General features: G+C 41.0%; 1 protein-coding gene and 1 pseudogene across 2 annotated transcripts; both read left to right on the top strand.

Annotated features, from left to right (window-relative positions):
- The first annotated feature begins 8,090 nt into the window (after nucleotides 1-8,090).
- On the top strand, nucleotides 8,091-8,208 carry LOC127202445 (uncharacterized; annotated as a pseudogene).
- A 17,692-nt stretch (nucleotides 8,209-25,900) lies between these two features.
- Nucleotides 25,901-67,959, top strand: Xpo7 (exportin 7). Of its 2 annotated transcripts, none has more exons than XM_051160813.1 (28): nucleotides 25,901-26,161; nucleotides 26,649-26,795; nucleotides 29,095-29,188; nucleotides 30,076-30,242; nucleotides 31,411-31,503; nucleotides 34,230-34,334; nucleotides 35,862-36,027; nucleotides 37,260-37,333; nucleotides 39,119-39,238; nucleotides 40,268-40,414; nucleotides 42,833-43,005; nucleotides 44,739-44,932; nucleotides 45,513-45,618; nucleotides 46,252-46,387; nucleotides 46,889-46,962; nucleotides 48,049-48,129; nucleotides 48,993-49,056; nucleotides 49,422-49,530; nucleotides 50,469-50,575; nucleotides 54,422-54,510; nucleotides 55,456-55,563; nucleotides 60,420-60,502; nucleotides 60,864-61,078; nucleotides 61,437-61,575; nucleotides 62,721-62,881; nucleotides 63,598-63,696; nucleotides 65,458-65,585; nucleotides 66,417-67,959. In XM_051160813.1, exons 1-28 carry the CDS (start codon nucleotides 26,141-26,143, stop codon nucleotides 66,508-66,510), a joined length of 3,294 nt encoding a protein of 1,097 aa, XP_051016770.1. In that variant the 5' UTR covers nucleotides 25,901-26,140; the 3' UTR covers nucleotides 66,511-67,959. The 2 variants fall into 2 exon arrangements, with proteins under 2 accessions (XP_051016770.1, XP_051016771.1); XM_051160814.1 differs by having other exon boundaries at nucleotides 25,906-26,161; nucleotides 31,411-31,476.
- Nucleotides 67,960-71,797: the final 3,838 nt, after the last annotated feature.

Here is a 71,797-nt window from a genome sequence, read left to right as displayed (position 1 = left end):
AAGAATTGAATGTGCTCTTGGTGGATTTTTCTTTTGAGTATGTAGTGTCCTTCCCTATCTCTTCTGATTAGTTTTGATTTGAATATTTTGCCAGACATTAAAATGGCTGTACTAGCTTGTTTCTTGGGTCCATTTGTTTAGACTGTCTTTATATCATCCATTTACTTTGGGATAATGTTAAGATGTGTTTTTTAGATGGAGTAAAAGGATGGCTCCTGTTTTCATATCTACGCTGTTAGTGTATCTTCTTATTAGGGGAATTGTGATTGTTGATGCTGAGAAACATCAGTGAGCAGTATTGATTCCTCTTATTTCCTTTGATGATGGTAGTGGTGGTGATGTGTTCATGCGTCCCTCTTGCTTTTTGTTAGTCTGATTATCTATTTCCTCTGTTTTTTTAGACTTAACCGCTTTAGGGTGTTTTTTTGTTTGTTTGTTTGTTTGTTTGTTTTTCCCTAGCACAGTGGTTCTCAATCCTCCTAATGCTGCAACCCTTTAATACAGTTCCTCATGTTGTGGTGACCCCACCATAACATTATTTTTGTTGCTACATCATAACTATTATCAATCGTAATGTTAATATCTGATATGCAAGATATCTGATATGCAACCTGTGTGAATGGTCGTTTGCCCACCTTCCCAAAGGAGTCACTCCCCACAGGTTGAAGACCATTGGCACCTTCTGTAGAGCTATATTTCTAAATAGATATGGTATAATTTGTGTTCTTATGAATGTTTTATTTTCTTCATCTATTGTGTCTGAAAGTTCTGCCAGTCTAGGCTGGCAACTGTGGTCTCTTAGAGTCTAGCACATCTGTCCAGGCCCTTATGGTTTTTAGTCTCTATTGAAAAGTCAGGTGTAATTTTAATAGGTCTGCCTTTATATGCTACTAGCTCTTTTTCCCTTGCAGCTTTAATATACTTTCTTTGTTCTGTATGTTTAGTATTTTGATTATTATGTGCTGATAATTATTATTATCTTTTCTGACTTAGTGTATTTGATGATCTGAATGCTTCTTGTACCTTGATAGATATCTCCTTTAGAGTAGGGGAATTTTCTTCTATGATTTTGTATGAAAATATTTTCTGTGCCTTTAACCTGGGTTTCTTGTCTTTTGACAGTGCCCCAAATTTCCTGGATGTTTTGTACTAGAATTTTTTGTTGATATAAACTTTTCTTTGACCAAGGTATCTATTTCTTCTTTTGAGTCTTCGATGCGTCAGTTTGAGTCTCTTCCATCTCATGTATTCTTTGGTGAAGCTTGTCTCTGTGGTTCCTGTTCAAGTTCCTAAATTTTTCCTTTTCAGATTTCCCTTAGATTTTTTCCTTACTGAGTCTAATTCCACCTTCAGGTCTTGAACTATTTTATTCATTTCCTCCTGGTTTTTGTTTGTTTGTTTGTTTGTTTTTTTATTTTTTTTTTTAGATTTCTTTAAGAGACTTATTCATTTCCTCTTTAAAGACCTCTATAATATTTATAAAAGCTATTTCAGGGTTTTTTCCTTCTGCTTCAGCTATGTTGGAATACTCAGGGCTGCTATGGTAGAGTTGCTGGGAGACATACTGTCCTGGCTGATTGTGATTGTGTTCTTTTGCTGGTGTCTAGGCATCTGGAATTGAGAAGATTGTAATTCTAGATGCTGATGTGTGCATGTATTTGTTGAGTGGATATTTTGTTTCTTGTTTTTTGCTTCACACAAATATTATAGTGGAAAGGGAAGAGTATTCTAATAGCATTTGGGGATTGTTTTGGGTATTCTACAAGTTGTTACTTGCATTGTGCAATCTAAAACTTTTTCTGACCATTCCTTTCTCTGGCAAGTGAAAACCTATTGGTCTGCAGAAGTATTTTATAATCTTCATATCTATATGTGCAATTTTCTTGGTTTTATTACACAACTAATTGTGTGCATGTCAGAAAGCAGCATATGTGTCCCAGGTATCAAACTCAGGTCATCAGGCTTGGCAGCAAGTATCCATACCTCCTGAGTCATCTCTCTGGTCCTTAGGTTGAGATTTAATAAATGTAATTTTTCTCCATCAATTAGCACAATGTGGCTAGCTTTTATTTTGCTTTACAGGAGTGGGTGACAGCCAAGAATTCAAAGACTGCCCATATGCTTTGAAGTCACTGTTACGGTTTGTGCTAAAGCACCATTGGATTTGTCTACCATTGCTTTAGTGCCTTTGCTATGCTATTTGTGCAAGTGTCAGTACAGCGAAAAGATACAAAATATTTTAGTGCCATTAAGAGCAACAGCTTGGGTCTTAGAGACCTCTTGGAAGTCTAAGGAAACTTTAGAGGTCCATGAACCATATTTTTGAGAACTGTAAACCAGAGACTTGTATGTATTCTCTCTGGCTGATATATTTAGCACTCTTCTTAGTTGTATTTTGAGGGGAAATATGAAAATAGCTTGTTTTTAATTAACCGGTACACAAATATGGCTTTCCTTGGCTCATCAGGAATTAAGAACTTGATATTTTATGGCTGTTCCTTTAGAATGTCATAAACTAAATAAAATACTTAGGATTATAGTGTTAGAATGATTGACAGTGTGTTACAAAATACTCTGTTTCACATTGTCTGAAAAACATATAAGCTCCTTCTTTACTCTTTGGATTGCTGTAACTGAGCACATTTCTTTCACAAGTATATGCTTACTGTAGTACATAAGTTTGAAAAAAGAAGGGTAGAAGAACAACTTTAATAGCACTAAGGGATGAGTTATATTAGTAAACAGGCACAAAACTCCTGTGTGTGTCCCTCCTGTTTTGAGGGTAAGGCTGAAATGAGAGTTCTCATTTTTCCCCAAGTATCACAGACATTTAAAATCCATGCCTTTATAATAATAAAAAATCTGTATTTGTACTTGGTGGCCTTGCCAGTACTCCAAGCATTAGGGAGGCTTTGACAAATTTGCTGTGAGTTCAAAGCCTGGACTACATAGTGAGTTCCATGCAGCCTACTGATCCCTGCATGGATCTGAGCTCGGTCCTCTGAATATACATTATGGTAGTTTAGCTTGGTCTTCTGTAGGACTCCCAACAGTGGGGTGGGGGTGTCTCTGGCCCTTTTGCCTGTACTTTTCCTCCTACTGGGTTGCCTCATCCAGCCTTGACACGGGGGGTTGTGCTTAGGCTTACTGTAACTAGTTGTGCCATGTTTGGTTGTTTAAAGGGAAACCAAGGAGTGGATCTGGGGAGAGGGGAGGTGGAGGATAGAACTGGAAAGAGGAGAGGGAGGGAAACTAGTGGGGATATGATGTATGAGAGAAGAAGAAATTACAAAGAAGTTACAAACTCTTTAAACAAAGCTAAGTTAACATGGTTACAGTGTAAAACTGTGTATTGCTGAGTACTTGATGTCGGTATGATCTGAATATTCAGAAGGACTTCAGGGGGTGGGTGGTATTTTTTGTTTTTGTTCATTATGTAGCCCAAGCTGCCCTCTCAGATTTGCTGTCATTCTGCCTCAGCTTTTGGAATGCTTGGGTTTTAAGAGTCTACAACCACATTCATGAGAGATTTAAAACAAACCAGTAGTGTTGGTAGACAAAGGGCATGGAAACATACTCTATCTGGGGGCTGAACAGCATTACTTGTCTAACAATATAAAATTTGTACACATAGAGGCAAGGTCCTCCATGTAGGTGTGGGGGAACTGTGTGTGTGTGTGTGTGTGTAAAATCCAGTTTAACATGCCTAGAGGGAAAAAGAAAGAACTATGGAATTTCTGGGCAGTTTGGCATGATATGATACCTAAACCTATTGTATAACCCCAGCAGTGGTTATTATCAACTCTTTTTTAAGAATGTGGCGGTGAGCAGAGCATGGTGGCCAGTCTGGTCTACAAAGCGAGTCCAGGACAGCCAGTGCTACACAGAGAAACTCTGTCTCCAAAAAGCAAAAACAAAATGTGCTGGTGCTGGTGGTGATTTTTAAGTATGTACAACCCCTTGAAACCAAGAAATAACTAGAGGAGGCTGGAGAGATGGGTCAGAGGTGTTAAGAGTACTCATTGCTCTAGCAGAGGATCCAAATTTGGTTCCCACCTGTTACTCTAGCTCCAGGGGGTCCAACGCCCTCTTCTGGACCCCATAGGCACCTGCATTTACATGTGCACATAGACATATAGACATATAATTTAAAATAAAATCTTTTTAAAAATCACTCTAAGAAAAATTTTAATTGTCATTTTTATAAATACTAGATTGAGCCATATAAAATAACCATTTTTGCAGATCAGGAGGAGTGGGCGTTTTGACACTTAACATATGTTTCAACCAAAAGAAGATGAAGAATTGAACTTTGTTGTTTTCTTATTCATCCTCAGGAAAATAAGCATTGGGCCATATTCAGCATCCTTTCAAAAGCATTCCTGAGTGCATTGGAAGGCGTCTCGGGTGCTACTAAAATGTCACATTCTCAAACTAGTGGATGTGGGACTATTTCAGTTATACTGTGCTCCTTTAAAAGCCAGTGAGAACTTTAGTGAATGTGAACCCTAAATGTATATGGTCTCATCCATGGCTGACAGTCCTCACCAGGAAATAACCGTGGGATTCTGTCAGTAGTACCAAATTAGTAAGCCAGGGTCCTGAAATGGGACCTGACAAATGTCTCTACAAGTCAGAGTAATGCTCTAAGCTTCCTTGGTTGCTAGGGAAAGCTTTGGATACATTACTGCTAGTTTTTGTTTCACTGTTAAATCACATCTTCCCCAAAAATCTCATAAACTGACACTGTTGCAGAGGTTAACACCACATGCCAGATTAGTTTATCATCAGTTTCCACGTTTATGTTGTGGCTTCTGGTGTCCTACAAGTCTCCTAGTAGAACCATCTGTTGCTCTTTGGGATTCAGTTACTGCTCTGGCAACCATCAGAGACTGTCCCAGGCAGCCTCGGCTTCTTTCTTGCAGAGACCACTGCCTGCAGGACTACTTTCCACTGATAGCAAGGCTCTGACAGTAACCAAGAAGTAGGATGCCTTCCCATGGCTGCCACTCAGTGGAAGTTGATTATTATACAGTAATTGTTCCTGAGTAGTTATAGAAAGTGCTGGCATTTAAAATCCTTTAGTTGGCCAGCCATGGTGGTGCATGCCTTTAATCCCAGCACTCAGGGAGGCAGAGGCAGGCAGATCTCTGTGAGTTCAAGGCCAGCCTGCTCTACAAAGCAAGGCTACACAGAGAAACCCTGTCTGGAAACCTCCCCACCCCCAAAATCCATTAGTTAAAAGCAGTGGAGGAAAGGAGGGAGGGAGAGAGAGAGAGAGAGAGAGAGAGAGAGAGAGAGAGAGAGAGAGAGAGAGAGCGCATACCTGTGTGTGATAAAGGCCAAGAGCTTAACGCTCTTTCCCCAGTCTACTTCTGAGGTGTGGCAGCCATTCTCTAACTGAAGAATCAGGTGAGGTCATGCCTACAACAGTACAACAGTAAACATTGTTGACTAATGTTGTTAGGGTCTTTAGTTTATTGTAGTTTAGGAAGTCTTGGGTTTCTGAAGAAACTGTAAGCTATCTATGAGCACTTTAATTATAAAATGGAAAGATAGAGTTCAATATACAAAATCTGTCTTTGGATCAGTTTTGTTTTGTTTTGTTTTGTTGAAATAGGGTTTCTCTGTATAGCTCTGGCTGTCCTGGAACTCACTTTGTAGACCAGGCTGGCCTTGAACTCAAAAGATTCACAAGTTCTGGGGTTAAAGGTGTTGGCCCCACAGCCATCACCATTCTTATTTGGAATCTCAGTTTTGTTTGTTTGGGGTTTTAAAAGGTGTGTGTGTGTGTGTGTGTGTGTGTGTGTGTGTGTGTGTGTGTGTGTGTGTGTACACTAGATAGCTTGGTTTTTTATTTGTTTTGTTTTGCTACTTCACAGCCACACCCTAAAATGTTTTCCTATCCAGTTGAGCCCAGTGGGCCTAAAATTACCTCATTTCCTCAGATGAAAGCTGTTAATCTTACTTATCTCTAGACTTTTAAGGACATTTCCAAAGAAGCTCTTGCCTGAAAATTTAATTAGCATAGTACCGTATGTGGAAGGGATGCTTCATGCTCATAAGCTACAGAAGCTAAGTGCTGCTCGTCTGAGGAAGAACAGATTGTCTCCCTGTCAGATGTGTGAGATTGTTGGTGAAGTTCTGCTGAGATGTTTAGGAAGCTCACGTCTGTGTTCTGGGAACGTGGCTGTTGTCATTTCAGCTGCTACAACATCAAGTTAGTTTCAAGTGGTAGTGTACACAAAATGTTGCTGTCCGCCTCAGGAGACTGTCCTTAAGCTGACTGATGTGAAAGTCATGTGTGCCTTTTATTTTATTTTATTTTAAAAAAGAATTACTACAAATCTTAAATTTGTACTGAAACCAAAACATGTATAAAGTGCCTAGCACATAATTGGCCTCTAGCAAACTAATCTTCCTTCTAGGAAGACTTGGTATCCACTGAAGAACCTTATTTGGAGACACAAGTAGATGTCCTGCCTATTTAGCTAATCCCACTTGCCCATTAAAAGTTTGGACTCTCTTTTTTTCTTCTTCTTTTTTCTTTTCTCTCTCTTCTTCCTCCTCCTCCTCCTCCCTCCCATGTACCTACACATAGTTTTAGTCTTCCTTATGATGCTTTCTGGTTTTCATAGTTTTTATCACCCCTCACAGTTCCATATGTACTTCATATGGTTAGTACATTTGTCTTCCCTCACTGATGCCAATACCAGGAGGCCAACAGCCTTTGCTTTGCTCAGTAATATTACCAAGTATTTAGAATGGTGGTGTTTGTTTGATACATAGTAGGCACTCATATCTGCCTTTAAATGGATCCTACTTTCCATGTGATAGAAAAGGAGCTTTGAAGAGTAAGACTATTTCTCATGTCATGTAAGTAGTCCAGCAGAACTGCACATAAACTACTGAAAAACCCTCTTCTGACTCGGAAGTCAATGTTCTTTTTATTAGCCAACTATTCTGCCCATTTGGCTTAAATATCAATTCAGCCCTCAGCACTTGCCCTCACTTGAAGAAAATAGCAGCCTTAGATATGTGATCAGTGGGATGTTACTGCATTACTGCTGTGTTCCAGAGCATTCTGTTCTTAACCAGTAGTTCAAGAAATCCTTTTTAAAAAATATTTATGGGCCAGGCGTGGTGGCGCACACCTTTAATCCCAGCACTCAGGAGGCAGAAGCAGGTGGATCTCTGTGACTTTGAGTCCAGGACAGCCAACGCTACACAGAGAAACCCTGTCTTGAAGGAAAAACAAAAACAAAAAGAAATTTTGTACTGAAACCAAAACACGTATAAAGTGCCTAGCACATAATTGGCCTCTAGCAAACTAATCTTCCTTCTTGGAAGACTTGGTATCCACTGTACAAAAACAAAATGTATTCAAACTTAGCTTCTGCTAACAATAATTATATACATAAGTGGCTCGTATCTGACTATGAGTCATTTGTTTATGTTGGTGACAATGCTGTCAAGACGGTGAGAATCCCTAGAAGTGATGGAGGATTGGTGACACCTCAACCCAGTCACAGCAGACTTAAGTAAAAATCATCCAGTCCCACCCTCATATTGTAACCACCTAGCATGCCAGATGCATTCACCCTATCTGTTTCCTTTATGAGAATTTGTGTGTTTTGTTTTGTTTTTTTTTTTTTTTAATACCGGTTTAGGAAGTAAAGAAATGGTAAATTGCCTTTTGTCATTTCCTGTAACAAGTGTATTAATAAAAATACTAGTAGGGGTGGAGAGATAGTTGAGCAGTTAAAAGCATGTACTGCTTTTAGGGGACCCAAGTTTGGTTCCACACCCACATCAAGCAACCCACAACTACCCGTAACTCCAGTTCCAAGTGATCCACTGCCCATACCTGCACACACATAGTACATAGACAGACAAGGAGACACTCCCATACATATAAAGCATAAATTAGGGGCTGGAGAGATGGCTCAGAGGTTAAGAGTACCGCTGCTCTTCCAGAGGTCCTAAGTTCAAATTCCAGAAACCACATGGTGGCTCACAACCTTCTATGATGAGATCTGGTGCCCTCTTCTGGTGGGCAAGCACACATAAATTAAAGAAAATATTATTAGCTGCAGCCAATTAAGCCAGCAGGCTTCTTTCCTCTCAGGGGCCTTGTATGCAATGCCTCTTTATAAGTCTGTGTATCCTGCGGCCAACATGGTTGTCCTACGGGACCTGGAGACAGTCTTCTGGAGGCTGTTCATGTCTGGCTAGTTTGCATGGTGCCTTTGGAAAGCCCCAGGGCAGTGGCCAGGGTTCACACTATCAGGTAATCGTGATCATCCACACCAAGCTGCAGAATAAGAAACATGTCATTGAGGCCCCGTGTAGAGCCAGGTTCAAGTTCCCCATACCTCACAGAAGATCCATGCTTCACTAAGTTAAATGTAGATGAATTTGAAGGCACGGTAGCTGAGAAGTGGCTTATCTTGGATGGCTATGGGATTAAATACACCCCAGTAGTGATCCCCTGAGCAAATGACAGGCTCTGCACTCCAGACCTCCATGGAGGTTCCACCAAATCATGTTCAGCAAAAAGTCTCACAAGTAGTCAAAAGTGTGTGTGTGTGTGTCTTCAGTAAGTAATAGTATATATAACATACTTTATTGAACTTACACATTTTGTTGGTTGTGCATGTAGTAACACAAATGTTGAAATTTACTGTTGACTCCTTCAGTAAAGTGACTAATGCTTTTTAAAAATGTATTACTAAGCTGTATGAACTTAAAGAGGGAAGAACAAAGTATCAGAAATATAAAAAATAACAGACCAGAAGGCAAACATATTTTGCTGCCCTGTCCCAGGAAGGCTTTTTTCATAGCACATTGCTGCAGAGCACTGAGCTAGGCCTGCGGAGCCACTCTCTGTCCCGCTGTGGGTGACAGTGATGTGCCTGTTGCATTCAAGTGCATGAGGTTATATATGTATGCATGTACAAAAATGAATGTGTGTGTGTGTGTGTGTGTGTGTGTGTGTGTGTGTGTGTATCAGACAACATTACAGTCAAGTCTGAGGAGGAAAAATAGAACTTTTAAAACTGGCACTTGGATTTATTTTTCTTGAATTAAAAAAAAATTATATATGAAAAGAAAAGAGGAGCTGGAGAGATGGTGGCTCAACAGTTAAGGTACGGGTTATTCATTTTTCCTAAGACCCAAATTTGAGCATCCACATAGTGGCTTACAACCATCCATAGCTCTAGTTTCCAGGGGATCCAACATATGGTACACAGACCTTTATGCAAGTAAAATATCCAAATACATAAACTTTAAAATGATCACTTTTTCAGAGACAAATACATGCCATAGACCATTTTTAAAAGAAGTATTTGTTTTTTTATGTATGTGAGTACTCTGTCTGCATGTACACCTGCACACCAGAAGAGGGCATCAGATCCTAGTATAGGTGTCGTGAGCCACCATGTGGTTGCCGAGAATTGAGCTCATGACCTCTGAACTAGCTAACAATGCTTTTAACCACCGAGCCATCTCTCCAGCCACATAGGTTAATTTTTAAAAACTCAATTCATAACTGACCCACTCCCCAAAAGGGTTGACTTTTCATAACATTTCATAATATCACTGCTCAGTTTAATCCAGAGGATCATCTAACTAGGGATTCTTTTTGGTTTGGTTTTTCAAGATAGAGTTTCTCTGTGTAGCCTTGGATATCTTGGAGCTCACTTTGTAGACCAGGCTGGCCTCGAACTCAGAGAGCCACCTGCCTCTGCCTCCCAAGTACTGGGATTAAAGGTGTGCACTATCTTGTGATGCTAGATGTGCTTTTCTCAGTATTTATTTAGTTATATACTTTAGTTTATCTTGAGCCAAATTATTATTTCCTATATTTAAATGTAGAAGAATTTCTTTAGTTTCAAATATCCAGCTAAAAATGAAGAATTTGTAATGTTTTGTCACATCTTCTGCAAGCAGACCCTCCCAATAAATTTTTTTTTAATTGAATTTTTACCTGTCATAGAGTATTTGGGATTTTTGTTTGTTTTAGGAGGGGTTGGTTTTGGGTATTTTCAGACAGGTTCTCACTGTAGCCCTGGCCGTCTAGGACTCACAGAGATCTGCCTACCTCTGTGAGTAATCTCTCCTGAGTGCTGGGGTTAAAGGTGTGCGCCACCACCACCCAGATGGACTTTTCTTTTTTATTATTACATTTATTTATTGGGGAATTGCACACGTAGAGATCAGAGGACAACTTTCAGGAGTTGGTTTTCTCCTTCCACCATGTGAATCCCACAAATTGAATTCAGGTTACCAGGCTTGCCAGGACCTTTGTCTACTGAGCCATCTTACCAGCCCTGTTTTTAATTTTATTTATTGTTAAATTTGTTTTTACTGCTTTTACTTTGTTTTTTAGCTTACTGAAATTTTGAGTAAAAAGTAGTTTCTACATAACCGTCTCCTGTCCCATCCCCATAGTTTCCCATTTCCACTGTCTGTGTTGTACAAGGCTACATGATGTATTTGCCGGTACAGCATTGTACAGTCATCTCACTGCTCCAAACACCCCTTGTGCTCTCCTTGTTCAGCCATCCAATCCTGAACTGGCAAGTACTGATTTTTTACGTTTTCTACTCGATCTGTGGTGTTCACCTTTCCTGGGATGTAAAATACAGTTGGAGTCATTAAGTATACCACTTTTTCAGTTTGGTTTTGCATGTATTTAAGTTCTTAGTGTTTTCTTGTAGCCAAGTTTTGCAATTAAGTTTGCATACAAGTTTTGATGCAGAGATGAGTTTTCAGTTTTGATAGATAAGTACCAAGAAGCTTGGTTGGTATATGTTGCGTATTTAGTTTTGTAAGAAACCACCCAACTGCCTTCTGAAGTGGCTGCGCCTGTGTGCGCCCTCACTTAGCAGCCCTTATTGTTCGTGACTTTTACCAGCATCTGTCTTGGTGTTTGTGCCAGGGTAGCTCACTGCTGTTTAAATATAGGACCTGATGATGTTGAAATTAAGCTGCTTGGGGCTGGAGAGATGGCTCAGAGGTTAAGAGCATTATCTGCTCTTCCAGAGGTCCTGAGTTCAATTCCTAGCAACTACATGGTGGCTCACAACCATCTATACCCTCTAATGCCCTCTTCTGGCATTCAGGTGTATATGCATCATATACATAAAATAAATAAATTTAATTTAATTTTTTTTTAAAAAAGAAAGAAATTAAGCTGTTTATCACATTTGTACCTGCCATCTGTGTATTTAATGAGGTATCTGTTCTGCTTTGGAGAGAGAAGGTTTTTTATTTGATTTAGGAAGTTTTTGTTCATTTTGTTTTATTGTCTTTCCTGATTTTGTTTTGTTAAGACAGGGTTGAACTCTGTAGCCCACACTGTCGTTAGACTCAAGCCAGTCCACCTGTCACAGGCTCTCAAGTGGTGGAGTTACATACTGTGCGTGTGTGTGTGTGTGTGTGTGTGTGTGTGTGTGTGTGTCCATCCATGCATATTTACATAATTGTTTGGTTTTTTTTTTTTTAAGGTGGAGATTTTAAAGAAATGTTGAGTTTTAAGCAGTCTTTATAGTTTTTTGTTGTTGTTGTTGTTTTGTTTTGTTTTGTTTTTTAATGCTAGCCTGGTTTCAGGTTTTTGCAAAGATTTTTCTTTAATTCTATTGCTAATCTTTCAATTCTTTTAAGCAAGTTAGATTCCCTTTGTAAGTGCATTTAACATTAATCATAGAAATTGTAAGAACTAGAAGTGTAGAGAGAGATTGGGAATCCCGGCATATAGACAATCTAAACACTTGGGGTCATCCTTGGCTAATAGCTAGTCTAAAGCCAGCCCAGAATAGATGAAGCCCTGGGAAGGGGGCAGAACCTCTAAGGCCCTGGAGTTTCCTGTCACAACTCCTCCAGTGGAGTCTATGTGACAAATACGACACAGGCCTGAGACTACGACCCCCAAAAAGGGAAGGGTCTTCTAGACTGGGGCTGATATTTCTGCCAGGAGAAAAACTACAGTTCTTTTCTCTTATTGTGCTAAAATCTATTTTTAACTCTACTTCACTCCCAAATCAAGACTTCTCAGACATAACCACGGTCGCTAGGAGATGACCCTGACTCAGGATGACAGCCAGGGACTGTCCAGGTCCAAGTAGTTCTACTTCACTTCCATTTATTTTTTTTTTAAATGACTAAAAATTAATCATTAGTTAATACGTTATATTATGGCTTACAAAAAAATAGAGTATCTCAAAAAATTCCAGATAATGACACTCAAATATCAAAAAGAGAAACTTAAAAAAAAAAAAAAGTGTCTTGACACACAGGTGCTGGGCACAGTTTTGTTAAGAGAGAAAACATTAGCCCTGGACAAAGGAAACACATACATATTGATACCAAGCCAGTAACTTAAAAATGATGACATGGTTTCTGTGTGTTCTGTACCCTGTATTGTTACATTCAAAATTGTAATTCAAAATATGACAACACAATAAATTTGCAGTCTGTACCTGTACTATGTATGCCTGATTGCTCACTGACTTCCTTGAATCTGCTCTGTAAAAAAATGTAACCGCAAGCCCCCCTACTTTTAAAATGATCGTTTAGAAACTTAGACTGCTTGACTACAAAATACACTCAGATACAGACTTGATCTTAAGTTTTGTCTATGTTTGTCAACTGCCTTATCTCTTCCCAAAAACCTATCCCCAACTGAGCCGGTCCGTGGCAGTTTCTGAAATCTTTTTCTAGTCATTAGAATACAGTGAGAAGACTAGATGATTAATGACCTCAGAAAATTGATGAACATATGATCACTTCCTTTCCTTTGCTCTATTGGATATGATTCAGCTTTTACTACTTTAATAGGATTTTGCATAAAATACTCTTTAGGTTTGAATGTGATGCAAAAACATTATTAGAAGCATAGATTTAAAATCATCAATGTGCACTACCCAACAGCATCCCATTACAGTGTAAGTTACCCAATAACTAAAATATCTCTTGAAAACTGTCTATCTAATGTAGACATTTATGAAACATTCACACTTTGACTCCTTTAATGCCTAACCAATAGGTTATCATTTTCTCAATTTTGAAAGTCAGCTATTTAACCACTCTTGCTACATACTAAAGATTGCTATTACATTTCTTTAAAATCTGATAATATCAAGATAGTATCACACCAGTTTAACTTGTTAAAGATGTGGGGTGACACTGTTGTCAGGAATATTGAACTGTTGGGAGGACTGCTCTTTCTGTATAGTCCTGCTTATAGAAACACAGTTTTTAGGGGAATAGTTTGTTAGTTATGTTCTTGTTGCTGTTATAGAATACTTAAAAGAAGCAACTTAAAGGACAAAGTACTTAGCTTGTCTCACAGTTCCAGGAATACAGCCTGTTGTGGTGGAGAGGGTGTGGCAGAGGGAGACTCTCTGGGCTGTGGTGGGTGGGAGAGCATGTGGTGACTGGTTCACAGCTCTCGGAAGCTGAACAAGAAATAAGACTTCAGCCTCTAATCAGTGTCTGGCCTCTAGGGCCTTATAACATTAAGGCCATGTCTACAGGGTTCCATAACTTCCCAAACCAGTGTTTCCAGTTGAGAACCAAGTGTTCAAACACATAACATATGGGCTCTCAAATAACTAGGTGTCCATTTACTTTCTTGTGTGGCCTGCTTGTTAAATACTCCTTTTCTTTTTAACTTTGCTATTTTCATAGCAGTGTACATTGTTTAGGTCTTTGTCTTGTTTTTCTTTTCTTCTTCTTCTTTTTTTTTTTTCTTTTTCTTTTTTTCTTTTTTTTTTTTTTTCTTTTCTTCTTGAGACATAGCTTCTGTGTAGCCTTGGCTGTCCTGGACTCACTTTGTAGACTAGGCTAGCCTCTAACTCACAAAGATCCGCCTGCCTCTGCCTCCTGAGGGCTGGGATTAAAGATGTGCCTCTTTTAATGCAGATCATTGTAAATTCAAAGCCAACTTGGTTACAAAGTGAGTCCATGACAGCCAAGGATACACTGTCTCAAAAAAAAATTTTAAGGTGGTTTTAAAAACAATCACAAGCTGCTGCAGATGATGGTGGCTCACTCCTTTAATCCCAGCACTAGTAAGGCAGAGACAGGTGGCTCTCTGAGTTTGAGGCCAGCCTGGTCTACAGAGAGAAAGTTCCAAGACTGCCAATGCTACACAGAGAAACCCTCCTTTGACTGTTTATGGGTGGATATTTGTACCTCAGTGCAGCGTCCCTAGAAGCCAGAAGTGGACATTGGAGCTGAAGTTCAGACTGTTGAGTTGCCTGGTGCAGGTGCTGGAAACCAAATTTGAGTTCTCTGGAAGAGCATAAGTGCTCATAACCACGGAGTCATCTCTCCAGCCCCTAGAGTTTCTTGTTGGCTTTTAAATGTAATTATACTTCACAATGCCAATTTTAAAGGTAACATTTTATATTCCTGTGCTAGGGAGTAAAGCCAGGGCATAGGACAACTTGTTGAAGATCTTGGGCTTAATTTGGTGCTTGTCATGTTAGTTTAAAGTATTGTGTAGCTCAGTATAATTTTTATTTTGTAAAAGTTGTTACCTTACCAACCTTACAGCTTTCTCTCCCATGAACTAAACTTTCACATGGATTAAGTAGTCATGCTCAATCTGTGTATATTGCAATGTCAGAAAGTTGGAAATCCCTACGTTTAGGTGAAAGTGAGAATTCACCCCTTCTCATACATTCTGTCTCCACTTAAAGAGGGCAGGGATGGGAAGTAGTCTTGTGACTGACCGTGACTTACCCCTTAAACTGTTGCTTCTGTACGGTCTGACTGTTCTCTGCAGCCAGCTCACAGTCATCTTCTTGGGACACGAACCCATCCATTTGGTATTCTTGGCCTGTCTTGGCTTTCTCACACCTGATTCCATTGCTGACCTTATGGATTCCTCCTGTTTGAGTGATGCACTTTCTTAAGCAGTTCATAGAAAGAGAGGGGGAGTGTTGATGAGAAGTGAGTGTGACTTTGCATGTCCCTTTGTTCAGCTCACTCTTTGCCTGAGTAGAGCCTTCTAAGCTAAAGATCATTGCTCTTCAGTGTTCATAAGACATTGTTTGGGGGTTTCTTTTGTTGCCACTAGTATTTTTGTGATAGCCAGAGCCATCAGATTCTTAATCTTTTCTTGTTTTGTTTTGCCCTATCCCGTTCTTCAGTCAATAATTTTCCACTCCCTTTTCTACTGCTTTCTTGCTGCCCATGGAATTTTCTTTTCTAGGAAAAAAAAAAATACTATACTTGACTTACTTTATTTTATATGGGTATGTACCCATGCACTACAACACACATGTGGAGGTCAGAGGACAATTTGAGTTAATCAGTTGTAGACTTCAGTCCATGTCATCAGGCTTGGTAACAGGTGGCTTTACCTGCTGAGCCGTACCATTGTATCGATTTGTTCTCAGGGCTCTTGGGTGTAGGAAGCTTTTCATTCAGTGCATGGGCACATCCATTACAGTGGACTGTTTCAATCTGCTGTTCTTGAGTTCTGGGAAAGCTTTTTTAATTACTGAGAATTTTTTGTTCCCCATTCTCTGTTCCATCTGTAACTCCCATTAACTGGATGTTACTAGAACCTAGACTCAGTACTTGACTTAACTTTGCTCTTATTTTCCATCTTGGCTTTTGTTCCATTGGTTGTACAACTTTAACTTTATTACCAACCTTCTGTCTCTTCTGTCCTATTTTTATTTTCTAAGATCTTTTCATCTCTTCAATGTCTCTTTCTCTTTAGCATCCTAGTATTCCACAGTCACAGTTTATTTTTCTTTTAAATCTCTGGTGGGTTCATCTGTTGCAGTTAAACTACCAGTATGGCCTAATAATGTTTATCATTAGGCCTATAATAATAAAAATAATAATTATTATTGTTGTTGTTGTAGTTGTTGGCCTAATAATGTTTATCATTAGGCCTATAATAATAATAATTGTTGTTGTTGTTATTGGCAGTATTTTCTAACCCACTAGCAGTCACAGACACAGACACCTGTTTTATTTTAAAATAGCCTTAGTTAACCTGGGCCAGGGCAGATATTAATCCCCTAAACTACCTCCCATAGTGGGGCAGGTATGGAATCCCTGCCCCAATCCCATGTCGGGCCAAGTCTCCATCCACACTGGCCACGTGCTTCTCCACCTAACCCATGATGATGTAACCTTCTTCTCCTCTCCTTTCTTCCTGTCTCTTCTTTCCAAGATTCCCTCTGTCTCCCCAAGCCCAGGAACCTTAGCCTATCCCATTTGGCCTGCCCAGGTGTGATGGCCTTTTATTGGTCAAATAGGTTAGGCTCTAGGCAAAGTGGGTCACAGAGACAGCAAGCAGTAATTAGCATCAAAATACATCATACCAACTTCCACAATGCCCCCTTTCTGTCTAAATAAAGAGCCCATTCTTTTTGTATACAGTAAGAACAACTATGAAAAATTATAAAAACCAATAGGTAAGACTTACATATATAATGTCTAATCAAAAAGTATTTGGCAACCTTGAAGAAATGTTATCTACCTTGGTAAGTCTAAAGTTTTTAACCTAAATCAATATCTGTTAAAGTTCATATCTATCAACCTGAAACTATCTAGACCTAAAAGTATTTTTTTAACTCCTAAACAACTAAGCTTAATTTTAAAACTATCTGGTCTTCAACCCCATCAGAGACTTGAGAAGGAATAAATTTAATTACCTGAGTAAACAGGAAGTGCAGGCTAGCATAATCCAAAATGGAAAACAAAAAATGATGCAGTTTGCTGCCTGGACATTCACCCCAAACTCTCTCTAACGTTGGAGCATCATCTTCAGCCTTCCAGCCCAGTATATCTGACAGACGTATTTGTGAAGCAGGAACTTTTGAGGACTTGCTTACCCTGTCTTGGCAGAGTTTGGCCATCAACTCTGCCTGCATCTAAGCTTGCCCATTTTAGGCAGGATTCTGTCTCTGACAGATAGAAGGACATTTTTGCCCAGTGGCTGTTTTGTCACACTCAAAGCCATCTCCACAAGGAGTTTCTTCAATGCTCATCATCTTCTTTGAGGTAGGCTGGGTGTTGCCAGGAGTTAACTTGTCTTGTTGTCAGAGAATCTGTAAAATAATAAAAACATCTTTAAATGCTATGTTCTGTAGTTCTCTGAAGATTTTGAAGACCATATCTATCTATAGAATTATATCTATCTGTTAAACCTAGGATGTATATTCCTGTACTTGATGTGACCATGAGTTGATCAACTAACAATTGACTTGTATTACTTAATTATCCTAAACAGCCTGGAATAGCATTATCAGAATATTGGAAATAAACAAAGTATTAATTGAGTTGTATGTGTACAATACCTCATATTGGAGTAGAAATACAATGTGTGAAGCATAATATTAAATTTGAATTTTATTTCAATGTATCAAAATTAAACTTATTTTACATCAGTATACAAAATTCTGTATCAGTGAATTAAAATTAACCTTATTTTTGAGTAACAATTAAGACCTTAAGTTCAGGAGTAGATTCAGTAATCTACTTTTTATCCTATCATCCCTACATATTTTTATAATTCCCCTTCTTTCTTTTAACCCCTATCTCCATACCTAAGAAAGAAAGATAAAGGAAAAGAGAAATCTCTAAGTCCAACCTTGTTTTCTCTCTGAATAAGACTAATAATACCTTATAACCAACTTCCAATGACAATAAACATCTATAGCCAAAGAAAGCAACCAAAACCTACCCAACCCCTCTTAAGGGAAACAGGGTGTCTTTTCCTTAAAGTTTCTTCTGGCTGATTTGGGACAAATAATACCTATGTAGGGGCCCAAATAAAATTGGGGGCGGGGGGAATGATTAAACAAGCTAGGAACAGTATTTGTGGTCCAGTCTCTAAATGTTGAAAAATTCCAGGCTTAATACCTCCAAGTTCAGTTCATGGATGTTACAGCTTGTTCTGTTGGGTAGATCTGCTAGACTCCGGAGAAATTACACCAGGGGAATTGCCCCAGAGAACTGATACCCAGAAGGTTTCTTTCTTGTTCCTCTTAATCTCCTTTCCCTCCTATTTAGGGTAGTTGGGTTGTAAGGGAGGCACATGCCTTTAATGAATCCCTAATAAAATAGAATTGTTAAGAAATTGGTGCCAACACTCATTTTTTCCCCTTTCTTCTTGTCCTTTCCTGCTTAGTTTCTGTTTGTTCCCAATTGATTCTTTTGCTTGTTTAACTCTGCCTTTGAAACTAAGATTTTCCTGTTATAACCTGATTGCCAGGTTCATTAATAATCAACATGAAGAGCCCACTCTAGAGCTGAGAGAAAGCACATAGGATGAGGTGGGTGAACTTGGGCGGCACAGTAAAGCTATCTGTGTATTTGTTGGGTACCTCCATGTCAGTATATCTCCAACTGTAGGAAAATTCTTCCAAACTCCTGTCTGAAGAGCAAGGTCTATCCACCAGCATGGTGAGGGAGACTCTGTTTGTTGTGTTGTGTGGAGTGCATGTCCTCAAGTGTACTTCCTGCTGTCTGTCTCCCATGAGAAGAAAGAGGCATTTAGAGACATGGAGTAAGGGAGAATACCTGTGTATGTGACATTTTAAATGCTTGCCTTGTACTCTGTGGGCCAGCCACTCCACTCTCCTCTGATCATGCATTATAAATAAGTTTGTTGTCTCCTTTATCCCTGCTGGAAAGGAACTTAACTGTCTTAGGCCATTCAGATCAGTCACTACTGACATTTCTGGACTTTAAAGTCTTTCCTATACTTGTTGGATTGAGTTGACATCTTTTTTTTTTTCTTCTTTTTTTCCCCTCCCTAATCTTTTTAGTGTTACTTTAGTTGAGTCTGGGAAAGAGTAAAATTCGTGTATGCTAAATTGCAGTTTTAACCCAAAGTCATTTTAGAACTCTTCTTAAAAATTTAGTTACCTGTCTGTACAAGATATTTTTATGTCCTCCTACTGTGCATCAGACATATTCATCTTTTTTATCCATTGTTTGTATTAGTGTTCAGTAGTGTGTGTGTGTGTATGTACACACACTTATGTACACACACACACACACATATAAGACAAGTGGCAGTTGAAACAAATATTTAAAATGATTGTCAAAGAATTTGAGACACATTATAGATATTAATATAAAAGTTACACAAATAGAAGAGTAAATACCTGTTTGATCAAATATAAGAACAGAAACTCAACTGTATTGTAACCTCATTATTCTCTATAACTATGCTGTATAAGGTGACTGGGAACACTGAATTGGCAGCTTCTGAACCAATTTTCCTAGGGGAAACACAGGGTTACCTTCCTGCCAGTCTGGACACATGTTTTTCATCCAGTCAAGCTGGCTTCTGTTCAAAGTACATTTTTTAGTACTTATTACTGGCACTTTAACATTGAACCCTTGACCAAGAGCACCAAACAAAGCTTTATCAGACACATACAATTTCTGCACAAAGCACATCATAAACATAGGAACACCAACTAGAAACCACCACTTGAATACTATGTTTAGAGGCCATTTTCAGCAGTTAAATCGCCAATAAAAAGCACAAAACTAAAACACTGAAAGCCTAAAACATAGTACTAAATAAAATATAACAAAAGACTATATACTTGTTTATAGTGTGAGAGTCCCCCTTTAGGGAGAAATGTGTGTCCAGCAACTTTGGCCTTTCCCTGTGCATGTCTAGGGCCTGAGAGCACTGTGAGTGAATGTAGATTTGGGGGCTGTAAATATGTTTTAATAAGTAGGTGAGTTCAGAAGGACAGAATTCATGAAGAATAAGGAGAATAAGGACCTCTGCCCTCACTTCCTCTAGCTCCACAGGGAAAGACATTTATAATCCCTTTAGTAGAACCATTACAGATTTTGTGTGCATTTATGTGCAAGCAAACGTAAAGACTGCTCTAGTCTAGTAGATAATAACCAGTAGCAATTTGCATAGATTACCTCATTGATTTTTACAACCTTATAAAGTAGGTGTGACTTCCGTTTAAAAGAAGGACAAATTAAGATAATTTCCCTACCCTCAGCTAATAGAATGGGGATTAAGTATAATTCACTCTTTAATTTGTATGTGTGCATGTGTATTTATATATATGAATGGAGGTCAGGGATCAAACCAGGTGTCATTCTTCAAGAGATATTCATACTGGCATTTCTGAGAAGGGTCTTAGTGGGACCAAGGGCTTCACTGACTAAGTTGGGCTGGCTGACCAGCAAGTTTTGGGAATCTACTTGTTTTAGCCTCCCCAGCATGTGCCACGATGGCCAGCTTTTTAACCCCTTAACAGAAGTTCCAGGGGTTGAACTCAGGTACAAGTACTTTATTGACTTGAGTCCAACTCCCATGCCTGTAATTCACTTTTAAAGTAAAAAATCAGGTGCCCTAATTGTTGTCTCCATGAGCATTTTAATATTTGTTTGTCTTTAATACCAGCACCAGGGAGGCAGAGGCAGTCAGAGCTCTTAAGTTCAAGGCCAGTCTGGTCTACAGAGTTAGTTCCAGGCTAGGCAGGACTACACAGAGAGACCCTGTCTTAAAAACAAAGGAGAAAAAATAAACAGTAGTGTTATTCATAGAGTTGTAGAACTAGAATTTCTTTTAATGATCATGTGAAAGCCCAGTGTAGTGGCCATCCCTTCGGTGTCCCAGCAAGAAGGCAGAGGCAGCTTCATCTCTGAGTTCCATAACAGCCTAGTCTACATAGTAAGTCTAGGATAACCAGGACTACACGCTGAGACCCTGTCTCCAAAACACAGACTCCAGATAATGAAGTCTACCCACTTCTTGAGGAAACAAACTCCAGGATGAACTTGCCCAGAGGCGCACATTTACAAGATCAGTATCTAAGCTGCTTTGCATTTAGAGTCACTCTTCCCTGAGTTTCATGTAGCCGTCTATGTTCAAAGAATTGTGTTGACAAAATTTGTACAATCACGATCATTACATCTGTCTTTCTGGAGTGAACCACTGAAGAGAGGATGTGCAGTAGGGCACAGAGAAAGAAAGAGCCAGGTCTTCTCCAGGGATGTGTAGGAGCCTATCCTCTGGGAAGAACTTCCTTCTTGGCAAATTCTGGCTAATGACACTTCTCTTCAAAATAAAGAACCAGTGTTTTCCAACCTTTTACCTTTTTGTGGAAAGCTGGAAAACCAGATATTGTTTTTGACAATTTTGTCAAACTTCAAAGCTACACTACAAGGCCAAAACTAGCAATGTCTCAGTGGCATTTCAGACTGCTTGTGTGAAACCTCTATTTGCAAGAATATCGAAATGCTGTAACTTGTAGGCTTCTCTACTGTTCGTGACTATGACAAGGAACCTAAGCCAGCTTCTAGTGACAGATTAAATGAATGCTAGTGGGTTAAACATATAATTTTAAAAAACATGAAATGTCTGGGTAATCAGTCTGTTTATTTCATAAAATGATTTGTTAACATGTTTTGGCTATATATTACCCACAATGCAAAGAACATGTGTGTTTATTATGTTAGAATTGATTCATATTTTGAGTCAGTATGGTGTTTTGCAGTCTCACGTGGTAGTACTCTTGCTATCCTTATCTAAGGCACGCAGTCCTCTGCAGGGCAATATCAGTTGCTGAAGTGTGCAGTTTATCTTGCTTTAAGTCAGGAGACATTACACAGCACCTGCAGCCAAAAAATATTACTTTAACTCTTAAAAGTAGGATGTCCCCGAATATATCCAGAAACCTTGCCTAGTTACTTGCTGAGCAAGTAACAGGAAGCCTATTTCCAGTGGCATGAGTTGATGTCAGTAGTCTCCAGCGTAGTTGCAGGGTATTGATGAGCACCTCTCCCATTGCCTTCAGAAAGCAGCGGACAAGAAATACCTAGAGAATTGGGGAGAGCTGTGTTATTTATCTGTACCTTCAAAAGGCTGCACAGATTATAAATAGACAGCTCAGTGGATATAAACTAGACACTCCTGGGTAACCTACACCCAGACTAGGAAGCAAAATATTTATTCATACAACTATTAATGGGCATTTGGCTTTCCATTTGGGAACCATTCCATTTACTACCAGGCTCTGATGTTTGAATCATGTGGCTTACAACTGCCTGTAACTCCATTTTTAGGGGATCCCATTTTGAGCTCCATGAGCATACACATCCACACAAACTCATTTAGGATCACATACAAATACTTTTTTTTTTTTTTCAAGTTATAAGCAAGGTATAATGGCTCAGTCCTTTAATTCCAGCACTCCAGTGACAGAGGCAAGTTTGAGGCCAGTAGGGTCTGCATATTGAGTTTCAAGCCAGTCAGGCTGCATAAAAACTCCTATTTTCTCTATATTTAAAAAAAACAACAACAACAACAAAGAAGCTGGGCCAGCAAGATGGCTCAGCAGGTAACGGTCCTTATTGCCAAGCCTGACAACCTCAGTTCAGTAACTGGATCCCACACTGTGGAAGGAGAGAAGTCCTGCAGATTGTCCGTCTCTTCACACTCTGGCCATAGCAAGTTCTCACACACACACACACACACACACACACACACACACACACACACATAAATTAACTAATGTAAGCTAACCTTTAATTTTCTCAAGTTACAGAAATTTCAAATCTCCTGTAATCTCACTTCTCAGTGATAACTAACTTTATAGTCAACCAGATTTTCTTTTATAAATTAACATACAAATGATAATATGCTTGCATTTTGCTGTTTGGTGTGTGTGTGTGTGTGTGCACAAATGCCACAGTGGGTGTGTAGAGGTCAGAGGACATCTTTGTAGAGTCCATTCTCTCCTACTTTTCTGTGGATTCTGAGGTCTGTGAGCTGAATAGTAACAGATGCCATCCTAGTTGAGCAGCAGCAGATGGCATGGCAAGCACCTTCACCTGCCATCTTGCTGGCCCACCGTTAGCTCTTTTAACCTGCCAATAATAATTGCCACTCAGTTTTTAAGAGTCCTTTAGTTACTATCTGTAATGATTGGATACTCACTATTGGCAATAAGATGCCATCTTGACTAGACTTTTTCTAAGTACACCTTTGTACATCAATCCCATTTACCTTCCAGGTCCTCGGGGTAGCCTGTTTTCTGCCAAAAGTTCAGTATCTTCTCTTTTAATATCCCTAACACTAGTGTTTTTCAATATGCAGAATTCTAGTGAGGATTCTAAATGGTTTGGGTGTGGCCTAATTTTTTTTTCCAGTAATTCTTTTTTATAGTTGAAACATGCTAACTATGAAAGTTCAGCTACTAAATTAGTAAATCTCTGGTTTCGGTTGGTTGGTTTGCTAGCTCACTGCCTTCCCATTGGGACTTGTGTCCTATACCTTCTTTTTTAATACCATGGTGGCTTCTGTTACTTCACATGATCAGAGATAGCAGTCAGGTCAAGGACACGCTTTCAGAAAAACATCTACAGATTTGATCCATGGGTTTTACTCATTGCCCAGTTTTACTACTTGTATTTAATTAATAGGAAATTATTGAGCCTTTCCAAAAAGCAAGTCTCCTAACCTGTGAGTGGAAATCTCCCAAGTAGATATTTTTAAGCAGTAGGCTAATTTGACTGGTAGGTAATTTGAAAGCCAATAATATATAAACTAAATATAAGATAAATTTCAAGCTATTCCTGCTTTGTGAGGTGATATTGTATCCAACGTACAAACAAAATTATTTTCCTTATGTAAAATCAACTCTATAATATTGCTGGTAAATATTACAGGTGAGCCAGGCATTGTGGCACATGCCTGTCATACTAGTTTCCATAGGCTTAATAGCAGGAAGATCATGAATTCCAGGCCAGCATGGACTGTGTAGCAAGTATGAGGTTACCCAACCTACATAGCAAACCCATGTCTTAATAAAATAAATATTAAAGGTGATTTTTTTATATGTATATACACAAGCATTTTTTAACATCATTGTAGCGGTTGGCAAAAGCAGTCTGGTTCTAGGTATGTTGGTTAATGGTCTGAGTTTCTTGTAATAAAGTAGTGCTTTGCCAGTTTGAAGATCACCTTCCAGTTTGTAAATGTGCTTTTATTTTGGTGACACTAGATAGAAGTTGCTCTGTGGACTATATGCATGACAGTTTTAGGACAGAAAATCGATCTTCCTATCTGGAGGCTGTGTGTGTGTGTGTGTGTGTGTGTGTGTGTGTGTGTGTGTGTGTGTGTGTGTGTGTGTGTGAGAGAGAGAGAGAGAGAGAGAGAGAGAGAGTTAGAGAGAGAGAGAGAGAGAGACAGACAGACAGACAGACAGACAGACAGACAGACACACAAGGTTAGCATCATACAATGTGCCATAGGGAGGAGTTGACTGTTGGTTCTCATGCTGTGGTGGATTGTTGCCACTTAGAATGTGAATTAGTAGCTTTGATAGCTAATTAAATAATAATAATAATAAAATTTAAACTTGCCTTTGCCCTTATATTTGCTGTAGAAACACTAGGAACAGAAGACCGTACATACATGCCTTATTTTTCTTGCCTTCCATGGTACTTGGGTCTTTAAGACACTGCCAGTGATTGTGTGGGAACAAAACTGTTACCCATTTGTTCTGGAAACAGAGATGGAGCTGTGTATATGGTCAAGTCAGTTTTGTTGTTTTTAAACAGCCTTGTTTCCTGTTACCAGTCTTACTCCTCAGTATGTTCTGTCTGCTAAACTAGCAAATCAAAACAGCAACTAAAGTCCCCCCATGGTCTGTATATAGAATTTGGTACTAAGAGATACTTAGCCATCCTCGAGTGAACAGGTTTGTTGAAATAAACATGAAGACTTGTGGGGAAGCTACTAAAACTGACTGATCCGACCTTATAGAACATCATTCATTATACCTAAAGCAGCAGCAGGTCTGTTTACAGGGTGTGGGAGACCTTGGTGTGCACTCTGAATTTAGGCAGTTGATATGATTACTTGATGTTGCCTGTTTTAAATAGTTTGTTCCTTTCGTTGCAAGGGAATCATTCTACATGAGGAAATTGAAGTCAGATGTTGAAACAAAAACCTTGTGAAGGAGACTTAATTAGCCAAGTATGGTGACACACCTCTTTAATCCCAATACTTGGGAGGCAGAGGCAGGTAGATAGATCTCTGTGAGCTCAAAGCCAGCCTGGTCTACATAGAGAGTTCCAGGATAGCCAGACTCTGTAGAGAGACCCAGTCTCAAATAAGGGGGCAAAAAAAGAATGTTGGGGTTTATAGTTAAATTGATTTCATTTTCAGGGGAGGGGGGCAGTACTAGTAAGCATAAAAATGACATTCGTAAGTGTTTTGTGGCATATGTACAGTTAGATTTCTCCTCTGCTTCCCTGTTTGTAAGTCCTGTGGAGTGGGGGAAGCAGTAGTGCTCACAGACCTTCAGACTGGAGAGCTAGTTTCACAGCTGCACCTCTCTCTGCTCTAAACTGAAGCTAGTGAGAAGTTGCTGAAAGTCAGGAGAAACAAGTGAGCTCCTTGCCCTCTCCAGACCCTTTTGTTTGTTCCCTGTTGAAGACAAAGGCATTTTTACTCCTTAAGGGTTTTCTGGATGGTGCTAGTGGGATCTACCTTTGTTGCCTTTTGTTTAATGTTGGGAATTTATTAATCACATTGAATAAGATAGGAATTCTGCCCTAAGGGCTTTCCTGCCTTGTGGTAGAGCCATGACTGAAAGTCCAAGCACGGAAAGCTTTAGGCAGGTATGAACTACATCCAAGCAATTTCCACAGCTTGTTTCATTGTCACTATTTTTATCAAAATGGTCACTTCCAATAGCAATATCCCTCAAACTACTTAACCCAAGCCTTGCTTACTGCTGTGGAAAGTTCTTAAAGTCCAAGCCATTCGTTAAAGACTAACACGTTTGCTGTCCTCTTCAGTCAGTGAAAGAGGGTGATTAAGTGTGGATTTAACCAGTTCTTTTCGCCTTTGCCTTGAACACATGTTGAGTAGAGGTAGATTTGTTTGCATCCCCTTTGGGGTTGTAACCACAGCACACACCCAAACCCTTCCTGCCTCTCTGGAACTGGTTCAAGATTTGGAGAGACGGGTTTGTGTGTGGGCGTTTCCCTCTTATCTCCAAGTAAGCAGGTGCTAGAGTTGAATTTATTTTGACCCTTTCACTTTAAATGTGGAGCTGAAGCAAGAATTGAAACACATCAGAAGAGTGTGTGCTGTACTTGAGACATGAGGGACTCGGGGAGAAAGGTGTGTACTGTATCTCCAGTGTTCTAGAAGCTTTGCAGAGGTGACAGCTTTATCCATATAGGTAGCTGCAAGCTAGCAGCTATTACCCAAAAGGAAAATACTTAAAGCCATGTAAAGATCTGTATTGCATTGTAAATTGTGTTTTATGTGCTAGATTTTAGCATTGGTGACAAAATAAGTTTTTAATTTAGGTTTGAATTTGGTTTGGAAGAACTTAGGAGGTAGATATTTGCAAGGGAAAGTATGTCATTTGTGTTTATTTCCCAAGGAAATGACTCAAACCTGTATAGATACTTTTAGTATTGTATTATTTTGTTTTCTAATGCTTCAAATAGAGGAATACACAGGGTTATTAAAAGCTGCTCTGCTTCTGATGATGGCCGTCCTTGCCTCACTGAGCATGGTTATCTGTGTCAGTAATTCCAGGTTAGACTGCATGAGATAGGTAGTTGCCTAGACTGACATCTTTCTTACTCATCTTTTCCAGAGCCTGGCCCAACTAGAGAATCTGTGCAAACAGTTGTATGAAACAACAGATACAGCCACTCGACTACAGGCAGAGAAAGCCTTGGTTGAATTCACCAACAGCCCTGACTGCCTGAGCAAGTGCCAGCTGCTCCTCGAGAGAGGAAGTGTACGTAAGAGTTAACAAGTCCTGAAGGGTAGCAAATTAAGGGAATGCTCTGGTTCTAACTTTAGGGACAGACTGGGGCTATCTGTATCTGTTTCACCCCTGAACACTATATATATGCCAGGTTGATGATAGCCTCATCAGTAAACTCTGTACACATTTCTGTCCTGCACCAGCTTCCAGGGGTGCGTTCTCTATTTTATGCAGTGTTGCCCCCTGTCCTTTATAGGATATAAGGGGTATATAAGTCCTCGTTGTATAAACTTCATGGTCTCCTGTACCTTTTCTCCTCAGCTCTGCATACTGCTTGTTTAGCAAGTCATTCTGCATCTGCCTCCCATGCTAAGATTTAAAGTGTGGCCATGTTTAGCTAGAGGTTTAAGTTTTAGAATTAGAATCTCTCCTATGTGCCTGGTAGAGTTGGAAATAGAAATGATAGGGTAAGTTAGTGTATTGAACAACAACGTATACCCCAAAAATTGTTTATAACATTTAATTTCCAGAAGCCAGGAGCAGTGAATAAGTAGCTCATGCCTGTAATCACAACAGTGGCATAATTGCCATCAGTTCAAAGCCAGCTTTGGCCAAAAAGTTAGACTCTGTCTCTAAAAACTACCAAGTAAATAATTTGTGTTCTAAAGAAAATCCTTCATACCAAAGAAATATAAAAATATGAAAGTACTAATTGGTTTAGAATAGAATTCTAATTGATTTATTGTTTAGTTTTCATGAACATTGTCCAAATGTTTATGAAATAATTAAATTATAGATAGTTAAAATCACTGATCTTTTGAAGTTCAATAATCTAGTTTTTGGTTTTTTGTTTGTTTTTTAATATTTGAAGATTACAAAGTCAAGGAAGGTTAAATACTTGTCTGACTGAGGCTTTCTGCATATAGTGTCTGTGAATTTCTTTTCTTTCTTTTTTTGTTGTTGTTTAGTTGTTCTGTTGTGTTTCGTTTTTTGAGACAGGATTTCTCTATGTGGCCTTGGCTGTCCTGGAATGCCCTTTGTATACCAGGCTGGCGTTGAACTCACAGAGATCCACCTGCCTCTGCCTCCTTGAGTGCTGGGATTATAGGCGTGTGCTGCCACCACCCAGCACTGTGTGTTTTAATTACTGTTTGTGAACTGGTGCAGAGCATGTGTCTTGGGAGATGTATAACCAACTCTTCCTTTGGCTTCTTGCTCCTAGAGCCCACGTGCACTCTGAACTGTTGACTCTAGTTTCTTATTGACAGTTAACAAGATAGAAGAAAGCAGTCAGCACAGTACTGAAAACCAGTTGTGGTGGATTCCTCATATTTAATCTCTGCAGACTTCTCAGTGGCTTGGCAAGTTTATTAAAATTATGAATAAAAGCTTTAAACTGTGTTCAGGTGTATGAGTATAGATTATATCCAAGTCACTTTTGCAGGGATTTTTTTTTTTCTGTTGTAGTACTCGTTTTGTTTTCGAAATAGGGTCTTGATGTATATAGCATTAGCTAGCTTTCCTAGCTGCCCTCCTGCCTAAGCCTCCTGAGTGGTGGCACACACTTGTAATCCCAGGACTCAAGGAGGCAGAGGCAGGTGAGTCATTATGAGTTCCAGGCTAGCCTGGTCTACAAAGTGAGTTAGGATAACCAAAGCTACACAGAGAAGCCCTGTCTCAAATACTGACATGAATAGTTGTCTTTAAGACTTAGTTTCGAGCCAGGTGTGGAGGCTCACACCTTTAATCCCAGCACTAGGAAGGCAGAGGCAGAGAGATCTCTGTGAGTTCCAGACTAGCTTGATCTACAAGTCCCTGACAGCCAGGGCCACACAGAAACCCTGTCTTGAAAAAACAAACAAAAAAAGATTATACTTGACCTTCAGTTAAAATTTTAAGTTCTGAGTCTTTTCCTGTCGCATGATTTTGTATAAGATCAGCACACATGATTCCTTCTTGTATGTTATGACCAGTTGGAATGTTCTAGTGCTCTGAAAGTCCAAAGTTTATTAAGAGCCCCACTGGAGAATAAGGTACTATTCCAAAGACATAATTTTTCTCAGAAATAGTTGATCTGGTGCTTACTGTAAGGCCATCATGTGCACTCCTCAGAGCTGTGCTGATGGGCAGATACAGTTTGGAGGTGAACTATGCAACCTGGTGGGCCGTGCTGTCTAATAGCTCAGTTTCCCTTTATTCTAATGCTGCACTGCAGAAGTGTCCCAAGGTCAAACTTTGTGACAGACACATCATTAAAGCATCTTAAACAAAAACCTTATAGCTGATTGACCCAATATAATGTTCAATGTTTCTTCACTCTTTTCCACAGTCATCCTACTCCCAGTTGCTAGCAGCTACATGCCTTACCAAGCTTGTGTCACGAACAAACAATCCCCTGCCATTGGAACAGCGGATAGATATCCGTAAGTACAGAACTTTCTGCTTTGTCTTAAAGAAATCTGGCTAGTGGTGTGCTAATAGTGACTAAATAGTTGAGTATAGTTAAATGTATTTAGGATTCAGCTTTTCCCCCTAGAGTTTTGGGTCCAGTGTAATTACTTCAGATGATCCCTAAGCCGTCCCTTTGGTTACTAACACATTATTTTACTCACTTTTTTGTTTTCTTTTGTTTTTGAGACAGAGCTGTACTTTATAGCTCAGGCTGGTCTCAAGCTGCCATTCCTATTGTCTCACACCTGCTAGGTTTATAGGCATGTACCACCACACCCAGCCTCTTTCATTTTTATTGTCACTGATAACTCAGAAAAAAACTTCTTAAAGGCTTTTTTAGTTCACATAAATGGCATTATTTAGCCATGTAGGAGTATATTTAAGGCTGCTATTCTTTAGATTTGTCATTATGATGATATAAAATTCTAAATTCAAAAGTCTGTAACTTTTTTTCTGATAATAAAACTATCACTTTAAATATCCCCATCTTGTCTATTTTTAAATGTCAGCATTCTCGGTTAAACTTGAAAACGCTTTTAAACAAGTCCTTGACAATCTCTGAATTAATCTTGATGATCTTGATAACCTTTGCCCAAAACTGAAGTAGGGCAAACTTACAATAGTCTTAACTTGGAGGCTAAAAATGGGCTCAGTGATACTAAATCATGCACAGAACCCTGGGTTCAGTCCCTAGAACTATGAAAATCACCACCATCTTTAGTCTGAAGCCCGTTTCTCAGTAACATAAAAGAACTAAGAGAGTTAAGTGTGAATTTACCATTTCTGGCTATTTAATGTATTTTAAAGGTTGGCTTTCTGTGTTTAAGGCCTCCTTAGCATGTACTATTTGATTTCATAGGAAACTATGTGCTCAACTACCTTGCTACTCGGCCAAAGTTGGCTACTTTCGTGACACAAGCACTCATCCAGTTATATGCCAGGATCACAAAACTGGGCTGGTTTGACTGCCAGAAAGATGACTATGTCTTCAGAAATGCAATCACAGATGTCACAAGGTTTTTACAGGTATGTTGTACATATATGTGAGTGTGTGTGTCTGTATCTGTATTTGCACACACGCACCATAATAGAAATGGGGAAACAACAGAAATAGACTTGATACTTACTTACTTTTTTAAAATTTAACAGAAATAGACTTGATACTTACTTACTTTTTTAAAATTTAACTGCTGTTCTATAAATGAACATTTAGTGTGCTTCAGCTAGGGGCTGTCAGGTATTCAGAAATTATCATAGAACACACATCTTATCACACTTTGAGTAACTGTCAGGTGAATTAACCTTGAAGTTGACAGAAGGATAATACTATTTATCACTTTCAAAGATATTTCAGATAATCTTCAAAAAAGTTCAGTTTTTAAGACAGGCTGGAGAGAGGCTCAGAAGTTAAGAGCACTAGCTGCTCTCAGGTCCTGAGTTCAATTCCCAACAACCATATGGTGGCTCATAACCATCTATAATGAGATCCGATGCCTTCTTCTGGCCTGCAGGCACACATGGCAAGCAGAATACTATATCCATAATAAATAAATAACTCTTTAAAAAGAATAGTCTCTTCCTTTATCTCAGCTCTAGAGGATAAGCATTTTTGGTTTAGGTAAAAATAATTAGTATCAATATTTGGCTTTTGAATGAGGTAGAACAAACTTATGTATTCATTTGCTGTTTTATTCTTCTGTGAACTTCCAGTGTATGTGGGTGTTCTACCTACATGTATGTCTGTGGCCCTGGTGCCTGACGACACCTTCGAATTCCCTGGGAGTGGAGTTACAGGTGGTTGTGAGCCTCCATGTGGGTGCTGCAACTTGAACCCAGGTCCTCTGGAAAACTGCTGAGCCGTCTCTTGGGCACCCATCTTTACCTTTTTCTTATTGTTGTAAACAATCCCTTTTTAAACGTTGTTATTTGTCATTTGCTTTACAGAGATAAGTTTTACAGTTTCTGTTTTAATCGTGTTTAGGCTTTAGAGAACTTCCAAATTTGATACGGTCAAATACAGCAGTCTTTCTTTATAGAAGGTGGTTTTTGTGTTCCACAAGGCAGCAGGTTGAAGCTAATTGCTTGCTGCCTTCTCCAGGCAGTTTTCCTGTTAACAAGGAATCTGTAATTCAGTAGTATGAGTGTGTTCCAAAATAAAGCCATGCCAACTTTTTCCTGTTCATTTGCTTACCAGGACAGTGTTGAATACTGCATCATTGGCGTCACGATTTTATCTCAGCTCACCAATGAAATTAATCAAGTAAGTGCTACAGCCTTCCTTATTGAAGTAAGTGACACATTTTTTTCCCTTAGTATTGGTGCTTTCTGCTCTGTGTGGGTGATCTTTTTTGGCAGTTGTGTGCTTTTGCGGTAAGTGATTAATGCCTTCTTGAAACAAAATAGATCCATTCGGTTTTCCTCTGTAATGCAACCCACATCACTCTTTTTATTCTGGCCCACTTCTGAGTGCACCAAAGTGATTTACTCTCCTATATCAGTTTTCATTATTAGTATCAGTATTATCTTTAGAGATGAGAGTGATGATGCCTATGTCAAAACTTGCCAGAATGTGGGAGGATCTGCTAAAGTTATTTAAAAGTCAGTCCCCAGGCGTGGGGGTGTAGCTCAGTTGATAAAGTGCTTACAGAGCCTGTACCAAGCCCTGGTCCTTAGACCCAACACTCTTGGTGTAGTGGTACGCTTCTGTAAACCCCAGCACGTAGTAGATGCAGACAGAATGATCAGGAAGGAGTTCAGGGCCAGCCTGAGCTAGAGAGCCTGTCTTTTTTTTTTTTTTTAAGATGAAGTACAGTTTAAATATTTTTTTAAATCTTTCGGTAAATAGAAGTCAGTCCCCATGTGTTACTGCTAAAAATCTTGCTGGTGATCTTCTCAGAGTGAATAAAATATTCCTTTACCAGTTATTCTTTCAAGCAGTCATTGATGTCACCAAACATTACAGAGGAAACACCAGTGGCTGTTTCTCCTCCTCCTCTTCTTCTTCTTCTTCTTCTTTTTTTTTTTTTTTTTTTTTTTTTTCCCCTCTTTCTTTTTGCGCTGGCTTTATTGTTTTGGTTGTTTACGTCTATATTTAGCTGGGCTTTTTTAGTTATTAAATAGGCCAATATTGATACTAGTTATAACATCTCACACTTAAGCTGCCAGCATATTAATTACATTGGCATTACTGTGGCTATTGCTAATAATTTGCAGATGTTTTATTAACCTTGAGAACTTTAAACTGTAAGTTGGTACTCTTTTAATGCTCTAGATTACAGCCTGTTCCAATTGGAAGTCATTATTATGTTATCTCTTAGATGCAGCTGCCATTGTGAGCAGTAGTTATCAAAGTACCAATAGCTTAGGCTTTTGAGTAATTATGACAAGCCAGCCACTATTCTAAGCTCTTTAATGAAAGCTAACTGAGTTTATTCTCCAGTTTTGTAAGTTGGTATTGTGTCCATTTTCTGCATGAGGAAACTGACATGCATGATAACTTGTCTACATTTTCACAGTTCGTGTGCAATAATATCTATTTGAGACCAAATAGTAGACTGTTGAACCACTGCTACCTTTACAGTAAAGAGAGCATACATCATGCTGGAGAGATGGCTCAGAGGTTAAGATCACTGACTGCTCTTCCAAAGGTTCTAAGTTCAATTCTCAGCAACCACATGGTGGCTCACAACCATCTATAATGAGATCAGGTGCCTTCTTGTGGTGGGCAGGCGCACATATGAGCAGAATACTGCATAAATAATAAAATATAAATCTTTAGAAAAGAGATAAAGCATCCATTAACTAAATGAAAAGACCGTGGGATGTTGCTAGGTTTTACTTAAGTGATTGGGGTAGGGGACATAGATCCATCGTAAAGATCTTGGCTACAAGCACAGGACCCCTAAATTCAGTGCAGGACAAGGGGCATGAATGAAAATGTGCCTGACATAGGTAACGTGTGTATTATGACCGGTACAGCAGTATATGGTACTGTGTATGTATAAAATCTAGCAATGGCTCACATAGTGGCACATGCCTATAGTCCCAGCATGAGGGAGATGGAAGCTGGTGGATCTCTGTGAGATCGAGGCCAGCCTGGTCTACCTAACCAGTTCCAAGACAGCCAGAGTTACATAGTGAGACCCTATCTCAAAAACAGACAAGCAAAAAGCATGGCTTCATCAAATGTAAGACATATACAACACAGTGATACGGACAATAGAATTGGAATATTTTGACCCTCTAAGTAATTTTCCATTATTTATTGGTTCACATTTCAATCAAAAGTATACTTCTCTTTACCATTCTTGTTTGAACCTAGAGGTGACATTATGGAAGCTTTTGCTATGTGTGACTCTTTGGTGTGACTAAAACAAAGTGAGCCCCTGTTGGATGAATTGATTAGTAAATAGAAGAAATTTGAGTTTTCAATTAGTATTTAGACTACAAATACTATAGACAACTTTAATTCCTTTATTCTACTTTTTGAGTGTCTATTATGTGTTAAAAATACAGGATATATTGTTCTATAGCAGCTGGGGGAAAAAAACAGTAAAATGAGAGAGTCTTAGAACCATTTAAGTTCTTGTTTCCATGTTGAAATAGATTAGAGAATGAAGTGAGGCTACACACCATCCCTTCATAGTCAAGATCATGGCTGTTAATGGCTGTTTTGAAATTGTGCAGTTGCTTCAGCCATGATGGATCAATTTACCCAACCTTGCTGCTCTGTCTGGTTTTGTAGCTAAGCCATGAGATGACATGCTAGTAATTGCTAGCAATGTATGCCAAATGTGCGCAGTTTTGCTTTTCCTCTGTGTGCTAGAGAGAAATGAAATCATGATAGCCATGAACAACCCCCTGTTCTTCACATCTTCTTATGTGGTCTTATTTAATATGAACTTTGTATTTATATTGGCTATTGGAAATTCTGGTTTATTTTAACTCTCTAAGAACCACCCCACCCCCTAGATTAATTTTAAAACTTGCATTGGGTTATTCTTCATTACACAGGCGGACACCACCCATCCTTTAACCAAACACAGAAAAATAGCCTCTTCGTTCCGAGACTCATCACTGTTTGATATCTTCACACTTTCCTGCAATTTACTAAAACAGGTAAGGTTGTAAGTCAGATCATAATTCCCAGTTCCTCTTCCAGGTAAGAGTGGGTGGGGTTTGTTAGAGATCAGTACCTATCCAAGCCCCACCATTGCTCACATCACACACATCTAGAGATGGAGAAACAGCTAGCCAGCTTGATTGCTGACTTAAGAGAAAGGATTGTGTGCTTTTCCTCCAGGTAAAAAGCAGTGAGTGAACATTTAGTCCCTGTTCCTGTCTTCACAGGATCTAGTTTACTGCAAAGTTAGAATTGTGCTGTTTGTTGTTTTATAGCCACATAAAACGTCTTTATACAGAATGAAAGCATGTTGGCTTTATGGTGTTTAGGTCTTAAGTGTTATGTGAGCAGGTTCAGACTGCATTGTTAGCACACAAAATGGGTGACTTCTGTTCCCTGCTGCATTAAAAGCAACAAATAAACAAGCAACATCTGTAAAGAGAGTAGGATTTGGGTTTTTAGCATCCATTTAGATTTAATAACCTGAAGGGATAAGCAGTATCACATAAGGAAATTATCTGCTTTAAATAGAAAGCTGGTTTTAATTTCATTTATTGATAGCATTGAATTAATCAAAAGCAATCAGGTAGAGTACTTACCTACCATGCATGAGAGCCTGGCTGGGTTCAATCCCCAGTGCCACAAAAAACGGTAAGCCCATCATGAAGCTGTATGCCTAGGCTCCAGAATACGTCCCTGTCTCAAAAAGATGAAGGAAGCAGGCAGGGAGGAAAGCCATATGCACCTTTAACAGTGCAGGTGCCTCTCCAACATGCAGAGCTAATTAGAGATAGCCTCTGGGCTTTTTGGTTCACTTTTATGTGTTTTTATTCTAAGTGTCTGATCTTTCCCAATTTTAGCTTCAGAAACAAATTTGTACTCTTTATGTTGTCCCTATTAATGATGCCCGTCCTTTTGGTTATACTCCAAATTACAAATGTTCCTTTGCCCAGCGAGCTGCCTGATAACGCTGTGACATCCACTGAGAGAAAACTAAGGATCAAATCCTCTTCTCTGATCCTATCAGAAATAATTAGCCATTTCATAACTGAGGCCCAGCTAGTAGATCTTTGGAAACTGTTACCATAGTTATGAATCAGTAGCTAGCAGTAAATGTACACTGTAGATAAATATGCAGTATTTAGGGTAATTTTGTTTTAATTCTCATTAGAAAAAAAATTGGTAGACAAAGTGGAAAAGAATTGTAAAGCTTATTCTGAATTCTGTCCATAGTTTTATTTCAGCCATGCCTAGAAATTATTAAGATCAACCATCCAGGTGCCCCATCCCATATGCTTAGGATTCCCCGCGGCCATTGTGGCTACAACATATGAAGAATAAGTGTTAGCCGGGGGATTTCTCTAATATCAGCTTCATATTTTCACATACATGTGAATACTAAAAGAAAGAAAGTGCAGCATCTTCCTGGAATAAATACATTTTACTCTGCTGAAGTGCAGTCCTTTTCTGGCTTACCAGCCTACTTCTGAAGCTGGGAGCTCATGATGTGACAATTTTTCCAGGCATCAGGAAAGAATCTGAACTTGAATGATGAAAGTCAGCATGGCTTGCTAATGCAGCTACTCAAACTCACCCATAACTGTCTGAACTTTGATTTCATCGGCACATCTACTGATGAGTCCTCAGATGACCTGTGTACAGTTCAGATCCCCACCAGCTGGAGATCAGGTAACAGAGCTCCAACCTAACTCTAATAAGTGTCTGTCTGTAGGATAATCCATAGGGGCCCTGTAATTCTTTATTTACTTTAAACAGAACGTAATGTTCCCATGCCTTTGTTTACAACATGGTGAGGGGTCATAGAGGAGCCCTGTAGAGTCCCAAGCATAAGAGAACTTAAAATTACTAAATAACACCTCTGCCCAGACACTTCTGAGGGGTGGGTGGGTTTGGTTTTGTTGTTGTTGTTGTTGTTTGTTTGTTTTGTTTGTTTTTTAATTTTATGTATATGGTTGTTTTACCTACATGTATGCCTGTGCACCACTTTTGAGCCTCAGGCCAAAAGAAGATATTGGATCTGCAAAAACTGGAGTTACATGTGTTTTGAGCCGCCATGTGGGTGCTAGGAACTGAACTCAGGTCCTATGGATGAGCATCAACGGCTCTTAACTGCTTAACCATCTTTCTAGCCCCTATTTCTGTTACTAAAAAATAATGTCATGAGGTGGCGTTTACCTGTGGCGCCAACTGATACAGGAGGATCCCAGGTTCAAGGCTAGGATGTATGACAAGACTGTGTCTTTAAAAAGCAAATAAATAACCAAAAGGATTTCAGCTTCCGTTTTTTCCAAAAGATAGACATTTAAAGAGGGGCTAAGATTATCTAAAGTTGGGCTGGAGAGAGGGCTCAGAGGTTAAGAGCACCATCTGCTCTTCTAGAGGTCCTGAGTTCAATTCTCAGCAATCACATGGTGGCTCACAACCATCTATAATAGATCTGGTGCCCTCTCCTGGCCTGAAGGTGTACATGTAGGTGGAGCACTGTATACATAATAATAAATAAAAATTTAAAAAAAGATTATCTATCTAAAGTTCCACGACAGTCAAAAAGATAAACAGAGTGAGCACAGTGGTGCACGCCTTTAATCCCAGCACTCAGGAGGCAGAGGCAGGTGGATCTCTGTAAATTGGAGGTCAGCCTGGTCTACAAAGCGAGCCCAGAACAGCCAAGGCTACGCAGAGAAACCCTGTCTAGGAGGGGGGAAAAAAGAAAAACACTTTACAGAGGAGTTGAAATCGGCACTTTTTTTTTAACCTAGAGGGGGGACTCTCTACTAGTATATTACTTTCTTTTTGACAAATAATCAGAAGAATATGGTCCCTGAAGTATAATGCAGTAGTGTAATGCACGTAGGCCTGTGCAGGGCTAGTGAAGTCATAGCCTTCCTTTTTTCCCCTAGCCTTCTTAGATTCTTCGACTCTGCAACTGTTTTTTGACCTGTATCATTCCATCCCTCCCTCATTCTCACCTTTGGTAAGTCAGAACCACAGTTTCTAAAGCAAGCCTGTTTCTAGAAAGTAGCATTGGTGAGTAAACCGTAGGTCTGCTGTTTGCTTTTGCAAAATCATAGAAGTAAGCCAGACATGATGGTAGGAAGACCTCTGTGAGTCCAAGGACAGCCTTGTCTGCATATCAAGCTCAAGGACACCCAGGGCTACGTAGAAAAGTCCTGTTTAAAGGGGTGGGGGGTGGAATGAAGGGATGAAGGAGGATTAGTTACCAGTTGATGCTGAGGTTATAACCTGAAGGTTCTAGCAGCAGAGCCTTCATTGCTTTTATTGTTCCTTCCGTTGTTAGGATACAGCTAGCTGTCAGCTCTTTCTGTCCCATCTTGCGTCTATAACCCTAGTGATTTCCACAGGCTAGTGTGTGAGGATTCATGATACTTGTCTAGCTAAACATTGAGACTGGCTGGAGGCTCCATCAGGCACCCCTGTAATACCAGCACGCGGGAAGTAAAGACAACTGTATTGAAACCTGGAAGTCATTCTTCCTCTCACATAACAATTTTGAAGGAAAGGAAGTCCTGAGGCCGAAGTTACATAGTGATAAATAATAAAGTGAAGGACCAATGTGCCTTCCTCCTAAAAAGCACTGGGATGCTGCCTTTTAGAGCAGTAACTTACCTTAGATTACAGGGTCATTCCTTCTAAAACACTGTGGGTCCAGGGATTTTTGGACTTAAAATACTGTTATTCATGAAATATACACAATAAAGCAATGGAAGCTCTGTGTGCTGTCTCTGCAATGGATCACTCTCCTAGTCACTGTGCTTTTCCAAATTAACAAAGGTCTTCCCTTTAGCATAAATACAAATTCAGTGTTATTTACATCCTCAAGTTACTTCCAGAAAAAAATAGCAGTCAGGAGGGGTAGTCAGTAAAGACAGACTTTTTACAGCGAAGCAAACTCACAGTGACCAAACAAGGCATGGTAACATATACCCTTTGGGGCTGGTGGAAGTGGAACCTGGGAGAGCTCAACCTATATACTAGGAGACAGCTATACAGCAAAAGCTGAGCCAGTTTATAGAGAAACTGTCTGCTTGTAGTCCAGCCAGGGCTGGGAAGGAGAGCACCTTTGTCTTTGTACCTTCTAACCTAGCGCTTCCTGTGCCTGAAGCCAATCCAAAGCAAGAGCAACAGCTGTGTTGCTGCTGGGAACGGAACATGTAGAAAAGACCAGAAACTAGATCTGGAAGGACAGACAACAAATAGCACAGTGAGAAAAGGAAGAAAACACTGATGTTCAGGACATGGATTTGACCTGATTGTTTTACCACAGTTCTGTAACAGAATAAAAAATAGAAAAAATGGCTAGACAGATGGCTCCGTGGTTAAGAGCACTGACTTGTTTTTCCAGAGGTCCTGAGTTCAATTCCCAGCAACCACATGATGGCTCATAACCATCTACTGTAATGTATTCTGGTGCCCTCTTCTGGCGTGCATGTGTACATGCAGACAGAGCACTGTATACATAATAATAAATCTTTTAAAAAACAAAATATCTAAACCTCAAGCCTTATTAAAACTAAAAAATGGTTAGCATTTTTAAGGCATATATATATATATGTATGGATCAAAGAAGTAGTTGGAGTAGTCATGCTATCTGAGGGAGTTTTCCAAGCTGATTGTAGCCGTGGGCCATTGCTGTGATGAACTGGGGTGGATGTTTGTTTCTTTGATAAAGCTAATGAGTGTTACAGAGGCCACAGCTGCCTGTCTCACTGAGTGCGTCTGTGTTGTGCCTTGCTTGCAGGTACTGTCCTGCTTAGTACAGATTGCCTCAGTCCGGAGATCCCTATTTAACAATGCCGAGAGGGCCAAGTTTCTCTCTCATCTTGTTGATGGTGTTAAACGAATACTGGAAAACCCACAGGTAAGGTTTCTTACTGCATTAGTATATGGCTGGGTGTAGAAATTCATCAGGGGCTGCACATGGCAGAAATCCCAGGGAGCAGCTTAGTCTATGGACACTGTGAGTTGAATTTGCTCTAGAATACAGAAGTCACAGGGAGAAGTCATCAGACACAAGCCAGCAAACATGGATCCGATTGATTCTTTCTTCCTCAAGAAATTAAGTCTCTAAAGAGTGGTTTTTGTTTCTCAGTGTTTAACATTGACACGATAACATACAAGGCTTTTCCAGTAATAGATTCCATAATTTGATGACCGTTTTTTGTCCCCTAAGTACCACTTTTCTTCCAAATATTATACTGTTGGAAAAAATTCTAGATACATTCTGTTTTAAGTATACTTAGCTTTGTTCCTCTCTTTTAAAATGCCTTTATTAGTTCAACAAACCGTATTAAGACATACTGTGTGCCAGATTATGTAAGTGAATAAAAGAAAGCTTCTGCCCTCATCAGTAACAGAGAGTAATACTCATAAGGAAATGCAAATACACTCACACACTTACATCTTGCAGTATTGGATGTAATTATATCCTAGTATATGATACATATCAACATGAGACCCTTGAGCAGCTTTTGCTGAGTAAAAAATCTTAAAGTGCTTTGTGATCACTTCAGCATACATGGACGTGACATTAGTTGGACTCCCTTTGACCTCTGAGAAGCAGGCACATCTGAGGTGGTGCCCGTTTGTGCCATTGATCACTTTAGAAAAGTAGTGTGACCCTGTTTCTTATCTGCCACTTGAGGCTAATGGCCCCATCTCATGGGTGAATATTTTGAGCTAAAGGGATAATAAATGTGACCAAACCTTTTAAAAGTAACTTTTTACTTGTTTCCAAGCCTTCTATAGCTGTGTTTTTCTGAATTGTGATTTGCAGCCCAGATGCTGAAAAACATATTCTTGCCCTTTCCTATGCAATGCCAAGCACATGTCATTCTTGGAATGTGGTGATCAAATTTTCCATTTTATTTCCTTCCTGTGCCATTGCCAGAGTTTATCAGACCCAAACAATTACCATGAGTTCTGCAGACTACTGGCCCGGTTAAAGAGTAACTACCAACTGGGAGAATTGGTAAAAGTGGAAAACTACCCTGAGGTTATCCGGTTGATAGCCAACTTCACAGTGACCAGCCTACAGGTTTGTCTTTGATCACTGTCTTTCTGTTTCGTTATTGCAATCTCTTCTCTTGCATACTGCCTTTAACCCTATAAAAACATTGTTGGAGTTGGAGTGTTGCTTGGTGGTTGAGCACTTCCATTGTATGTGTGAGGTACTGATTTAACTTTCAGAATCATGCCTACACATACCCACAACATACCCTGCAAAGTAGTTACTATTACGGACAATTTGCATTTATTAGTATAAGGAAAGGTTTGGAGTTTTGAGGCTCTACATTTGATCCCATCATCACAAGAAAAATAAGTTTAATAACTGTGGTTAGAGGAACTTGTAGAAACTATAAGGACAATATTTTGTTTTGTTTTACTTTTTTATTTTTAAGATTATAAGTACATATTTGTCTTCTCCTTCCTCTCTTCATGCCCTTCTATACATTCCTCCTTTCTTTCTTCAAAATTCATGGCTTTTCTTTTCATTGTTATTGCATGCATATACTATGTGCATATACATACATGTTCCTAAATGTAACCCATTCTGTCTGATTCATCTTACTGGTGTGTATGTTTTTAAGAGCTGACAATTTGGTGAAGTGATTAAACTGCTTCATTGTTATTATTTTTTAAATAATTTATTCAGATTACATCTCAATTGTTATCCCATCCCTTATATCCTCCCGAGCCTCTCTCCCGCTTTCACCCTATTCCCCTCCCCTATGTCTGTGACTGAGGGGGCCCTCCTCCCCCTCTGTATGATCATAGGGTATCAAGTCTTATCTTGGTAGCCTGCTATCCTTCCTCTGAGTGCCACCGGGCCTCCCCATCAGGGGGACATGGTCAAATGTGGGGCACCAGAGTTCGTGTGAGAGTCGTTCCCCACTCTCCACTCAACTGTGAAGAATGTCCTGTCCATTGGCTAGATCTGAGTAGGGGCTCAATGTTTACTGCACATATTGTCCTTGGTTGGTGCAGTAGTTTGAGCAGAACCTCTGGTCCCCGATCCACCCGTCATAGTGTTGTTCTTGTAGGTTTCTGGGACCCTCTGGATCCTTCTATTTCCCCATTCTCCCATACTTCTCTCACCTTGAGTCCCAATAGGATGTCTTCTCATCTATCCCAATTTCCTGGTAAGTGAGGTCTTTCATGGGACATGCCCGTTGGGCTAATGTCCAATTATAAGTGAGTATATACCATGCGAGTCTTTCTGCTTCTGGGCTAACTCATTGTGATCACTTCTAGTTCCATCCATTTGTCCACAAATTTCAGGATTTATTTATTTTTAATAGTTGGGTAGTATTCCGTAGTGTAAATGTACCACAGCTTCTTTATCCATTCTTCTACTGAGGGACACTTAGGCTGCTTCCAGGTTCTGGCTATTATGAATAAGGACAATATTTAAATTAGAGAGAGAAGGACTGAAGACATAGCTCGGTAATAGAGCGCTTGCCTGGCATACTTAAAGCCCTGCATTATATTCAGTGCTGAGAGAAGAAGTCTTTTACTACCTTTCCAAAAAACAGAAGATAGAACTGGGACCTAGGCTGAAGAATGAGAGAAGATAGAGCGCCAACCCCATCCCCTGTCATGTAGCAGCACATTGAGGGTCTTTTGTTTTGTATTTTACGTCAGTCATCTATGAGCGTGAAGGAACAGCGAGAGCGTGGGTGGGACTTTGGCATCTCTTCTTTCTAATAAGCTGACCTGCAATTCTGCATTCTAATGTCTCAGACCCACCTTCATCCATCTTTCCTCGTCATCTGGATTTATACAGTCAGCACTGCACCACCTTCTTTCTCACTAAACTCTTAAATCTGAAGTACTAGCACAGCATCACTTTTTTGTTGATTTAATAAAATACCATGACTAAAAGCAACTTACAGAAGGAAGAGCTTATTTGGTTTGTGGTTCCAGAGGGATGAGTCCATTATCAGCCAAACATGGTTGTGCATGCCTTAATCCCAGCACTCAGGAGGCAGAGATGGGTGGATCTCTGTGAATTCAGGGCCAGCCAGGGTATATACGGAGACCCTGTCTCAAAAGAAACTAAAAGAGTTCATCGTGGTAAAGAGGCAGCAGCAAGGACAGGCATAGTGGCAGGCAGGATCAGGACGCTGGCAGTGCACACCCTCAATAACAAGTACAGAGCTGAAAGAGCGACCCTGGCAACTCTGAGAACGCTGCTCCTGTGAGAGACTTCCTCCAACAAGACTACTCCTAAACCTTCCCAGACGGCACCACCAACTGGGGACCAAGTATTCAAGTGCCCAGACCTCTGGAGGACAGTTCTCATTCAAACCACCACAACTAGTGTCTGCTTGAATGGGCTGCCATACAGATTCAAGCCTCTGAAAACTTATTTTGTTATTCTTTGTGTCAAATGGCCTGGGATTTTGTGTACAGAAATAGAAAACATCCCTTTTGTTCTTTTGTTGTTCCTTAGCACTGGGAATTTGCCCCAAACAGTGTGCACTATCTCCTGAGCCTGTGGCAGCGGCTGGCAGCCTCTGTGCCATATGTCAAAGCCACAGAGCCTCATATGCTGGAAACATATACTCCTGAGGTCACCAAAGCCTATATCACATCCCGTTTGGAATCTGTGCACATCATTCTGAGGTAAGGACACATGGTCTACCACCACATTCCCTTACCTGCAGCCCTGTATCAGACTTAAAGCAATCAGATCCCAAACTGACAAGGGGAGATGGTGTTAGAGCTCTCTATTTGTTTATGGCCGTCTGTCTTTGCCTTTCCCTCTAATGCCTTGATATGTCCCGTTGTATCAGTGTCCATAGCAGTGTGTCTGAATACACATACATTGCATGTGCTTGCCCTTGCTTCTAATTTTCTTTACAAGTAAGGCCTGTTTCTAGGGCACAGGAAGTAACTGTTATAATGTCCAAACATAGAATGTAGTGAGAGTACGTAAGGAAATAAGTAATTCCAAGATCAGGTCATAACTGACTAATTTCAGAGCTTGTAAGTTCCAGCAAGCTCATCATTAATTTGTCATGTTAGCGTAAGAGTTCCTATCTACCTTGACTATTAACTGGACCAGAAACCCAGGGTTAAAGAAATGTCAGACAATGGCTGGAGAGATGGCTCAGCAGTTAAGAACATCGGCTGCTCTTCCAGAAGACCCAAGTTCAATTCCCAGCACCCACATGGCAGCTCACAACTGTCTGTAACTCCAGTTCCTGGGGATCTAACACCCTCATATAGACATACATGCAGGCAAAACACCAGTGCATATAAAGTAAGAATAAATAAGTCATTTTTTAAAAAGAAAAATTTAATGTCATATTAAATCAAGTTGCCCCTCTTGTATATTTTCATTGCATTTCTCATAATATACTTGGATTCTAGGGTCTGCAGTATTTGGCTTTGGTTTTTATTTGTGGTGTTTTGTTATTGTTTGGGCATTTTTGTTTTGTTTGTGGTTTTTGTCCTTTATTTACTCAAACACATTTCAATTGTCTTTAGTCTATGGTTGCTTGGGGGGGGGTGGGGGGGGCAGGAGTCAATTTTATTCTTCCACCATGTGGTCCCAGGAGCCAAACTCAACTTGATAGCAAGTATCTTTGTCTGCTGAGCCATTTTACAGGCCCAAGTTTGTAGTCTTAAGTGTTTATGACTTAGGTCATTTCAAAATATGAGTATTCATGAAATTTACTGGAAAGCCTTTGTCTAATTCACTTGGCTTCCAGGAGGGCATGCTGTACAGTGGAGAAATGTATAGAGATTCTAGACACAATAAGCCAGTTTTAAAAGCTGTATACTCTTGGGCATGTTCCTGCATTTCCTTTTTTAAAAAGCTACAAATAGTAATAAGACTACCTTGTGATCTTATGAGAATCTCAGAGAAAAAAAATTTTTTTCTTTAAATTAAATAAAAGAAGGTAAACACAAGAGTGCCAGGTTTGGGCCTGGAGAGATGACTCAGTGGTTAAGAGCACTTGCTGTTGTACCAGAGGACCCGGATACAGTTCCCAGCGCCCACATGGCAGCTCAAAACTGTCTGTAACTCCAGTTCTAGGGCATCTGACACCCTCACACAGATAACTATGCAAGCAAATACCAATCCATATAAAATAAAAGTGAGTAAAAACTTAAAAAAAGAAAGAAGACTACCAGGTTCAATGACAGATCAATGCAAAGGTATTGAAAAGATTCAGTGTCAGTAAACTGTCTGGTGCTAGAGCAAAGGCATCTGTCCTAAGACTTCTTAAGTACCCTTCCATGGGTGAAGTTAATGTCGATCCTCTGTAGTTGAGGAGAAAGAGCTGCTGTGTCAGGGAAATTAATGGGCATATTTTTTTAAAGAGAGCTGCCTTTTTTCTTGGGAGTAGGGATGGCCTGGAAGATCCCTTGGAGGATACAGGTCTGGTCCAGCAGCAGTTGGACCAGCTGTCTACCATTGGACGTTGTGAGTATGAGAAGACATGCGCACTCCTTGTGCAGCTGTTTGACCAGTCGGCCCAGTCCTACCAGGAACTGCTGCAGAGTGCCAGCGCCAGCCCAATGGACATTGCAGTGCAAGAGGGTGAGTGCAGTGTCCAGGAAGCACAGAGATCCAGTCAATCCCCTTCACCTCTCTGCCTCCCTTTGCTCCCCCAGCAAAAAAAAAAAAAAAAAAAAAAGGATCTATTAGCTGTTATTACCTCCATATACACAGAGTGAACAAATGAACAAGTGCCAAAAGGGGACTAAGACCAAATAACAAATTATGTGCAGGGCTGGAGAGATACCTCAACAGTTAAGAGCAAAGAGGTCCTGAGTTCAGTTCCCAGCCAGCAACCACATGGTGGCTCAACCATCTATAATGAGATCCAGTGCCCTCGTCTGCTGTGCAGGCATACATATAAATAGAGCACTCATATAAATAAGTACATCTTACAAAAAGAAAAGAAAATAATTATACCCACAGTGGGTCTTTTTAAGGAAATAACGGTCTTGTCTGATAGAGGAATGCTTATTATCTGACCACTTTCCCTCCTGGTATCCAATTACCAGAGTAGAAAGATAGTAGTAAGCTTTACTAGAGTACTTTCAACATCAAGAAGTCATCATCTTTACAACAGTGGCAAGGGGGCGGACACTAAGGAGTCTTCTTCCCACTCCAGGACGACTGACGTGGTTGGTTTACATCATTGGAGCTGTGATTGGTGGCCGAGTTTCTTTCGCCAGCACTGATGAGCAAGATGCGATGGATGGTGAGCTTGTCTGTCGGTAAGTGCCCGTGGAAGCCTTTCAGTCTCCTTGACTCCTCAGTACCTGTTACAAGGGCCTGGTGACACTGGCCGCCAGCTGTAGAATGTCTTCTTAGGCAGCTGCATGAGTGCCCATGAGGATGTGGAGCTGCTGTGCTTACCTAGCTAGTTCTCATTATATGCAGTAAGACCTCTACCTACATGTAGGCACAGTGGTGCACGCCTGTAATCCCAGCACTAGGGAAGCAGAGGCAGGCGGATCCCTGTGAGTCCAAAAGCCAGCCTGATCTACAGAGCCAGTCCAGGACAGCTGGGGCTGTACACAGAAGCTAGCAATGAGCTAGTCCAATCCCCTTCATCTGCAAAGTGAATTTGAATGCAGATGATTGTCCCATTCATAATCTCAAGGAAGTTCCGAAAAAGATGACTAATTTTATATTTGTGTTTTAGGCGGTTTAGGCAGTAGAGACTTGGTTTCCTCACCAACATTTAGAACCTGCAGAAAAGACAATTCCCAAAGTGAGGGATGAGGGGAGAGACATGTGTGGTGGTTTTGAGCTAGCTTACGTTGTTTACTTTTTGAGCTAGCTTATGTTGTTTACAGTGCCAAGGCGTCCTGCTGTTGAGGCCATCATTGTGCTTCTCCCTCCAGGGTGCTCCAGCTTATGAACCTAACAGATTCCCGCTTGGCTCAGGCTGGCAATGAGAAGCTCGAATTGGCCATGCTGAGTTTTTTTGAGCAGTTTCGTAAAATCTACATTGGGGACCAGGTGCAGAAGTCCTCGAAGGTAACAGACTCACGGCTCCATTTCTCACTTCTCAGATGTGGAGTTACTGATGGAGGGGAAACAGTTGATCACAGTTACAATAAGCCTCCAGATTTCCAGTATTGGGATAGTCCAAATGTGTTCTCTTAGTCTGTAGAATTCTGAGAATCATCAGTGCATTTGGGCCTGTTTCTCTAGTGCTCCATATGCTTAACAAATGGCCAGTCAAAACATCTGTTGTACTTCCCCATATTGGCAGTTCCTAGTCTCTATACATGAATTAATGTTGAGAACAGCCGGTGGTTTTGGCAGTTAGGAGAATTTCAGGATTGAAGGGAACCAATAAGGGAGCACAGCCTCCACCTAGTATTTAGAACACTGACGCTAGCCAATCCTTTCAGTACATACTTCCCAGGACTGTCCCACGTCTTACCCTCTGAGTGTAGACACATTTTAGACAGCCCAGGTTTGTGATTGTTCTAATATGTGTCATCTGATTACTATCTCTTTGCATGACACCAGCTGTACCGCCGACTCTCAGAAGTTCTGGGTCTGAATGATGAGACGATGGTGCTGAGTGTCTTCATAGGAAAAGTGTAAGTGTTGTGGCTCACCGTCAGCAAGAGGCCCTGCAGTCCTGTTGCAGCTGTGCAGTGACCCAGGCACTGCGCTGCCACTGCCTTACTGTTCCAGCCTTGATCGTTTGCGTCAGAGAATTGTGCATTTGAGTGTGTGACACGCTGTGCTTAGAGATACGGCCCGGCCCCAGAGCATTCCAGGCTTGTGCAGGATTTTGCCCAATCTTCTCCTTAGCCTATGGAGTCACAGTTGAAACAAAATGGAGCTCCTCCCTGTGATTGGTGTTTGTTCTTTCACTCTCCATCACTGAGCTGTCTGGGATGCCCAGAGTAGGCATTTGCTTTCTGGTGCTGATTTCCATTAGGAATGCCTGCCCCACCCACAAGGGGAAAGCCGCACTCTCACATGGGCTTACTACTGTCTTCAGGAAGCATTGCTCCTGCTATTTGAATGTCTTCAAAGTCAGTGCTCCTAATTGGCCCTTTTCTCGTTTTGTTTTTGTTCTTAAGTTATGTCCCTTGGTTACATTTTCCTCTTTTTAGGAGCTCAATTTATCAAAGCACACACTAGGAGTCAAATAATAACCCAGGGCTGTGTGCAAAGTACCATTTTGCTTCCTTGCAACTGTCCCAGCCTAAACACTGATATCCATGTGCTGGTTAATAATTTAAGATGGAAAAAGCAAAGGGGGTCTAAAGGACTCTGCCAGCCAAGAATCCAGAGCAAGGGCTACTAGAGTTCTGCAGCTGACAGTGGATGGTGCAGGTGCAGAGTTGCATACGTCTGCATGTTATCACTGCCGCAGAAATCTCTTACCCTTGCTGCAGAAATCAGCCCTGGAGTGCCCCAGAATTCCAAGGGCCTGGGTATGGGCCAGTGTAGCTTTGGAACCAAGTAGTGAAGATTATCTGAAGGATAATTTTTCTAGTCAACCAAATGTAAGTACAGAGATTTTATACCTTTTTTTTTCTGTGGTTGTGATGTCTGTGAATTGGTGATACAGATGTGTGGTGACTTGACTGATGAATTTCTTCTTTCAGCCCTCAAGGAAATGAGGCACATCAAAAGTTTCTCTTGCTTTTTTTTTTCTTTTTGTCCTCCAGCATCACCAACTTGAAGTACTGGGGGCGTTGTGAGCCAATCACCTCCAAGACACTGCAGCTTCTCAATGACCTCTCCATCGGATATCCTTTAAAGTCGGCTCTAAGCAAATCAGAGCGTGCATGCTTTCCTGCTGCCACTCTAACTCAGGTGCAGCTGGTTCTCAAGTGTCTTCTGTTTCCATAGGAGCCAAAGGCAAGACCCACACAGAATCTGAAGTAATCCCAAGTCCCTAAAAGTGAGGCACTGCACAATATAATAGTTGACTGCAGATTTATCTCTGACTGGTCCTAAGATTCATAAATAAATACTAGGGACTCAGGACCTGGATCGCTGATTTGTTCTCTGACCAAGCTTTTAGCGTCTGTAGTGGAAACAAAGTCTCTTGGCTCTTCAGTGTAAGCCTCCTGACACTAGGCTTTCTCCCACAGAAGTAGTGGCTTGCTACCCTTAAATTGAACATCTGCTATAAAGTTTGAATTGCTCCGCAGTTGGGAGCCAGGAAGTACAGAAAGCACTGTACAGTTTGTTTATTTGCTTTGGGTTTTTGTGGGGGTTTTTTGAGGGTGTTGTTGTTGTTTGGGTTTGTTTTTGGTTTTTGTTGTTGTTTTGTTCTGTTTTTTGCTGTTGTTTTTGAGACAGGGTTTCTCTGTGTCCCCTTAGCTGTCCTGGACTTACTTTGTAGATAGACCAGCCAGGTCTGGGACTCACAGAGATCCACCTGCCTCTGCCTCCTGAGTGCTTGCACTGTGCAATTTCTTAAGCACCCTTTTCTCAGTATTCAAAACACTTTTTAATCAGTTGAATACAAATAAACACTTTTGCCTATTTAGCAGTACCCTGCCCCTGGGGCTAAGACAATACGATATCTAGGGGATGCATACTTACTCTGGAGCAGTTCTTAGTCTGCACCCTACTTTCCTTGACTGTGTCCCTTTGTCTTTACATACAGTAGTGTAAGGAAGCTAGTGAAGCTTAGCGCTGTACAGTTCATGCTGAACAATCACACGGTGAGTGGTCTCAGCCCTTCTCCTGCCCATCCTCCAGCCACCCACATACACTTTCTCAGCACTGCAAAGCGGGTGTTTCAGTTGAGGCCCTGGGTCCTGCATCTCTGCCAGATTACACTCCTGTCACCAGAGCTGCTTTTGTGGTCAGGATGCCTGAACTGTATTAAAGTCACCTATTGCTGTATATACTTGGAATAAACCAGTAATAACAGCCACGATAACTTTTAAAAGTAAAGCATCCATGTATTCTTAAGGAATGGCCATGGGGCTGGTGTGCAAGGGTTCAGTAATTCTGAAATTACTGACTTGCGTTCTACCTCTAACCCATGTTTTTACCTTTTAACTTGTTTTCTTTTTTTTAATAGAGCGAGCACTTTTCATTTTTGGGTATTAACAATCAGTCCAACCTGACAGACATGCGGTGTCGGACTACCTTCTACACAGCACTTGGGCGTCTCCTCATGGTGGATTTAGGTACTGCTATAAACCCTAGAGGCTCAAGAAGTAATCTGGCCCTGTACTAAATTTTTGTCTGAGGACAGAGTAGTAGAAGTCTTCTCTGCTGTTTCAGCAGTAACAAAAAACATCTGAAATAACCCCTTCTCTTCACAAAGAACACATCATGCTGTCAGGCTCCCTGTACTGGAATAGAATAACATTGTGCAACCAAGTTTTCATGTTGAGCGATGCTCTCCAAGCCAAGTACAGTAGTGAGCACCTGTTATTCTGTTGTTTGGGAGACTGAGGCAGGAAGACTGTGGTTTTGAGACCAACCAGAGAACTATAGTGAGATCCTTGCCTAAATACTTTTTGAAGAATGTAAAATTCTCTGTATCAACGCCACATCTGTAAAATAAGAGATTCTTGAGACTCTCGTTGGCCAGAACCACCTCCACCCCACACTAATAAGCAAACCCACCTGCGTCAACAAAGGTGTGACTCTGTAGGTCTCCAGCACACATGGACAGCAGAGATTAGTCACCCAAGTAGCACTGGTGGGTCAGCAACCCATTGAAGCTCGGTGGTGTTTGTCATTGTGGCTTTGAGCTATTTTAATTAAATCCCACTAAAATGGCAGGAGATTTTCTAGGTTTATGAAAGGCTACTAAGGAAAGTGCATGTGAGTACAGCCTCCAGAAGCATCTCACCTAGCTCTAACACAACAACCTTGGTCCTTTCTCGATTGATAACTTTCTCACTGAGCACAAAATAAACGGCATGTAGTACCTGTGTACATGCATGACTCTGCTAACATTTACTTTAATTACGACTAACGCCCCTTGGGATAGGTGCGGGAGCCTTTGGGTTACCTTGGGACCTCCTCCTCCTCTCTTACCCTATCTTATTTCTCAAGCATTCACAACTCAGACTTGTTGGCATCAGAGTCACACCCAGGGTTCTTTCCTTTGCAGGAGAGGATGAAGATCAGTATGAGCAATTTATGCTTCCACTCACAGCAGCATTTGAGGCTGTGGCCCAGATGTTCAGCACTAACAGCTTCAATGAGCAAGAGGCAAAGGTGAGTCCTACACCTAGCAACTGGTTGGCTTCTGGCTGAAGGCAGTCCATGGTAGCACTGGGCTTATATAGCTCCCAAAAATGTGCACCTTATTGCAAACTATCCCCCTTGTTGACATCAGGCCTCCTGTGCTGTTGAGACTTTAAGCTGAAGATCTGAGTTTGTTTTCTTACTGCCTTTTGGATCACTGCTATGTCTTAAATTATATCCCACTTTAACTTTTAATGCTGTTTACTAGTGATTTCACTGTTTTTCTAGAACAGTTCTGCACGTAATTAGTTTTTGCAAAAAAATAAAAACAAAAACAAAAAGGAAGCTTTTTTTAACTTTATCTGTGTTTTCTACTCTTAACCTTTGTTTTCATGTTAGAGTTAATCAGCTCTTTTCCACTCTTTCTTATTGTAAAACTCTCAGTACCTCTAAATATATTATTCCAAAAGTATTCCTTTGTTTGATGTTTTTTAGTTTGAAAGTAGACTTTACCATCTTTACTGTTTTACATGTATAATGTTAGGTGTTTTTCTACTATCATAAACAGATTTTCCTTTTTTTTTTAATTGTTAAAAAGAAAAAAAAATGTTTTTCTCACCATCTATTCTGGTCACAGTGTCCCTACCTGCAGCTTCTTCAGTTTCTTCCTACCTGCCCACCCATCTAAACAGATTCTCAAAACCCACAAGTGCTCATAGATGGCATTTTCATTATCATTGGTTTATTTATAATTCCTTATTTCTGTGAAGATTTATTTTGAGGAGCGTAGGAATTACAGCTCTATGGTAGGAAGGACACTTACCTAGAGTGCTGGAAGCCCTGGGTTCAACCCCAGCACCACAACAAAACAAGCAAAGAAAAAAAAAAAGGATTATTTTTTGAATTTCCATATTCCATATGTAGAGTTTTAAGTTAGTTTTTTAGTTCTTATTTTCTGGCTCTCAAAATTTTCATTCTATTGTTACTCTTCTGTTTTTACTTCATGCATTCATATCCTCCTGACCTATAAATACCTGTGCCAAACTCAAAGATCTGAGGATTGGTACCAGTTCTTTCGGCAGTATCCTAAAGGCACCCAAGCTGAGCTACCTAAAGGCCACCAAATAGCCAAGGGGTGATGGGTGGGAAATGTGAAGTTTTACCTGACAGAATATCTTTTGGAAGCCAGCAAGATAGCTCAGTGGGAGCTGGAGAGATGGCTCAGCGGTTAAGAGCATTATCTGCTTTTCCTGAGGCCCTGAGTTCAGTTCCTAGCGACCACATGGTAGCTCACACCCATCTATAATGAAATCTGGTGCCCTCTTCTGTCCTGCAGATGTACATACAAATAGAGCACTCATACATAAAGTAAAATCTTTAAAAAAAAAAAAAAAAAAGACAGCTCATGGATAAGGACACTTGGCCAGGCCTGATAACCTGAGTTCAGTCTCCATTACTCACACAGTAAAAGGAGACGACAACTCCTTTAAGTTGTCTCCTGACGTGCATTATGATATGCATATGAGCACACACACACACAATGTTTAAAAACTTTTTAATCTTGAAAGATGGAAAACTAAGAGACTTACAGCAAGGTAGTCAGCTACAGTTTCCAAAGGGGAGAAGATCGTAGAGCATGACAGTGATTCAGGCTGCAGTGTCAACCAATACCAAGAACCTGCTTCAGAGGATCAGGTAATACCAGCTCTCTCCCATCGTCTTAGATTTATTCAAACCAAGTAAAATTACCTAAAGAAACCACCTTGACCATGAACTGCAGTGCACACCCATTATTTCTGTCATGGCCCATATAACAAGTCTTTTAGATTAGTATGTCTTAGACTAGAAAGTTAAGCTCAAAGAGAATTGTTTGCCTGCTTAAAGGAGACTGTTTATAGTATAGTACAGCAGCTTTTGCTAAACAAGTCGACATCCTCAAGTTCCCAGGCACTCTCATGATAATATCACTGCTTTTTGGTTTGGTTTGACTTTTTCAAAACAGGGCTTCTCTCTATAACAGAGTCCTGGCTACCCTGGAACTCTCTCTCTCTGTCTCTGTAGACCAGGCTGGTCTCGAACTCACAGAGATATGCTTACTGCTGCCTCTGCCTCTGCCTGAGTGCTAAGATTAAAGGTGTCCACCATCACCACCAGGCTAGTATAATAGATTTTTAAAAAGTGGTTATCTTATTAATCAGGATGCCCAAGTAGAAATTCTATTGAGGAAGAATATTGAATTTATAGTTTGAGAGAGTAGGAGTGATTGCATGTACCACAGAGTGTATTTGTATGTGTATGCAGGGGACAGCTTTATGGAGTCAATTTTCTTCTACCCTACGTGGTCCAGGGCTCAAATTCAGGTCACCAGCTTGCAAAGAAAGCACACTGAGCCATCTTACCAGCACCAGCTACAGGATTTTGATTGGTTGGTTTGGTTTAGTTTTAGATTTAATTTTTATTATGTATACAGTGATATGTCTGCATGTATGCATGCATGCCAGAAGAGAGCACCAGATCTCATTACAGATGGTTGTGAGCTACAATAGGGTTTCTGGGAATTGAACTCAGGTTGTCTAGAAGAGCAACCAGTGCTCTTAACCTCTGAGCCATCTCTCTAGCCCAAGATAAGGGATCTTGATACAAGCTACATGCCCTACTCCGAGAAGCAGAGTTACTAGGCCTGTTCCATAAATAGAGAGTATAATATATAAACAACTCCAAGGTTTATTAACACATCAGTTTTATTTCTAGGTGGCCAAGATACAGGGGAAGGTACTATGTATACTCCCTAGAGTCTGCACTTGAGACTTCAGAATGAAGAGCTCGCCCGGGACATAAACCTCTTCTCTCTTATGAGCCTTGTCCCTTGCCTTTTGAAATTTTGGATGATTTTGCTTTCCTGATCTTTACATGTCTTTAATGTCTTAAAATTTACTATGCTCAAGAATCTTTTCCTACCAGGTGGTGGTGGCGCACACCTTTAATCCCCATTCTTGGGAGGTAGAGGCAAGGGATCTCTGTGAGTTCAAGTCCAGGACAGCCAGGGCTATACAGAGAAACCCTGTCTCGATAAAACAAACGTCTTTTCCTAGCATACATGAGTCCATGGGTTCAAGTTCCAACATAGGGACAACATTTTTGCAGTAGTGAGCCATAAACCTTGCTGGTTTCTGAGTATAGAGAGTGTGTGTCCCTTATCTGCAATGCTTGGACCAGAGATGCGTGGGATTTCTGGTTCCCCCCCCCCCCCCGGATTTTGCCATATTTGTTTTTATATATATTGAGATATCTTGAGAATGGGACTCTAGTCTACATAACAAAATTCACATGTGTTTCACATGCACTTTATGCACTTGGGCTGAAAGTAACTTTTTGCTTTTACTATTATTCATGAGGACTTTCTTATTCTTTTGCAGTGCTGGGGGCTTAGGGGGACACAGCACTGACCTGTGTCCCCAGCCCAGTAATTCTGTATATGAACAGTTTCATAATGTAGAGTTCTCCACTTACTAGTCATACTCAAAGTTAATTTGGGATTTTAATGGTTGTAGGATGTGGGAATCAGGGGTAAAATGCTTTTCCCCACATACGAGGCCCTCAGCATTGTCCCTGCCCCCCTTACTAAAAAGTATTTTGTATTTTGGAGGATTTTGGATTTCAAATTTTGTTACAATAAATCTTCAGCCTGCGTATCAAGTTGCCAAAACTAATTTTCCAAGTGAACAAGATTACATTCTAGCATGAAGAAATAGATTCAGAATTTTGGGGAAGGGGGTGTTTATTGAACTTGAAAGGAAGCATTTGATTGCAATTGTGTGAAATTCCTGTCAGAAGTTATAATTGGGGTGTTATCTTTGTTTCTGCATCCTGCTACAGAGAACTCTTGTTGGCCTAGTGAGAGACTTGAGAGGGATAGCTTTTGCCTTCAATGCCAAGACCAGCTTCATGATGCTCTTCGAATGGATGTATCCTAACTCATTCTAGAAGTATATTGCACAAACCATAATTGGAGTGTGGTTATGCAATAGGAGTGGGAAAGAGAAGAGGAAGGAAGTTTGGTGGCACAAGAAAAATGGTTATACAAAAGCTCCGCTACTTTCTGATTAGTACATAAATAAAATTGTTTCCCTCTTTCTTGTCTGGGTTCCAGATAAAAGTTGCCATGGAACAAAGCACCAATGTGGAACTGCTACATGTAGATTTTATTTGTGTGGAAAAGCCACACATGGTGGTGCATACCTTTAATCCCAGCGTTCAGGAGACAGGGACAGAAGGATCCTTGAGTTGGGAGCCAGGCGGGTCTACAGAGTGAGTTCCAGGACAGCCAGGGCTACATCAAGAAATCCAGTCTTGAAAAGCCAAAAAAAGCCAGGCGGTGGCAGTACACACCTTTAATCCCAGCACTTGGGAGGCAGAGACAGGAGGATCTCTGTGAGTTCAAGGCCAGCCTGGTCTATAGAGAGAGTTCCAGGGCAGCTAGAGCTGTTACCCAGAGAAACCCTGTCTCAAAAAAACCAAAAAAAAGAAGAAGGAGGAGAAGGAGAAAGAGCCAAGCATAGTCTCCCTGTAATTGACTATAAAAAGACTTGTAGAAAGTCTAACTACCAATATTTTGACCTTGGATATGTCATCAAAATCTGAGTACCTATTTCTCCCATAGTTTCTCCAGTATAAAAGAAATAGTTGATCTCCTGTCCCCTAAGTGGTAAGGTATAAATAAAAAATATGAAATACACTGTTGTTTAGAAAAAGGCACTGAGAATTGGTCACATAGAAAAACTCCCCAGGTTAGCAAGCAAGAAGAAAAATAAAAGACTGTTATATAAAATTGTGTTTGATGAGCACTGAAAATTAGTTAAACCCTGTGACATCTGGATTCAGAATTTTCTTCCTTAGCACCTCCTTTATAGATATCCCTCCTACATGCCGATTCTCCAGCGGGCAATTGAGCTCTGGTACCATGATCCGGCCTGTACCACACCTGTGCTCAAGCTGATGGCTGAATTAGTTCATAACAGGTAAGTGTGATGGTGCATGCTCAGCTGCTTTAGAACCTCACTTCCTTGTGCTTTGGGCAGAGTGTGGAACACTGCTATCAAATTCGAAAGCTTCTAAAAGTGTGTATGTTCTTGTTATTTGAAAGATAACCCAACCACACAAAGCCACTGCTATCTGCAGGAAATAAATCATCAGAAGAGCTCAGGGCAGCCTTTATTTGTTGAGAGGGAGGCAGGGTGTTCTTGTTTTGAGACAAGGTTTCAGCAGCCTATGTTGAGCTTAAACAATATATGACTGAGGATAAGCTAGAACTCTTCCCTTCTCCCAGGGTTAGGACTACAGGGATTTGCCAACATAGTTGATTTTTGTGTGCTGGGGATCAAACAGGGCTTCCTAACCAGGGTAGAGCCCCAACTCACGGTGTCCTATCTCATTTTTCCCCAGCCCCACCCTCAGGATATCCATTCTTAATAAGAAGTAAACTTGGCAACCAAGATTGTTTCGGGGGTTTTTTGGTTTTGGCTCTTTGGTTTTTCGAGACAGGGTTTCTCTGTAGCCCCTGGCTGTCCTAAAACTCGCACTATACACCACACTGGTTCCAAACTCATAGAGATTTGCCTGCCTCTACCTCCCAAGTGCTGGAATTAAAGGCTGCTGTGTCACTCCCAGCCAAGTTTTTTGTTGTTTTGTTTTGTTTTTTGGGAGGGTTGGGTTTTTTTTCTTCTCCTGCCCAAACAAACACAAGTTGACATTTAGTAATTGTGTTCTGTCCATTATATTTCAGAGTAAGGATATACGAGAAATATCTTTTTTTTTTTTTTTAAAGAATTTATTCTGTTTTTAGCTGTGGATATAAGTATGTGCATGAGTGCAAGTGCCTGCAGAGGTCAGAGGCATTCATTGTTGGCTCACTCCAACACTGGAATGTAATTACAGGTGGTTGTGAACCACCTGACATGGATGTTGGCAAGCAAACTCAGGTCTTCTACAAGAACAGCAGCACATGCTCTTAACTGCTAAACCATCACTTCAGCCCCTAAAATTTTCCTGTAACCTTTTTTGTTTGTTTGTTTAGGTGGGTTTCTTGGGTTTGGTGGTGGTGGTGGTGGTTTGTTTATTGGTTTGGTTTGGTTTGGTTTTTCAAGATAGGGTTTCTCTGTGTAGCCTTGGCTGTCCTGGACTCACTTTGTAGACGAGGCTGGCCTCGAACTCAAAAGAGATCCACTTGCCTCAAGGGCGTGCACCACCACGCCCAGCTTTTTTGGTTTTTCAAAGACAAGGTTTCTCTATGTGGTTTTGATTGTTCTGGAACTTGCTCTGTAGACCACCTGCCTGCTTCTGGCTTCTGAGCTAAAAGGCATGTGCCAGCACTGCCCAGCTTGAACCTTTTCTTAATAAAGATATGGGCAGGTGGCTCACACTTAACTCCCCTAACAGTCAGAAAACTGAAGCAGGAGAATTGTTTCAAGCTAACCCACACTACTACAAAGTAAGATCCTGTCTCCACACAACAGAAAAGGGCTGAGGAGACTTAGCGGGTAAAGTGCTATAGAAGGGTGAGGATCTTAGTGGTGTTCTCTGCACTCATGTAAAGGTCAGGTATGGCAGTACATACCTGCCATTCTATACTGAGAGAGGAGGGAAGGGACAATTCTAATAGCATGCTGGCCAGCAATCTAAGCAAACACTGAACTCTAGGTGCAGTAAGACACTTTGTTCCAAAATATAGTTGGGGAGCCAAGCATGGTGACTCATGCCTTTGGTCACAGCACTCAAGGGCAAGGCAAATGAATCTCTGTGAGGTCAGCCAAGGCTACATAGTGAGTCCCTGTCTCAGAAAAAGAGGTGGAACAGTGGTCCCAGACTTTGGCCTCCAAACACATGCACACATGTGCACACACACACATACACACAGTTGTTTATTAGCCTAACTATAGCTGGACCAATAAAGATTCACCTCTTTTTAAAGTGATAAAAATTTTTTCAATACACCAACTTTTAGATTTATCTTACATTTTAGGGCAAAAAGAAAAAAAAAAAGCTGCTTTAGCTTTGCAATTGTGGGGATGGCCGTCAATTTCTCATAGTATTAACTTGTTTTTAGGGGGTTTTGTTGTTGTTTTGGTTTTTTGAGGCAGGGTTTATTTTTGTAACAGCTTTGGCTGTCCTGGAACTCACTCTATAGACCAGGCTGGCCTTGAACTCAACAGAGATCCACTTACCTCTGCCTCCCAAGTGCTGGGATTAAAGGCATGCACCACCATGGTTTTTTTTTTTTTTTTTTTTTTTTTTTTTTTTTTTTTTTTTTTTTTTTTTTTTGAGGCAGGGTTTTATTGGATACCCCAGCTGTCCTGAAATTCAAGGAGACTGGCCTTGACTACCTACTTGCCTCTGTCTCCTGAGTGCTGTGATTAAAGGTGTATACCACCACCTCCTGGCTTTTAAAAGTCCTCTTGAGTAGCAGAGGCAGGCGGATCTCTGTGGGTTCGAGGCCAGCTGGTCTACAAAGCGAGTCCAGGACAGCCAGGGCTATACAGAGAAACCCTGTCTCTAAAAAACAAAAAAGGGCGAGGAGGCTCTTGAGCACATTTCATTCATGGCCTGCTGCTTTTTTTGTTTGTTTGTTTGTTGTTGGTTGGTTTGGTTTGGGTTTTGGTTTTTCAAGATAGGGTTTCTCTGTGTAGCCCTGGTTTTCCTGGAACTCTTTATGTAGATCAAGTAGGTATCTGCCTCAAACAAGAATTTTTTAAAACTACTATAGTGGGGGAGTGTTTCATACTCAAAGGGGCCACAACTTCCCATGAAGCCTACAGTTAAAAGCTAATCATTTTTAAATAGTTATCTGAGAGCACCAATCTTTGCCAAGCAACTTCCTAGCTGCTGTGGACAGAACTTCTGCCCTCAATTGATGTAACATAGTAAGAAAGACTGAAAATTGAGTACATGTGAGGCAGGCGGATATTTGAGTTTGAGGTGGAACTGGACTATATGAGTGCCACACCAGCCTGGGCTGCAGCATCAGATTACCACCCCCACCCTCAAAGTAAAACATACCGAGAAATTTTTACCAGTGATTAATTCCTTTTTTTTTTTTTTTCCTTCTTTAAAGTAATAAAATTCAGAGGAATAGGAAGGAGAGTCAAGGAAAGCCTCTCAGAAACTGATATTTAGGCTGGGATCTGAATGACAAAAATTCTGGTAGAACTCTGTGTAAAAGTTGTAAGCAGGTGATACTGTTATAACTTACTAAAATAGGCTCAGCTTGCTGGGACTTGAAGCAGAACACTGCTCTAAGGCCATAGAGAAAATCAAGTTTGTGAGCAGAGACACCAGTATCCAGAGTCTTGATGACAAGAGCAGACATTTTTCCTCACTGCAATAGGAAGTTGCTAAGCCTTTTTGTGCAAGTTCGTCCATGGTCTTGGTTATTTCAGTTAAAGGTGTCATTCTAGCTGCCTGCCATGGGAAGAATAGAGTGTAATGAGGCAAGAGTGGAGACAAGAGTATATAGGAAGTAAGTGGGTACTGGGCTTGTTTAAAAGTAGGTCTTGAGTGTCAGGCAGGGCGACAAGAAGGACCTCTGGATCTTGAAGGTCTTAAGAACAGTGGAGAACTAAAACTAAGATTATTAAAATGTATCCTTCCCTGCCTGATGGTAAAGCATTCTAAGTCCATTTGTTTGTTTGTTTGTTTGTTTTTAAATATTCGTCTATTTATTTATACAGTGTTCTGTTTGCATGTACACCCGCAGGCTAGAAGAGGGCATCAGATCACATTATGTGGTTGCTGGGAATTGAACTCAGGACCTCTAGAGGAGCAGTCAGTGCCCTTAACCTCTGAGCCATCTCTCCAGCCCCCCTTTGTTTTCTTAAAAAGCAGTAACAACAAGTCCAGGCATGGTGGTGCACAGCTGTAATCCCAGCACTTGGGAGGCAGAGGCAAATGGATCTCTGAGTTGGAGCCCAGCCTGCTCTGCAAAGCAAGTTCCAGGATGGCCAGGGTTACACAGAGGGCATTAAAACCCTGTCTCAAAAAAACAAAACAAAACAGAAAACAGTGCTTTCTCCAGCCATAGTGGTGCATACTCCCAGCACTCAGGAGGCAGAGATAGGCAAATCTTTGTGAGTTCAAGATCAGCCTGGTCAGTAGAGTGAGTTCCAGGACAGCCAGGGCTACACAGACCGTGACTCAAAAAAACAAAAAAGAAAGTGGTAACATTACTTCTACCCCTCCTTTTCTTGCCACCAAGCCTATGAGTATATACAAATGAAGACTTATGAGTTAAGACCAGTAAATGAATAATAGAAGCTAGCCTTTAAATAAAATTGAGCAGTTTTTTGTGGTTTTTTTGTTTTGTTTTGTTTGCTTGGTTGGTTGGTTTTTGGTTTTTTATGTTTTTTTGGTTTGGTTTGGTTTTTGGTTTTCCAAGGCAGAGTTTCTCTATATAGCCTTGGCTATCATGGCCTCAAACTCATAGCAATCCACCTGCCTCTGCCTCCTGAGTACTAGGATTCGTGCACCACCATGCCCAGCTAATATTAAGAATTCTAAAGGTCTTAATTTTATCCACTGTCCTGTTGTTTGGTTTGGTTTGGTGGTATTTTAGTGTTTTCATTATTTGAGGAACAGAACTTGAACCTAAAAAATGTTGGGCTTGAAGAAATAAGCAACGTGAGCCAGGCAGTGGTGCTTCATGCCTTTAATCCCAGAAGCTCTGCAGAGTGAGTCCAGGACAGCCAAGTGTGCTGCTTTCCTCAGCGGAGTAAGCAGCTTGCAGCAGAATTGCTGAGTCACCCATGGAGCACAGTGAGAACCTAGAGCATCCTGATCTGCAAAGAAATTCTTTGACTTTTATCTTCCTGTGTTTTCTGCCCAGATCTCAGCGACTCCAGTTCGATGTTTCATCTCCCAATGGTATCTTACTTTTCCGAGAGACCAGCAAGATGATAACCATGTATGGTAGGTGCTTTAGAGAAACGTGCCCAGAGGTGAATCCAACAGTGTGTGGTCTCGGGTTAGACTAACAATAGCCAGGACAGCGTTCCCATGGGGTCATGTGTTCCTTATGCATAAGTCAGATGTCACCAAAGACCTGCTGAAATGTATATTGTATATGCCTTTGGAATAGGAGGGTTGGGCTGACTTTAAAACTGTGAGTACAGGTATGGTAGCAAGTGCCTTTATTCAATCCAGCACTTGGAAGGCAGAGGCAGGCCTTTGTGAGTTCAAGGCCAGCCAGAACTACATAGTAAAACCCTATTTCCAAAAAAAGAAGTACTGTGACCGCAGTTATATAAATACTTCCTATATGTTTTCTCAGGCAATCGCATCCTGACACTAGGAGAGGTGCCAAAGGATCAGGTCTATGCTTTGAAGCTCAAAGGTATCTCCATTTGCTTCTCCATGCTGAAGGCTGCTCTTAGTGGGAGTTATGTCAATTTTGGAGTCTTCCGTCTCTATGGAGATGATGCCTTGGAAAATGCCCTGCAGACCTTCATCAAACTGCTCCTCTCTATTCCTCACAGTGACCTCCTGGTAAGCCCTAACCCCTATTGGCAGCTTCATCCTCTGATCTTGTTCGTTCTTTTTGCCTGTTGCTGACTGAAGGTTTTTTTCTAAGAAACTACATCCTAAGCCTTTAATCCCAACACTTAGAAGGAAGAAGAAGGCAGATTTCTAAGTTCAAGAACAGCCTGGTCAACAGCAAAGTCCAGGCCATCCAGGGTTATATAGAGAGATTGTGTCTCAAACAAGAAACCACAACCTCATTCCTTCCTGCTATAACTAAGTCTTTTGTTTTCCCAACTCAGAACTATTTTTTGCTAATGACCTTCTCCCTCCCTGCTAAAGTACCAAATGATTCAGCTGATTTTTTTCCTTCTCTTCTGCTCAGGATTACCCCAAGCTCAGCCAGTCTTACTATTCACTACTGGAAGTCCTGACGCAGGACCATATGAACTTCATTGCAAGCCTGGAGCCGCACGTCATCATGTACATCCTCTCGTCTATTTCTGAAGGACTTACTGCACTTGGTGAGCACCTGGCTTGTCTAGTTTGTGCCATAATTACACACTTTACATAGTATGACAGGTAAGTACAGAGGAATGAGTACATGAGAAGATGGGGTCAGAGAAAACCTGGCATCAAAGTATACAAGTAAAAGCTGAATAGGAAGTCCATGAGGGTTGCAGAAACTGTAAGCACTGGCATTTATAGGCAAGAGGAAACCAGGAAATCCAGCTGGCTTGTGCAGAAGGGTTATAGATGAATAAAATCAAGCTGAAAATAAGCAGCCACAGTACAAATCAAACCAGGTCCCCTTAGGCCCATTAGGGGATTAATAGATAATCCCTTGAGCATAGTAGAAGCTACGGAAGTGTTTCTCTCCTAGACCGTATTGTCTCGCCATCCATTTCAGTATTAGGCTGAGCAGTCATGATAAAAAGGACTTTTGAATTATCCATTGTGAACTATCTACACCTCGCTGCCACTTGCATGGTGTATTCGTTCTTCTCTCCAGGACAAAGCCATATCTAGGACAGTCCTGTCCCAAGGAATCAGCGCTTGCCCTGGGAGGCTACCTGCACGTTGCCAGGTTCCTCAGGAGAATTAGAAATGATTTGTTTTCAAGTAGTCTTCACTTTTTCCTAGTCAGCATGTACTCCTGTGTCCCTTGGTGAAAAGCACAGATAAGCTATGGCTCTCCCCCAGATGCTCCCCCATAGCCCGTCCTAACCAAGGCAGGTGCTCCCGGGCTGTATAAAACTGGGTTTGACAATGCCCTCCTCCACCAGTAACTCAGGCTCATGCTTCAGGCCCCTGGTTTTGCAGTTCCTTCCTTTTCTAGCAGTGTGTTTAGGTGACTCTCACCATCTCTCCAAGCTGGTGTCTCTGTTGCCAAAAGCCACGCTCACCTCCTAGAGTTCTCAAGGACACATATTTGAGACAGTACTTGTAAAGCAATTAACAAAGTATTTGGCGCAAATACAGCACTTGATGAATAGGAGCTTTCTTTACTGAAACAAAATGCATTATACCAATAATTTAATATTTACATTATGTATCAAACTTCATTTTAAAGTTGGGCCTTGTGTTTTACTCAACAGTAACTTTGGCTGAGGGCCAGTCTTACATGAGCACTCTTATGTAGTCCTACTCTTCCACATCTTTCTTCCAGACACCATGGTATGCACGGGCTGCTGCTCCTGCCTGGACCATATTGTGACGTACCTCTTCAAACAGCTGTCACGAAGCACCAAGAAAAGGACAACACCCCTGAGCCGGGAGAGTGACTGCTTTCTGCACATCATGCAGCAGCACCCAGCTATGATCCAGCAGGTAAGGGATCTGATGGTTAATTGACAGTGCTGCTGTGTCCCATCGTGGATGAGCTTCACCAAGAGAGGGAGGGCCAAGGTGACACATATCATTGTGTTCCTGTCTTTAAAATGGCGGTGCATTTTGAATTTTCTAGATCAGAAAAACATCTGAAATGACCTGAGTGTCACCAAGCCCATACCTTCATCTGTCACAGGAGCACTCCCTCTCTCTTCCATGAAAATTGGTTTCCTACCTCACTGCTGGGACGTAGAGCATGAGTGAGCCATGCCTAGCTTTCTTAGGACTTGTGCTTTTTTTTGCAAAGTGGGAATAAGAATGTAAGACAGGGTTGGGGATGTGGCAATACACAAAGGCCCTGGGTTCAATCGCAAGCACTGACAAAGACTGTAAAGCAAAATTAAAATTAAAAAGAAAAAAAAAGCCAACACGCCCCTAATCCCAGCACTTGGGAGGCAGAGGCAGGAGGACCTCTATAAGTTGAGAGGCCAGTTGGTCTACCGAACAAGTTCCAGAACAGCCGTGGCTACAGAGAAACCTTGTCTCGAAAAAACAAAGAAGAAGGGGGAGGCAACAGGGAAAGACTACCTATAAATAAAATTTTTCTTAATGAACTTCACAAATTCTTCTGTCTTACCATGCACAGAAAAGGCCTGTTTGGAGCCTGTCCTCTCATCTTAGGTAGCCAAACTACATCACTGCTTTTTTCCTTCTAGATGCTGTCCACGGTGCTGAACATCATCATCTTTGAAGATTGTAGGAATCAGTGGTCTATGTCTCGACCCCTACTTGGCTTGATACTACTTAACGAAAAGGTGAGAACCAGCAGGAGACTCAGGAGATATGGACTTACCACCAACCATGACAACCTGAGTTCCAGCAGCCTTTTTTCCTTTCTTTCTTTCTTTCTTTCTTTCTTTCTTTTTTTTTTTTTTTCCCTTTTTTAATTTATTTATTTACTTATTATGTATACAGTATTCTACCTGCATGCTAGAAGAGTGTACCAGATGGTTGAGAGCCTCCATGTGGTTGCTGAGAATTGAACTCAGGACCTCTGGAAGAGCAGTCAGTGCTCTTAACCTCTGAGCCATCTCTCCAGCCCTAACCTCTTTTTCTTAAAGTCTTTCCTTTATTTTATATGTCTGGGTGTGTTGTCTGCATGTGAGTATGTGTGCCTAATACTCTTGGAAGCCAGAAGAGGACATGTTTCCCCTGGAACTGGAGTTACGGGTGGTTATAGGTGCCAGATGGGTGCTAGAAACTAAACTGAGGTCCTCTAGAAGAGCTTCCAGTGCTTTTAACTGCTGAACCATCTCTAAAAGAAAAAGGGTCTAGAGAGATGGCTCAGTGATCAAGCATATTTGCTGTTCTTCCAGAGGAACCAAAGTTTAATTTCCAGCTCCCACATCAGGCAGCACACAACTATCTGTAACTCTAGCTCCAAGAAAGCTGGTACTTCTGTCATTAGAGGGCACCCAGACACAAAGACTTGTTGGTGTATTTTTAAAATGTATTTTTATTCTGGGTTCCTTAAATAAATCTCTTTCTCCCTTCCTCACCTCAATCCCTTCCAACACCCCAGCACCAGGTAGGACAAAAGGAAGGTTCATGGGAAGATGGAACATACTTTTTCTTAGCTACTTCCTGCTGCTTAGGGTCGTCAGGTTTCTTGGGGCAAGTCCAGTTCTCAGTTCAGGATCTCTCCAACTTCTTCTCCTCCAACTGCATCAACAGCAACCAGGAGCAGCAGAGGGAAATCACCAGCAGCTTTCTTCATTCTGAGATGATTATCACTGGCCACAAAACCTGTGTGCTGACTTGAATAGGCAAATAGGCACAGGGAATATTTATAGTGAATGGCCTGTCTCTAAAAACAAAAAAATAAAGAGTATTAAACATCCAAGAGTGGGCGTGAAAACACTTAAGAGTACAGCTGGCCATTACTTCATCTGATTACCCACCTCTTAAATTCAGTCTGAGGCACATCTCAGCATTTGGGAGGTGAAGGCAGGAGGGTCAAAAGTTTAAGGTCATCCAGTTTGAGGCCAGTCTGGGCTACATGAGACCCTGTCTAAAACAACAACAAAGTCCACAGCACAATTAATGGAAAGAATCAAGGAGCACTTTTCTCTCCAAGTAGTGAGATAAATCCTTTAAAGGGAATATTGTCCCTAGACCCAAGCTCTAGGTCCAGCTCTGTCATAAAGCCTTGAGATCCCCTGAAAGGGCATCTGATGCCAGGTCTGGTATTACATGCTTACAACTCCAGTATTTAGGAAATGGAGGTCGAAGCAGGCAGATCCGGAAGTTCAGGATCATAATGAGTGCCAAGACATTCTAAGCCACTTGAGACACCCTGCCTTTTAAAAAAAAAGGATGGTCAGTAGGGAAAAGGACAAGCAGTAATCTTGAACAAACTGCCTCACAAATTAAACTTTTTAAAAAAATAATATATAGAGATTATCCTTCAAGTGCTTGATTTCTTTAAATATGAATTGAATTGTGGTAGACACTGCCTTCCTTGAAGAACACATATCTACCTTCTCTCACTTTCTGTTTTGCTCCTTGACCCACAGTATTTTTCTGACCTAAGAAACAGCATTGTCAATAGCCAACCACCAGAGAAACAGCAGGCCATGCATCTGTGTTTTGAAAATTTGATGGAAGGCATTGAGCGGAATCTTCTGACGAAAAACAGAGACAGGTAAGTGTCTTGGTCTTACCAAGAAGTGTTGTTATTTTTCAAACCATTGAAATAAGAGCAGTTCCATAAACATCTCTATTCACCAGATGTGATTTACCTAAAGCAGTGCTGTCTAGTAGAGAGGCAAGCTACATGTGTAATTTAAATTTCTCCATGACAAGTTTAATAGTAATCCAAAACATCTATAATTATCTCAATGTATGATGTTCTAAAATTGAGAATATAGACTTTACTTACCTTTGAGAATGTAAACTAAATCTTTAAAAGCACTTATAAGTTACTTGTGGCATACTAAACTGAGATGCTAAGTTTTTGTCAGAAACATCTAATCTGAATTATATTTTATAGCTTAGGATAGAGAGTGATTGGAGAATTTAATTTAAATATAATTTAATTTGAGTCAGCTCTCATTCTCACTGGCCATGGGCAAGTGCTCACTAGCCATCTGTGGTTAGCAGCGTCCATATTGGACAACACAGCTCTATGTCCCTGGTCTTTTAGCCCCGAGAAGTGTAGCAACCTTTACTTCCTAAGGTTAATTCCCATCTCTTGTCATGCAGTTACTATGCATGTGGTGTTGCCATGCAACCAATGTGGCCATCCTAGCTTCAGGCTTGACCATCTCAGGTCTGCTATGAAGTTGCAGGGAAAAAGTAGAGTGTGAACAAGGTCACCTTTCCCTAATAGTCCTGAGACCAAGGTTAGCTGATAAGACACATTCCTTGTGTTCTGCTTCTCAGTAGCTATTTCTGCGCTTAGGAAAACAACACTTTTAGGCAAAGACCTTTCCTTTCTACCTCCTCCCCCAACCCACATACATCCTTTCTGCAGGTTCACCCAGAACCTGTCAGCATTCCGTCGAGAAGTCAACGACTCAATGAAGAATTCTACTTACGGAGTGAATAGCAATGACATGATGAGCTGACAACTCTTGGACTCTACCTGTACAGAGCAGCATCCCTTTGGTCTGGTCCAGAGGGCGAACAGTTGCAAGGGAGAGGGCCTGGCTGATCCCGGCTTCTTCCTCCAGGGGTATGGGGGGATGGCAAAGGTCAACTAGCTATTTCCCCAGTATGGGGTGTGTGTGCACTCACTAAGGGGCAGGCGCTGATGGTTCCTGGGGGACTGGGTGGGAAGGGTGGTGGGAGGAGACAGAGACAAGCATCTGAGACTCCAGCCCACTCCTGGGGCCACCCACGCAGGGAGAACCCAGTGTCCTGCCACAACCTGCCTTGTATAAACATGTACATTTTTTCATAACATTTTGAACAAGGTTTATATTGACTCAAGTTTAAAAACAAAAAGTGTGACTGAAAAATTTTTACAGAGTCTAGTGCACCAATGCTGATGTGAGGGGTTGTGTATGGCGAGTGAAGACAATGTGTATTGTGGTGGCCTGAAGCTTTATTGGACAGGATGTGTGAAAGTGCAGAGATATATTTAGTGACACAGTGTAGAGAGGCAAAAAGAGGAAAAACTCCAAATGTATATTTTTTCTTAATGCCCTTTCCCCACCCCAATGATATGTTCCTATTGCTGTATTAACCCTTGTTATTAGGAACTCTGAGCCATGCGGGAGCATTGTCCTCCCCACCATGGATGCTGCCCTGGGTCCCCCAGCCTCCTGCAGTGACAAATAACTCCAGCTAAAAACGTCCTGGTGTTCTTATCTCCATCCTTTCTCCTAGTTTACTTACCCTCATCCTCAGACAAATGCCTCTTGCTGTTAAAAATTGGATTTATGTTTTAGGATTCTTGGTCTCTGTAGGGAGACGACGAAGAATTGAGCCATTTGCTCTCTTGTTGAGCAATTTGCATGAGTCCACCAGAGGCCTGATGTGTGTGGCCATAACTTTGTCTTCCCCAGCCCTTGAGGCAGTGTGTATGGATGCGTGTGTGGATATTTATGTATGTGCCCTGCACTCATGAATGTATGAACTGGAGGGAGTTACTACAGGGGAGGGTTCTTAATAACAAGGTCTACCTAGCATGAAGTATTTAACATTCTCCCTTGAAAAATATACATTTTTATAAAATAAAAACCATAATAAATGTTTTGAATATTAAAAAAGAAAAGTGAACCTACAGAGGAAAATTCAACGGAGAAAGCTGTTTGCCTTGTACTTTTCCACAACTGTTGCTGCTAGTTGTACACATCTCTAGTTCAGCTCTTATCCACGAGACATTAATCAATTAGGTTTTATTTTTATTTTCCTCAACCCTCACAAACAAGCCTATTAATTTTCCTTCTCCTCTGGCGACTGTGTGGTGAATCTTTCCTTGCGTGATCAGGTTGCGGATAGACTTGTAAGGGTGTTTGCTGCATACAGTGTAAGCATTGTGACCGCCAATAAACTTCAATGGTTTCTACTGACCTGGTTTCAGCAGTCAAGTGTAGTGTGTTCAGGGATGTGTCTCGCTGTAAACACATGGAGATATTTAAACAAACGTGCTTTCTTTCTTAAAAGCCAGTAGATGAAGAACACCCTCTACCTTATCAAAGTAACTCAGACTGTGTCTGACTCAACTCTTTAAAAGAATGACTGGTTCAGCTGACAGACTTAAAGTATAGTGTTATGTTCTCCGGCGTTGTCATAATGAAGCCACTGCCTCTTTCCAGGTAATAAAGTGACCGCCTGCATATAAGCAGTAGCTGAGGAAAGCCCCATTCTGTTCGTCTACGCTGCCTCCCTGAGACAGGCTGGTCTTCATTATTAGGCCTGAACAAGTTTCAGTGGTTCCCCTGGAATACTACAGAATACAGAGGCCACATGAGGCAAATGAAGACTAGTTTCTAGGATGTATGGCCCTGTACTGCACAATGCCTTCACTCTGAGGGATCTCCATTGCTGGGACCTTTGAAAAGCACAGAAGTATAGGACAGTCATAGGTATCTTACCTACAAGGGCCCAAGTGGCAGTCCTGAGCACCTCTTAGGTGTACTGGAACCTTCTTGTGCTGTTTTTGTCTGTACAACTAGAATTGGCTGATCTTGAGCAGTTCCATCTCTTAAGTCTAGGCAGAGTACAAAGTGATTAATAAGCTGATGAAAAAGTCATCCTGGCCCGTATTCAGGAGAACCTGGGATACTAAATCTGAAGTAAATGAGACAAGGGGGTTGGGAACCTTTCTCACAGATACTAGAAAAGTTATCTTGAGGTAAAAGATGGTCAGTAAAACCCCAGTGTCCTTCTCTCCTGAAAAGTAATCCCAGAAGCAAGAAACTCACTAGGGACAATGGTGTCTTTGTTGCAGTCATGACAAAGTGGTCATGGTAAAAAAGATCTTGAACAGCAAAAACGCCAAACCTTATAACCCTTTGGGTGAGCCATAATGGTGTCACTCTTCAGCTGACAAAAACAAGTTTCTGCCCTGGCATGGTATTGCATGCCTTTAACCCCAGCAACTGGGAGGTAAAGGTAGGCAAATCAAGGGTCTCAAGGTCAGGCAGGACTACAAAGAGAGGATGTCTAAAGAGAGAGGGAGGGAGGGAGGGAGGGAGGGAAGGAGGAAGGAAAGAAGGAAGGAAGGAGAAAAAAAAGTTTTAGGACTTAGGAAATGAAAACAGGATTAATAAGATAGTCCTTGACACACAAAGGCCATTCTGGGCTATGTGATACCTCTCTCTCCTTCCGCCTCCCTCCCATCCCACATCCCATACACGCATTACTAATTTCATAGATTCAACCTAATAAGAAATCCAGTTTTCTTTAACTTTGAATTTTCTCAAGATATCATGGAAGCATATTATGGGTATCTGTGCTATTCCTGGGCACTAAGTTCATCAAATCAAGTGTCTATACAATGATTCCTGGAATAAGCTATACTGAACAAATTATTTTACTGGTGATTATCAAATTTTATTATGTGCATATGTATTTATTAGTCCAGATAAAGGTAATATTTTCCTACTAAAGTGCAAGCCAAAGAAGGGATTTTACTCAGGGTCAAAATGTTAGGTTTTTAAATTCTGTTGTTTTTGTTTTGCTGGTTTTTTGAGCCAAGGTTTCTCTGTGTAGCTCCTGCTGTCTTGGAACTCTAAAGACCAGGCTGGCCTCCAACTCAAGATGTCTGCCTGCCTCTGCCTCCCAAGTGCTGGGACAAAAGACATGCGCCACCTCATACCAGCTAAATTCTGTTTTTAATATGTGTTCTTATGTAGGCCAGGTTAGCCTAAACTGACAATGTAACCAAAGCAAGCCTTGAATTCCTGGCCCTCCTGCCTCTCTCCCCTAAGTGCTTGTATTAAAGGTATGTGCCACCAGGCCTGGCTAGGCTTTGAAATTTTAAGAATGACTTGAGGCAAGCATGTCCGTTTTGTAATGGAAAGTGGCAGTCTACTCAGATGCAGTATCTTTCTCCAGAACATAGGCCAGCTCTGAGTGCTCTTCACCTGGAGAACAATGTTTCAGTGTCCTGTGATGAATTTCTCTGAGCACACAGTCCACTTTCAAAATAGTCATGGTCCTAGAACATGAAGTAACCTAGAGAGCAAAACAGACCCTAGCCAGCCCTGTCCAACCCAGAACTTCTGAGATCTGCTAATGTGTCAAAACACCAAAGCAAAAACAGACAGTTTACAGTTGGATTAACCTGTAAAACCTTTACTACAGAAAAGAAATTTGAAGGAATTAAAATGTGTGTCCCCAGCTATAATGAAACATCTATTAACTTAGACGCCTATAATGAAACATCTATTAACTTAGACGCCGGATCCTAGAGGGGAGGCTTCCTGCCAGCTGTCTTCTGGGTCGGTAACACAAGTGTTTTCCAAACTTTGAGTGCTGGCTGGTCATCAACTTTGGTGTACTTCAGAAACTGTCCATTAAAGGAAGCTGCTACCAATGGAGCTGCAACCATCAGGGTGAGTAGTAGAATAAAGTTTGAAAATGACTTTACTTTCTCAGCAATTCATGGTTCTCAGGACAGCCTGACTGCTGCCCTAGTTCAGTGAGCAGGGTGGGCTGGACCCCAGTGGTAGAATGTTTTAATCCTCAGCACTCCATTCCCCAAGAGAGTGAACGAACAAACAGTATAATAAAAGCAGTATACACCACGTTTATACTTTTAATTGTAGACCTCATAAAGCACTGAGCACGCAGAAGCACCTAAGAGCCTAATCCATCCCATCACCAGAAGAGAATCACCTAACTCCTACAAAACTACAAATTAGGCCAGTCAGGCATTGGAATCACGGTCTGGAGAGCAAGCCCTCAGGATTAAAAAGCCAGACGTGCCTCATACCTGTGATAACAGCATTTAGCAGACTAAGGCTGATGGAAAAAATGGAACAAGTGCCAGGTCAGCTTCAGCCACAAACTGAAACCCAGCCTTCGGTTACAAAGTGAGGGATGGTGATGGTGCCCGAGGCATGGCCAAGAGCACTTGCTGCTCTTGGACAACATCAGAGTTAGCTCCCAGCATGAACTGCCCGAGCCTCCAATTCTGTGCATCCAGCAACTCCAGTCATGCACTGCCTGCTCTTCCAGAGTTTCTAAGTTCAGTTCCCAGCAACCACAGGGTGGCTCACAGCCATCTGTAATGAGATCTGGTGCCCTCTTCTGGCGTGCAGGTGTACATGCAGACAAAACACTGTGTACTTAATAAAAAATAATTTTTTTTAAAAAATGTTGAGCCGGGTGTGACGACACACGCCTGTACTCCCAGCAGAGGCAGGTAGGTCTCTTGAGTTCGAGGTCAGCCTGGTCTAAAAAGCGAGTCCAGGACAGCCAAGGCTACACAAAGAAACCCTGTCTCTAAAAACAAAAAAATAAAGAGTATTAAACATCCAAGAGTGGGCCATTACTTCATCTGATTACCCACCTCTTAAATCCAGTCTGAGGCACATGTCACAAAGAATATCGAGTTATAAACTTTGTTAACAAGCTATGGACACTGCAGCAGAACCTTCCACTCAACTAGACAGGTGACACAGGTCTCCGCAGCCACACCCGATTTTATCGGTGTATAAAGTATGCTTTTTGCTCATCTGCAGGCCCAGATACCCAAAGATCCTCCTCACTCCCTACTGCCCCCATCCCTAAAGTTTTAGGACCTGCTTGCTTGTTTGATGCGATCCTGGTCTTGTCCCTTATCCATCCCAGCAACCAAAAATGTGTTCCTTCCAAGCCAGGACTAAAGGATCAAGTCACATCGCGATGAATGAAGAACAAAGATGTGGCTTATTGGCCGCAGAAGACAGTAGCCGGAGG

This window comes from Acomys russatus, chromosome 18 (assembly GCF_903995435.1).
Source record: "Acomys russatus chromosome 18, mAcoRus1.1, whole genome shotgun sequence".
Classification (NCBI taxonomy): Eukaryota; Metazoa; Chordata; class Mammalia; order Rodentia; family Muridae; genus Acomys; species Acomys russatus.
The sequence above is the reverse complement of the archived record's forward strand: the minus strand, read 5'-3'. Positions and strand labels throughout refer to the sequence as shown.

What these genes read in the sequence shown, in the direction of transcription:
- Xpo7 (XM_051160813.1), top strand. Translation starts at nt 26,141, where the DNA reads ATGAGGGACTCGGGGAGAAAG. An exon ending in TCACAGTGACCAGCCTACAG is followed by an intron (nt 40,415 to 42,832) that starts GTTTGTCTTTGA and finishes GTTGTTCCTTAG; the next exon opens with CACTGGGAATTTGCCCCAAA. An exon ending in TCATGCTGAACAATCACACG is followed by an intron (nt 49,057 to 49,421) that starts GTGAGTGGTCTC and finishes TTTTTTTAATAG; the next exon opens with AGCGAGCACTTTTCATTTTT.